General features: G+C 43.7%; 1 non-coding gene across 1 annotated transcript; it reads left to right on the forward strand.

The window, feature by feature from the left end:
- Positions 1-33,757: 33,757 nt before the first annotated feature.
- On the forward strand, positions 33,758-33,833 carry Trnap-cgg (transfer RNA proline (anticodon CGG)). Its single transcript has one exon. It is a non-coding gene; the product is annotated as a tRNA-Pro (tRNA).
- The last annotated feature ends 38,256 nt before the right edge of the window (positions 33,834-72,089 follow it).

A 72,089-nucleotide genomic window follows, 5' to 3' on the forward strand; every position in this document is an offset into this window, starting at 1 on the left:
AAAAATTCAGTTACATGGAAGTAATCATGGTAATTAAGAAAAAGTTGATGAGTTGAAGGAAGGCTGAAATATCTCACGGACAGCTGCTGCTTGAATCAAGAACTAAATTTAAGATGTTTCAAGAACATAAGACGCAAGGTGTCAAATTAGGTGTCAATAAAATCATGCTTACTTAATAAAAAAAAGTGAAAGAAGTTGGTGAAATCTTTTGTGAAAAGATTTCTCTAAAAGTAAGAAATCATATATACTGGAGAAACGTTTGGCATGCCTTTAGAATGATTTTATTTCTTATTCTTAGACAAATCATTTCAAAAAACATTTGACTTTTTATTTTAAAAAAATTTTGCTTTAACTGTGCAGACTATTTAGGTCAACTGAAACACTTGACATTAAAATGATCAGTGATGAATTATGTTTTCAACAATCAAATATTATAAAATAGCTTGGCTGTTCATTATGTTTTATCACGAATGTAATTTGTGTGAAATATATTGGGGTAGATGTGTATTACCTTTAAAGATGAAGCACGTTGGCAAGACTTTAAAAATACTTGGAGATGAATTGTAAAGAATACAGGGTGTATCGTAATTAATGGTGTAAACACATATAGTTGAAAGTACACGATACTGGAAACAAAAAAGTCTCAGTAAACATAGGGTCATAAATGCATACCTTAAGAGCTACAGGCAATTTTTCATCTTCGATACTGTGAAACAAATCTCTTCTACTGCAAGTTCTTTGTTTTCCATGTTTTGGGAAGTGGTAGTATGAACCAAAATAAGAAGAAAATGTCCAGCAAACATGTCCTCTAAAATGCATTCCTTAAGAGCTATGAGCACTTGTTCATCTTTGCTACTTTGAAACAACTTTTCTAATGATCAAGTGTTCGTAACTTTTAAGGTATGGGTTTTAGAGCACATGTTTGTATGGAAAACAAATAACTTGCAGTAGAAGATATTTGTTTCACAGTACTGAAGATGAAAAATGGCCCGTAGCTCTTTAACTGTGCGTTTTCGACCCTATTTTTACTGAGACATTTTTTCTTCTAGTATCGTGTACTTTCAACTGTATGCGTTTACACCATTACTTCTGATACACCCAGTATATACAAAACATCATATACACAACAGGTGATAGAACTTTGGTTGAGACAGTTAAAATGTAGTACATAGCCAGGTCCGAACCCGAGGTCCACGGCAAAGCAGGGTTTTAATCAAGGTTGCTATTACAAAAACAAAGACACCCCATTGCTGTAGTGGCTCTTCTTTCATACTTGCAGTGGTAGGTCATTCTTCTGTACTTAAAGGTGCTAAAACTACGTGGGGTCACACAAAGAACACGCGTCTAATTCATTGATGAGTTGGTCTAACCTATCTGTGCTCATCCTCGTGCATTCTAATTTGCCTCCTGATCTTCTTAGATGATGATTTAAATGAAATTCTTTAGCAAGATTCCTCCCTTTGCAATTTTCATGCACAGTGCTCATTTATCACCTAATTTTGCTAAGTGGAGCCAGTTATATTGCCTTCCTTTGGAGCGACAACATTCGACGATTTCTGGGCCCTGTCTTATAGAAACAGCTGGTCGGCTCTTGTAGCCATCTTGTAGCGGGAATATGTCCCTCGCACGCACGACACCAGGGCATATCGCTCGACGCCGCTGCTTGTAGTCGGGATGTCGTGCATCCAGAAGTCGTGTGCTCTTGGTCACTTCTGTCGCTCACAAGAGACGTGGTCATAGCACTCAACAAACAAGTGAAATATGCAGGAACAATACTCTGCTGGGCACTAAAATTGCAAAATCAGCAAGGATAAAAGGTAATGAAATTTTATTTATTGCAGATAACCATATTAGTCAATTTATAGATTACATGGGGATACATCGGGTGTGAAATTTAGTGTTTAGAACTGAAACGTCCGGCAGCAATAGTGGATCTAACGCAGCCGGCTACCGAGCTGAACTCATCTTGGGTAACGAGTATGGTTACGTCGTTCCATGCTGCTTCGCTCCTGTGTCAAAGCTCATAAATCACAATGGCTGGGAAGTGGTGGTTTCGGGAACCCATGGGAAGATGTTTTCAGCGGGTGAGAGGACTGATGGACGTATAGGTCGGGGCAACAGTCCTCTGACTTGGGTAGGTTAGAACATCACGGGCTACATGGGGTCTAGCGTTATCTTGTTGAAAGATAACGTCACTGAGAACTCGTAGAAAGCGCGCTGTCAGCGGTCATAAGTCAGAAACGTAATTAATACTATCAGAATTACTGGATATGATCTTTCATTGTACCCTGTGGCACTCCATACTATCACCCCAAGTCTGAGGCCACATAAAGAAAACGAATGCCGTCTAGCAACCTTCGTTTACTTCTGAGCCTCCGCAGACGAATACGTACATCGTGATGATGTACACCGAATTGGGATTCGTTAATAAATAAATAATATCACTTTAACATACAGTGCAGTAGTTGGACCGCTCCACTGTCGCTGCACCCTGCACTGCTGCCACCTCAAGCGACAATGGTATCCGAGCTGACACTGCGTGCTGCTCGAGAGGTCGTCAACGTGGGCATTTGTGTTATTACAAAGAAGCTCATTTGCTAACTCAACCCACGTGACGTGGGTGTACAATCCTGCACGGTCGAATCTGGTGGTTGTTACGTGAGATCTACTTTGGCGACTGTAGAATCGTTCTGTAATCAGTTGCAAATTCCGGTTATCTAAATTTTCTCGATAGAGTCACCTTCCCTTCAGGGATTCCCATTTCTGTTCCCGAAGTATCTCAGTGGTACTCGCGTGTTGATCGATCCTACCAATATCAACAATACCAGCCCGCCTCTGCTTCGACGTATTCTTTTAATCCGACGTGGTAGCTATCCCAAACACTCGAGTAGTACTCAAGAACAGGTCGCAGTAGTGTCGTATATGCGGTTTCCTTTAGAGATGAATCACAAATTCATGGAATTCTTCCAATAAACCGAAGTTGACCATTTGCCTTTTCTATCACAATCCTCACATGCTCGTTCCATTTCATATCGCTCTGCAACGTCAAGCACAGATATTTAATCGACGTGACTGTGGTTCAAATGGTTCAAATGGCTCTGAGCACTATGGGACTTAACTTCTGAGGTCATCAGTCCCCTAGAACTTAGAACTACTTAAACCTAACTAACCTAAGGACACTACACACATCTATGCCCGAGGCAGGATTCGAACCTGCGACCGTAGTGGTCACGCGGTTCCAGACTGCAGCGCCCAGAACCGCTCGGCCACCCTGGATGGCGTGTAACTAGTCAGTAGTAGAGTGAGCACAATGCTCGTGTATGGTCATTTTGTAGTGAAAATCGAACGCTGGCAAAATTAGCTTCGGATGACTTCAGAACTAAGTTAATAATTGGCTCCTTTTACCGACCCCCAGACTCCGATGATACAGTTGCTGAACAGTTCAGAGAAAATTTGAGTCTCGTAACAAATAAATACCCCACTCATATGGTTATAGTTGGTGGGGACTTCAACCTTCCCTCGATATGGTGGCAAAAAATACTTGTTCAAAACCGGTGGTAGGCAGAAAACATCTTTCGAGATTGTCCTAAATGCTTTCTCCGAAAATTATTTCGAGCAGTTGGTCCACGAACCCATGCGAATTGTAAATGGTTGCGAAAGCACACTTGATCTCTTAGCCACAAACAATCGGGAGCTAATAGAGACAATCATGAATGATACAGGGATTGGTGATCACAAGGTCGTTGTAGCTAGGCTCAATACCGTTTCTTACTAATCCACCAGAAACAAACGCAAAATAATTTTATTTAAAAAAGCGGATAAAGTGTCACTAGAAGCCTTCCCAAGAGACAATATCCATTCCTTCCGAACTAACTATGCAAATGTGGACGAGATGTGGCTCAAATTCAAAGATATAGTAGCAACAGCAATTGAGAGATTCATACCTCATAAATTGGTAAGAGATGGAACTGCTCCCGCATGGTACACAAAACAGGACCGAACGCTGTTGCAGAGGCAACGGGAAAAGCATGCTAAGTTCAGAAGAACGCGAAATCCCGAAGATTGGCTAAAATTTACAGACGTACGAAATTTGGTACGGACTTCATGCGAGATGCCTTTAATAGGTTCCACAACGAAACATTGTCTCGAAATTTGGTAGAAAATCCGACGAAATTCTGGTCGTGTGTAAAGTACACAAGCGGCAAGACGCAGTCAATACCTTCGCTGCGCAGTGCCGATGGTACTGTTACCGACGACTGTGCCGCTAAAGCGGAGTTATTGAACGCAGTTTTCCGAAATTCCTTCACCAGGGAAGACGAATGGAATATTCCAGAATTTGAAACAAGAACAGCTGCTAGCATGAGTTTCTTAGGAGATACCTTAGGGGTTGCGAAACAACTCAAATCGCTTGATGCGGGCAAGTCTTCAGGTCCAGGTTGTATACCGATTAGGCTCCTTTCAGATTACGCTGATACAATAGCTCCCTATACAACCGCTCGCTCACCGATAGATCTGTACCTACAGATTGGAAAATTGCGCAGGTTGCACCAGTGTTTAAGAAAGGCAGTAGGAGTAATCCATCGAACTACAGACCTATCTCATTGACGTCGGTTTGCAGTAGGGTTTTGGAGCAGATACTGTATTCAAACATTATGAATTACCTCAAAGGGAACGATCTATTGATACGTAATCATCATGGTTGCAGAAAACATCGTCCTTGTGCAACGCAGCTAGCTGTTTATTCGCATGAATTAATGGCCGCTATCGACAGGGGATCTCAAGTTGATTCCGTATTTCTAGATTTCCGGAAAGCTTTTGACACCGTTCCTCACAAGCGACTTCTAATCAAGTTGCGGAGCTATGGGGTATCGTCTCAGTTGTGCGACTGGATTCGTGATTTGCTGTCAGGAAGGTCGCAGTTCGTAGTAATAGACGGCAAATCATCGAGTAAAACTGAAGTGATATCAGGTGTTCCCCAGGGAAGCGTCCTGGAACCTCTGCTGTTCCTGATCTATATAAATGACCTGGGTGACAATCTGAGCAGTTCTCTTAGGTTGTTAGCAGATGATACTGTAATTTACCGTCTAGTAAGGTCATCCGAAGACCAGTATCAGTTGAAGAGCGATTTAGAAAAGATTGCTGTATGGTGTGGCAGGTGGCAGTTGACGCTAAATAACGAAAAGTGTGAGATGATCCACATGAGTTCCGAAAGAAATCCGTTGGAATTCGATTACTCGATAAATAGTACAATTCTCAAGGCTGCCAATTCAACTAAGTACCTGGGTGTTAAAATTACGAACAACTTCAGTTGGAAGGACCACATAGATAATATTGTCGGGAAGGCGAGTCAAAGGTTGCGTTTCATTGGCAGGACACTTAGAAGATGCAACAAGTCCACTAAAGAGACAGCTTACACTACACTCGTTCGTCCTCTGTTAGAATATTTCTGCGCGGTGTGGGATCCTTACCAGGTGGGATTGACGGAGGACACCGAAAGGGTGCTAAAAAGGGCAGCTCGTTTTGAATTATCACGTAATAGGGGAGAGAGTGTGGCAGATATGATACGCGAGTTGGGATGGAAGTCATTAAAGCAAAGACGTTTTTCGTCGCGGCGAGATCCATTTACGAAATTTCAGTCACCAACTTTCTCTTCCGAATGCGAAAATATTTTGTCGAGCCCAGCCTACATAGCTAGGAATGATCATCAAAATAAAATAACGGAAATCAGAACTCGAACAGAAAGGTTTAGGTGTTCGTTTTTCCCGCGCGCTGTTCGGGAGTGCAGTGGTAGAGAGGTAGTATGATTGTGGTTCGATGAACCCTCTGCTAAACACTTAAATGTGAATTACAGAGTAGTCATGCAGATGTAGACTTGTAGATGTAGAATGGTGTTACTATTTTATAAATGGAAATGAACGCATGGCATCGTTGGCCGGGAGGCTCCATCGGGGGAAGTTCGGCCGCCAAGTGCAAGCCTTATTTCAGTCGACGCCACATTGGGCGATTTGCGCCCCGGTGATGAGGATGAGATGCTGATGAGAACACCAAAACACGCTTTCACGAGGGGAGAAAATCTCCAACCCGTCTGGGAATCGAAATCGGGCCCGCTTGCGTGGGAGGTTAGCACGTTACCTCCCAGCTAAGCAGACGGACTATTTTATAAGAAGTGCAGCTCTTCCGGAAGAAGAGGTTTGCTCTGACTTATTGTGCAGTAAAAAAACAGTTGTATTGTGGATCATGGGTCTTTGCAAGCTGCGAAAGACATATCGCAGGCTGTATGTACAACTGAAGATCCTGCAGCATTCAGAGCCACAAACAGTAAGCTGCCCCTTCCCATTTCAGTAGCATTTGTTAAAGAGGATTGGACGTGGCTCGTCATCAAGTGAAATGCAATAGTTTTTTTTGGTCTGTGCCACTACTTGTAACAGTCTTATTTTGTTTCTGCTACAACGTGAAGTGGACTGCGAGTAGGGAAACCATATTAGCAAAACGTGTAAAAATCATTACATAATTGGAACTGCAAGTTGAGTGACAATACACTGGTTATCTTTAAAACAAACGTGTACCTCTTTTGTTTGTTTATGTATTTAAAATTAGACATCCTTATAGCTTCAGTGTTTTGAATCAAAGATTTTTATATGTGGTTGGTGGTGGTGGTTAGTGTTTAATGTTCCGTTGACAACGAGGTCATTAGAGACGGAGCGCAAGCTCGGGTTAGGGAAGGATTGGGAAGGTAATCGGCATTGCCCTTTCAAAGGAACCATCCCGGCATTTGCCTGAAACGATTTAGGGAAATCACGGAAAACCTAAATCAGGATGGCTGGAGACGGGAATGAACCGTCGTCCTCCCGAATGCGAGTCCAGTGTGCTAACCACTGCGCCACCTCGCTCGGTCAAAGATTTTTATAGTTTTAAAAGCTGGTACTTATTTTAATAGAAAATCTTTCGCCGATTTACACTCAGATTTCACATGTAAACCAGCAAAATTTCGTAATAGTTGCTGCGTGTCGCTGTTACCGCCGAGAAGACAATACCAAAAGGTAAAGTGAATCTTCTACTTCTTTTCCTCAGAAAAGTGTGGAGCCTTTTGTACTTTGCAAATCGAAACCAGTGGCATGTGACGAAATCTGAGCTGATATTTAAAGTCACGTACAGGTAGTAATTGAAACCCATTACTTAATTTCTGATTACACTTTGTTAAGTGACTTAAACCTTTTCGCACCTTGTCTCAAATATTTCTACTGTATGATATTAACCTTAAATATTTTACCAGCACCGTAGTATTTTAAATGCTTACAATGTTATTTATTCAAAGTTTATTATGTTGATGTCGATGAAAAGTCTGTGCTATTTAAACTAATTACATATGTGTGAATATAGGCACATCAATATTACACTTTCCAGTGAATTTAAGTGCTCTATGTTGAACTAACATCCTGTACGAGCGTCACTTCAAAGGCAGTTAAAGTAAAATTACTGTTTCCTTTACGACCATTTGCGTGTAACATCTGTTTACCATCAATTGAACTAATTTGTGTGGTAGACTGCGAACTCTCACAGACAAAAGAGAGTCATTAGCCTTCACATAGCTGAGCATGTACTGCACGCAACTGTCTCGCTTCATTTACGAATTCGATTGTCACACGCGGTTAATAAAGCAATTATTACATCCTAATTAGGATAAAATAAACTGAACAGAACGGGGAAATAACATGACCATTCATCACAGCAACTAGATATTCTAAGTCATCTTGTATCTTCCAACTGTCACTGAACGATGATACCTTTCCGTAAACCAGAGCGTCATCAGCAAGCAACTGCAGATTGCGGCTCCCCCTCTTCGTCATATAAATTACGTGTATTGAGAATAACAGCGGTCCTTTCACACTAGTCTGGAGCATAACTGAAAATACTCTTCTCTCTTATGCATAGTCGCCATCGAGGAAACCGTAAAGGGTTCCGTTAGTTAAGGACTCTTCGACCAGCTCACATATCTGGGAACATATCCCGTATATTCGTGCCTTCGGCAACAGTCGGCAGTCGTGCACCGTATCAGACATTATTCGGAAATATAGGAGTATGGATTCTTCCTGTTGCCCTTCATCCATGTTTCGCAGTATGTCATTCGAGAAGACGGCAAGCAGAGTTTCAGACGAGCGATGCTTTCTAAATACTCCCGTCACGTTGTAGTAGACTTCTTCCTTCTTTCACGAACATTCAAATGCGATTTATGAATGAGAATCCTGCCGTAAAATATTTCCACACTTATGAACAGAGATTGCATATCTCCTGCCTAGCTTTTATTTGTTGCTCTGAAATGCTGATCATTTGCATATCTGAGCATGCTAGTGCGATGATTGTTCAATGTCGCAATCTTAGTGTTATGATTTCAATAGCAAAAATGTACGGTATATATAAGTTTTTATAGCTGATACATTTTTAGTAGAAATGATGCACAGGATGTGCCATAAATAATGCACAATTCTAAGCCCTGAGGTTTACTTGCTCTCTGTAATAAATATTTTATTCAGCAAGCAACAAGTACTGGTAATGGAAAGAGATAGTTAGTAGAAATATCAGTAGTTTAAGAACTATGTAATACTGAAATTTTCACGACTTTAATAGTACAGCGTTATCAGTATGATAATTAGAAAGTTTTTCGTGATTCTTATGTGTTGATTTGTTTGCCCATCTATAGCTGAGTTTGAGAATGATACATTAGCTAAGCTTGTAACTGGGAGGGAGCAAAAAACTATGCCTTATGAATGATCTCTCTATTTACCTCTTAAAATATGTTACGGAAATAGCAGATAGCTAATTCAAACTCGTGGCGCTAGAAGTTGAACGTGATTCATTTCAGAGAAAGTGCTCAATGACTGGTTGCAGGAGATGGAGATGCAGGATGCGCCTCAGGAACCCTGATGATACACCGATGGCTTTGCAGCATCCTTGTTGACGGCCACAGACGCCTAGATCAGCATGAACTGCATCCATTGCTTCCTATCTCTAAACCCTATCTCTACCCCACACCGCAACTACTGCCCACTTGTAATACCGAGGACAGCCCCCGTGACTTGATGGTACAGGTGTACCACCTCGTCACAGTCAATGTCAACAGCGTTACTTCTGCTCTCAAAACCCTTATGTTGCAAGATACTTTACGAGCTGCGGGCCTGGATGTCGTTTTCCATCAAGAAGCCCGATCAGGGCTCTGTATCGGTATCTACGTATATGATGCCTACTCTACACCTTCAGATGTGGGTGTGTAACCTCCCCCTCACTTATCGACCTTAATGACAGTGAAAAATTAAACCGCGTCTACCGAATGGAAATTTGGGAAACGCAATCTTCACCGAAGTTGATCTGTCGGTAAAGAGGGAGGAAAGCGTTACATCTAAATGAAAGGAAAAATGCAAATGAAACTGGTGGAAATTAATTTTGAAAAGGGGCAAAGTTAATAAAGAAAGTAAATGTGCGGCCGTTACGTTAACAATTAACTAGCGGTAATTAGATATTTGAGATTTGGGGGAAATTACGGTCGCCAGTCCTGTGGACAACTACTATAATAACTGAAAATGAAAAATTAATGTACATATAATTAGCGCTAAAAGCGTGGCAACTGAGGGTTGACACGTGATATGTGAAAACTGAATGTTTGTCAGAAGTAATAAATTTCGCTACACTCTGACTTAATTTAGCAAAAGAATTAATAAAACTGGAAAACTGAAAGTTAATTTAGTGACTGAAATTAATAGTGAACTTTGTTTCTGAAGCACATCGAAATTCAGTCAAATACGGTGAGTCTTGGGCTACCTCAAAAATCATTTCAAAAGCTTCCTGAATCTACGCAATTTAGAAATGAGAGATTTAACTTTGAACTTTTATTAAATGATTCTGACCAATTGACAATAGTAAAATTTAGTACGTACCAAGCTGAGCTGCAGTCACAGGTGAGCTAAAATATGGTAACAAAACTCGCACTCTTAATTTGTGCTTGCATAATCGAAATATTGCAGCCAGCTATGAATACTTTAACTGAACTATGAAATTAAAGCAGTGAAAACGAATAATATTACTTTGAGGCTGGCGTTTGAATTTCGACGACACTCGGGTTCATTCCGGAAAAGGAAGGGACCCTGCTTGGTAATGCAATTGGTACAATGAGCAACATATGTTCATGCTAAGTTGCTGTAATTATAGTTACGAAAATGAAACAGTTTGAAAAGCTGAGATCTGCCATACAGTTCTAAAACTTTACGTGCTTCCAGTCTTCCTTGTTGGTTGATGGAAGGTTTGAAGCCGTCGATCGAGGAGGTGGCGACAGTCACTCATTGTCGGCCGTCGCTGTTGCAGAAACTGGATGTTGGCGCGCCTTCTTCTCGACACGGTCACCAGGCGTAACGGGCTCTTGATGTGCGCCAGCTAATGCTTCCCGTCCGCGACACCGTGTCAGAAACTATCATAGCAAGTCGAGCGCAATTACATGCTGCCAAACCCCGAAAGCGCGGCAACTCACGGGAGCGTCACACAACACACCTGCTCCACTGCCCTCCTCCAGCCAGACTCTGCTCGCCCCTGCCCGCGCTCCACGCGGCAGAGTTCACTACCAAAGATCCTAAACACTTTGGTTCTCCACACGACCTATCGATGTATTCGTTCGATAGCATAGTTTTCCCTAGGTCAGACCCAGCGTAAAAATACAAATAGTATTTACAAAAGAAACCAGAAACAATTACAATATATAAAGACACAGAAATGTGATATCTTCAGGTAACAAAATAAGGAAAAAAGTTTATAGTACAACAGATGGAAATAGGTGGATATGCAATTCCGGCGTTACAGGTGGAGGAGGTACAGCTACTCTGCTGAGGTCAGGGATTATGGCCACTCATGTATCCTATTTATCGGCCGGCTGGAGAGTCGCACTCATGGTTGGTACAGTTCATCTGGTGAAGCGGTAAGCTCCTTCAGGCACTGACAGGAGGACATAACGGCACACCTTTTTTGCCAAAGACAAAGCATTGCTGTAACAGGGCAATGCTGAGCACTTTGTAGTAGGTGGAGATTTCAGTTGTGTGCTCAAACTATCTGATCTGTCCAGCACTTCAGGCCTTTGCAAAATACTTGGCTTTGTTGGACACTTAGGTCATACAACATGGCGACCGAAAGGTATACACCTACTTAACTAGTCACTCACCGAGCCGTTTGGACCTTCCTATGTTACACGTGGCCTGCGATTGGCAGTTCTCGATACTAGGATGTGGCCGGCAGCATTCACGGATGTGTGTGTGTGTGTGTGTGTGTGTGTGTGTGTGTGTGTTTGTGCCCGACGAAGTAGGGGTCCATGGCTCCTCATCGTGGCCCTTCTCGACTAGGTAAATTGGAGACACGAAGTTGAGTCCACATGGAGCAGATGCCACCAGTGATTACTCGCTTACGGTTCCGTACTTCAGTGGTCGCTTACGGTTCCGTACTTCAGTGGTGGTTACGGTGCCTCAAACCCGCCTTGTGCCGCACATTAGCCAACTATGGACAAGATATAGCGTGCTGGTATGCCACGACTACTGATTTCTGCAACACAGCGCTCTGCGAACTGGCTGTGCAACCACCGTCTCTGTAACGACAGTCGGCAGAACATCACTTCAAGGCACAGTTGCTCTATCACCGCCGTACGTCTCATGGGTGTACGAGTGCAGGTGGGGACAACTGATAATGTTAGTGGAGAACGACCTTCCCTCCATCATATGAATCAAGAGAGGAGAAGACGCAAGAGGCAGCTCATTATGGAGGTCGAGGCGGAGGATGGACGACGAGCTGAAACACAAATGGACATCGTTCAAAGGTTCACACAGTCATGTAGACTTCTCTACGAGCGAGAATACAACATGGGTGTTGGAGTCAGGGAAGTCCTATCTGACCTACCCATCTTTTGGAAGCCTCAGGATGATGCTATGCTGTTGTCAGAGGTGACTTTGGAAGAACTACGAGAGCGTATGTTGTGCGGTGCTCCCAACAAAGCGCCAGGCCCTAACGGACTACCTCTTGAAATTTACAAAAGGTTTTTTGATATTATGGGCCCATTGTGGGTCAGGATGCACAGAGAACTGAAACCCGATTTTCAAGTAACATCTGAATTCACTGAGGCTCTCTTGATTCTGGTGCCCAGACCTGGAGAAGGCTGTCACCCGCTTTATTTTGGACCATTGGCAATGTTAAACACCGACTACAAACTATTAACACGCTTCCTCCATTGGAGGCTCCAATTTAAGATAATTTCGGCCACTCACAGTGATTAAACCTGTCTTGGAGGCAACATTAATGTGCTTACGACTTTGAGCACCTGTAGAGACGTTGTGGCGCTCATGCAAACATGCCGCCTCCACGCCGCTCTTGTTGCGTTAGATTTTGACCACGCTTTCGGTCGCGTAGAACATAGTTTCCTGCGTGCATTATGAAACACATCGGTACCCCGCGCAAGACGACATCTGTTGCACTTCGTTTGATCCGTGCGGTGTTCGTGAGGATTAGGGTAAACAGCTATCGATCTGCCCCTGTCCGTGTCAACAGGTCTGCCAGGAAGGGTTGTCCTCTTTCTGCCATTCGCCATTCCTCTTGAACCAGCTCTTCATTGACTACAGAGACGCTTGAAAGGTCTTAGCCTCTGCTCTGTGACCTTACGATGTGCTGCATACGCGGATGATGTGGAGTCCTTAGCACGGACTGATGACGAAATACGAACGTCGCTTTCCAGGCTCCAACAGTATGGGGTGGAGGCTGGCAGTTTGATCAACCTCCAGAAATCACTTTACATGGAGGTGAGACGAGGTACGCCTGCAAAACTGGATGTACCCCTCACAAAGGTCCCAATGCTCAAATGTTTAGGGATATCACTCCATCGACAAATACAGTGTACGACGACTCTGCCTAGAGGCTCGCCTCAACAAATTTAGAACATGGGACATTTTGGAACGCGCTCAGTACATCGTGTATATTTCTCAACTTAACCATTACGCCCACGTATTACCGGTGACAGACATGGTGGCTTCCAGGATACAGGCAGTGTTTGGATACGTGGTAAATGCTGGTGCAGTTTTTAAGATCCGTTTTGTTAGTCTTACTTAACTCTTCAACAGAGGAGGTGCTGGACTCACTCACGTCAAGCACAGAGCGTTGGGGCTGTACTTTCACTCAGTGTGGCCACTGGCTTTCACCAACAGACAGTCTTCTTGGCATCCTGACAGCAGAGGTGGCCCCCACGCTCGCTGTCCCCACCAGTACCTGTTCGACTTTATCGCCCTAACTATCACATATTAGGACGTTTTTCGTGGAACACAACTACATGTTTGGAGCTATACCGGAGTCACGGAATCCGACAGCAAAGATGTACTCGTATTGTACGCTGGACTCCAGCTAAAGACATTGTACGAATCCACGCCAAGGTCGACTGGACGAGGGTTTAGCGAGCTATCTACGCGACCTTCCTGTCAAATTTAGTGCAGTCGACGAGGTATGTTGTCACTAACAAGAAATTTCTGACCGGACGAAGGCTACATGCGATTCACCTAATTGACGACCATATGCTCCCCCTGTTGCGCGGTGAAAGACACGGACGATCTCAGACTGAACTACAACCCCGCAAGCGAGTGCTGGTAACTGATCCGCCAGATACTGGCTTTCCTCCTTCGCCGTCCCTATGTTTCCACTGTGCCTCTGGACCTCATTCATCCCGATGTTGTCTATTGCCCGATGACCCAGATGAATGCATCAATTGGGTACATGAAATAGCTATGAATAGTAGATGTACTGTGACAGCGAAAAGCAAGTCCTCCTTTTTTGGCAATACGTGATCGACGAGTTTCTCATCTTAACGAACAGAACGCAATGTGAAGCCTTTCTGCCAACTAGTTGGGATCGTCATTCATGCACGTCGCCACCCAGCTGGGATGTGCCGGGTGTGAGAAGAAATTGACTTGCAGACGTGATTCCCCTATGGTAACAGAAACAGTCTCTGACTGTATGCTGTGGCCCAGGACGCTCCGACAGTTGATGAGTGGTGATGTTCGTTGCAATGATGACTGGCTCTTACTGGCCACCCGCATCGATAACGCGATCCCAGGGGGCAAGATGGCCCTCTTTAATTCATATTATCGGCATAATTTTTGGCTTATGGCCCCCTTGTTTTTGTTGCTTATTATAAAAAAATAAAACAAAAAAGTGGTGGTGCACGTCGGTGGTAGGAGGACAGAGACACAGTGGTCAGGCCTCGAAATCTGACGCCTACCTACCTTACCTCCTCCAGCCTGCCGCTGACTGTGCTTCTGTGCAGTAACAAAAAAATTAAAAAGCAAAAAATAAAAATGGTAAAGCGACTTAAAGAAAAGTTGGTGGACCGCTTCCCGCAAAGGCAAAGGTCCCGACCTCGAGGCCAGTTCCGGTAAAATGTAAAAAGAAAAGAAGATGGTAGAGTACTTGGCCGTGAAAGGCAAAGGTCCCGAGTTTGAATCTAGGCCCGACACACAGTTTTAATCTTCCAGGAAGTTTCATATCAGCGCACTCTCCACTGCAGAGTGTTAATTTCATTCTCGTTATGGCCAGTTTGAATAAATTTTAGTTTTAAAAATGACCAGATATGTATTGAGGGATTACGCAGAATAACAGTATTTATTTTTTTAAAAAAGTTGGCAGAGCTGTCACCCGCAAAAGGCAAAGGTCCCGAGTTCGAGTCTCTGTCCGGCACACAGTTTTAATCTGCCAAAAACCTTCTAATCAGCGCACACTCCACTGCAGAGTGAAAATCTCATTCTGGAAACATCCCCCAGACTGTGGCTAAGCCATGTCTCAGCAGTATCATTTCTTCCAGGAGTGCTAGTTCTGCAAGGTCTACGGCAAAGCTTCTGTAAAGTCTGGAATGTAGGAGACGAGGTACTGGCGGAATTGAAGCTGTGAGGACGGGTCGTGAGTCGTTCTTGGATAGCTTAGTTTGTAGAGTTCTTGCCCGCGAATAGCAGAGGTCCCGAGTTCGAGTCTCGGTCCGACACACAGTTTCAGTCTTCCAGGAAGTATCATATCAGCACTCACTCCGTTGCAGAGTAGAAATTTCATTCTGGATCATTACCATACTTCTGGAAAAACACACCATACTCAGCGAACAGAGCTGAGATGTCAACAGGTGCTGACAATTCGATTAGGCTGTTTTCAGCTACCTGTTGGGGTAATGTGCGAGACCTTTTTGCATCTTTAAATAGAGAAGAGTGAATATTAAGTGGAACTGAGTAAAGAAGAGTAGCCGTAGTTAGGTTGTAATTTGCTGGGCAGAATTAGACTTTAAATTTCCATAATTGTTGAGCATTTTGTCTACGCTACCCAACATCACGATATAGTCTTTCTATCCCTAGACAGCTGACAACTGTGCACGTTCATGTGGGAATGTGCGTGGAATGTGAGAAAACTACTCGCTAGTGAACACTATATAGATTTGCTTGTAAATGAAGTACCTCCAGTAAAATGGTAACATTGATACACAGCGCAATAATACGAAATTTTACTGTCATTAATTATGATAGTGAAGGACACTACAAATAGATTATATCGCGGAAAGTTTGCATATAAAATGACAATAATGGAAAGAATAACAAACATATAGGGTGGTGCAAATAAAAGTGGCCCGACAAGGGAATACGATTCGACGCGAATATATGCTTATAAATTTCCCCCCTTTACGTACACGCCATGTGTACGCCAGCCATATATTCTGCACCAGTTCAGAGCGTGGTGCGAGCTGTGTCGTTCTGAGTGGAGCAGTGAAAAGGTGTCGATGTACTCACAGTGGAGCAGCGGGTGTTCGTTGTGGAAAGCCACGTGACAAAAAAAGTCGTGGAAACAGTGTGGTCAGTTGTTTGCTGAGAAGTTTAATGATGTCGAAGTGCCAGCAAAGAGTGCCATGCAGCGCTTAGCCCGAAAACGGCGTCAGACAGAATATCTACATCTACATCCATACTCCGCAAGCCACCTGACGGTGCGTGGCGGAGGGTACCCTGAGTACCTCTATCGGTTCTCCCTTCTATTCCAGTCTGGTATTGTTCGTGGAAAGAAGGATTGTCGGTATGCTTCTGTGTGGGCTCTAATCTCTCTGATTTTATCCTCATGGTCTCTTCGCGAGATATACGTAGGAGGGAGCAATATACTGCTTGACTCCTCGGTGAAGGTATGTTCTCGAAACTTTAACAAAAGCCCGTAACTAGCTACTGAGCGTCTCTCCTGCAGAGTCTTCCACTGGAGTTTATCTGTCATCTCCGTAACGCTTTCGCGATTGCTAAATGATCCTGTAACGAAGCGCGCTGCTCTCCGTTGGATCTTCTCTATATCTTCTACCAACCCTAGCTGGTACGGATCCCACACTGCTGAGCAGTATTCAAGCAGGGGGCGAACAAGCGTACTGTAACCTACTTCCTTTGTTTTCGGATTGCATTTCTTTAGGATTCTTCCAATGAATCTCAGTCTGGTATCTGCTTTACCGACGATCAACTTTATATGATCATTCCATTTTAAATCACTCCTAATGCGTCCTCCCAGATAATTTATGGAATTAACTGCCTCCAGTTGATGAGCTGCTATATTGTTGCTAAATGATAAGGGATCTATCTTTCTATGTATTCGCAGCACATTACACTTGCCTACATTGAGATTCAATTGCCATTCCCTGCACCATGCGTCAATTCGCTGCAGATCCTCCTGCATTTCAGTAAAATTTTCCATTGTTACAACCTCTCGATACACAACAGCATCATCTGCAAAAAGCCTCAGTGAACTTCCGATGTCATGTTTTGAACAAGTCATTACACATTCCCAAACGTGCTCACACACCAGAAAATGTGGTTGCAGTTCGCCATAAAATGCTTCAGCGTCCTACCAATCCTACTCGATGCCTGTCACAAGGGATTTGCATATCACGTCGATCATGCAGACGAACACTCCACCTGGACCTACATATTCGCCCCTGCCGATTGTCTGCTATTCGTGCATTAAAACCAGCAGATGACCCTTAGCGGCTCCAAGTTTGTGAGTGGCTGTTCACTGAGATAATAATAAATGGCTTAGACACGGATCTGTTCTTTATTTCTGATGAAGCGTGGTTTCAGCTGTGTGGTTATGTCAACCCACTGAATCACAGATTCTGAGCAGCGGAGAATCCCCATAACCTCCACGAAAAACCGTTGTATGATCAAAAGATTGCGGTTTGGTGGGTGGTGTCTGCACCCCGCATCATTGGCCTCATCTTTTTTCATCAGACGCTGACTTCGGTGCGTTACATTGCCAACATTTTCTAACCATTTGCGGCAGCAACGGGGGAGAAAAAGACCTACAGTTACTTCCAACCGATGGAGAAATTGCCGATACGGTCGACCGAAGCTTGGAGCACATTTACACAATCTTCATGCCTGACAGAGTTGCTAGCAGAGGTCAGTCTTGTTGCGGCCCTACCTGGCTGCCTAGGTCACCTTGGTTTGTCAGTGTGAGATTACTTCGTGAGGGGAGCCCTCAAGTGTAAGGTGTATTGCAACAACCCTTGTAGTCTTTAAGAACCACAGAACCACAGCAGAACATTTCGGATGAGGCTGCAGCAATCCCAGTAGTCCAGCTTTGATATGCCTTCGCCAACTTGCTGACCAGAATCCAAAAGTGCAAAGAGATGAGTGGTTGACACTTTCAACAGCTGCTATAGTCAGAACTATTTTCCGTTTCCTCTGCTGTTTTCCTTTGTATTCTGGAACTCTGATTATGGGGGCACTTCTATTTGCACCATCCTGTACTAAATAACGAAAAATAATATACAGGGTGAGCACGAAGTCTTGCCCTGACTATATCAATTTATTACCTAAATGAGATTCTGGAAACATCCCCCAGGCTGTGGCTAAGCCATGTCTCTGCAATATCCTTTCTTTCAGGGGTGTTAGTTCTGCAAGGTTCGCAGAAGAGCTTCTGTAAAGTTTGGAAGGTAGGAGACGGATACTGGCAGAAGTAAAGGTGAGTACCGAGCGGGAGTCGTGCTTCGGTAGCTCAGATGGTAGAGCACTTGCCCGCGAAAGGCAAAGGTCCCGAGTTCGAGTCTCGGTCGGGCACACAGTTTTAATCTGCCAGGAAGTTTCAATTTATTACCTAATAACCGTTTGACATAATAAGTTACATTTGATGCCGTTTTATAAGTTGTTACTAGCTTTTTTTAAGACGACTCACGTTAGTTAACCTCAATGTGTGCTTCCTTGGTAGCTAGGAGAACGTCGAGGCGGTGTTCCAGTTCCCGCCAGGTGTTTCGTAACATACGTTCTGTCACAGTACCCACAACAGCTTGTATCCTAGCCTTCAGTTCGTCGACATCAGCAACTGGTGTGACGAAGACTCTGTCTTTGATATAGCCCCAGAGAAAAAGTCAAGGGGCGTTATGTCTGTAGAGCGGATCGGTGAACTGGAAGGAATGGTCCAACACGCTGGCCGTATCTGTAGGACGCTAGACGACTGAGAAACCGTGGCCAGGTCAAATGTGTCCCTCTTTAGTTGGTACGAGCTTATCCTAGGGTTCTAGTCAGGCCTAGACCCCACGAAATCATGGGGCCAAGTTATCAACAAGGCACTGTGCAAGCTGGTGGTGGCTCCATAATGATGTGGGCCGTGTTTACAGGAAACGGACTGTGTCCTCTGGTCAAACTGAACCGATCACTGACTATTTGGCGCCATTCATAGAGCCATGTTCCGAAACAACGATGGAATTTTTTTGGACGACGATTCACCGTGTCCCTGGGCCACTGTTATTCCTGATTGATCTGAAGAACCTACTGGACAAATCGAGCGAAAGATGTGGCCAGCCAGATCGCCTGACATGAATCGAATCGAACATTTCTGGGGTTTAATCGAGAGGCCAAGTCGTGCACGAAATACTGCGCTGGCAACACTTTCGCAATTGTGGAAGGCTATAGAGGGAGCATGGCTCAGTATTTCTGCAGGGGACTTCCTACGAGTTTTTGAGTCCATGCCACGTTAGTTGCTCCTCTACGCCGGGCCAAAGGAGGTCCTCCACGATATTAGGAGGTATCCCACGTCTTTTGTCAACTCAGTGCACTATATGAAAAAAACGGATACAGAATGGAAAATGTTAACTTTTCTAGCAGTGCCTTAAGGATCATAGGAACAGAAGGGAAAGTATTCGTCAGTGAAACGAAATATTCATTACAGATGTCAATTGCGTTAGTATTGTCGAGTATTTACCACAGATTAATAATACAGTCCCCTCCGTAGCCGAGTGGTGAACGTAGATGGTTGCAATGCAGGGCACCCGGTTCGATTTTTGGTACTGCGAAGGACATTTTCTTGGTGGAAGGAGTGGTACGAGGTGAACAGAGTCTCGTGATGGCAGATGAGGAGCTAGCTGCTTGACCGAGTAAAAGTGGCTCCACCGTCGGGGTAGTCTGCAAAACGCCGGAAGAGCGGTGCGCTGACCACATCCGCATGACGCTACAACACTGAGGATGACACGGCGGCCGGTCGTCATTTCTTGTGCTTTCGCGGCCTGGACGAGGAGCCCGTTTTTATTAAGAGCGCACTTGGTCATAAAAATATAATAAGAATGTGTTATACGAAGCTATCCTCATTGCAGTTGCCCATGAAGATAAATGGCGCTGTAAGGTAACCCGTTTTAGAAATTAAGCTGCAGATGTCCTTTGTCTATACTACAATCTACGAAAAACGTGGAAGATGGCCAAATATGGTACCTCAAATCAGGCAGCAACAGCAATTAGTCGCTCACCTTTGCCACGTATGCTCGAAAAAATTTATGTGTGTATTTCATTCACGATTTGTTTTCCGCATTGTAAACAAATGCTAAAGTCGTTGCGGCACCGCGGTATTAACCGTACGACTGTTCACGCGTAGCGCGGAAGCGGATTTACATTTTCCGTTACATGTTTTTATATTTGTCAGCCCACACTGACGCTGTCTTTTTATTTTTGTCCATTTGTTAAAAACAGGGCAGCGTTGAATTTACTCTTTTGTTATAAAAATTATTACCGTAACAACATTCTACAGACAGCAGATTCTCTGTGAATCCACATATTTTAATTTTGATGTAACATGTGTGCCACCAGAGAGTTCAAAGTGTTAACATAAAAAGTGAAATGAGATTTTAATGAGTTTCCCAACCGTATGAACAATCTCATTGGAGTTACTGTGTGCTTTGATGTCCTGTTTTGCATTGCGTTGTGACATTTTTTCTGGATTTCCTTGTTCAGAAAATTACGCAGTGCTGCATCACGTACTCAACATTAATGTAACGTTCTTCATAGAACCTTGGAACAACAGCAGAAAACTCGAGGAGAATTTCTCAAAAAAATATCTCTGTACGGATAATGATGCGCAAGACTGTATGAGGGAAAACTTACAGGGTCCCTTTGATGCTTGTTGGTAGTTTAATGAGTGTAGGAAAGATACAAATAACGGAAGTAAGAAAAACGTAATTGGTCTGAAAAGTTTTTAATTCAAGGAGAAATCGTTTGGTTTTAAATGTCCCTCAGAAATTATTTTAAGGAACGCAAACTGTCTGGAAGGTATAACTGCAGATTTTATAATACATTTCCAAAATTACTTCTTAGCACTGTTTATGGTAGCATCTTCCCATAAAATTCACACTGCGCGAAAGTACTATTGAATAAACATCTTACAAAACTTAGTTTTATCTTAAACATTATTTAGACGTATTTCATCTTATAGTTCAAGTCATCGTCCATATTACAAATTTGAAGAGATACGAAAGTTATCCAACTTCCAATCTTACGACGTATGTAGGTGGCAAATAGCAAGAATATTACCCCCATTGGAGCAATAATAAGACATGCGAGAGGATTTTTTGGTCAGTCGACTATTATTTCCAAAATATTCTAACTGCGATCACTTGATTTCATAAAGCAGCTATTTCAGTTCATGCATGGAAAATCTACTCCATTTTTCAAGAAAGACCCCATATGATCTGTAAAATAGAGATGAATCACAGAACAACGGAGTGACTTCCTATATAAATAGATCGCATTCTGTTTACGCCGTTGTGTTCTAGTATTATGCACCTTGCGTGAATTCTACAAAACCACAGAGAAGTATGAAATTACACTAGTCTTCTATAATCCGACTATACTAACAGCTTCCAAATGAGAGACTCTGTTGAAAATCATTGCGAAGAAGTACAGGTGGTGTTTGATGTACGAAGTAAAATAAAATTAAGCGTTATATACACTGACGAAAATACCCTATGTGATCAAAAGTACCCGCACACCTGGCTGAAAATGACGTACAAGTTCGTGGCGCCCTCCATCGGCAATGCTGGAATTCAATATGGTGTTGGTCCACCCTTAGCCTTGATGACAGCTTCCACTCTCGCAGCCATACGTTCAGTCAGGTGCTGGAAGGTTTCTTGGGGAAAGGCAGACTATTCTTCAGGGAGTGCTTCATTGAGGAGAGGTATCGATGTCGGTTGGTGAAGCTTGGGACGAAGTCGGCGTTTCAAAACATCCCAAAGGTGTTCTATAGGATTCAGGTCAGGACTCAGTGCAGGCCAGTCCGTTACAGGGATGTTATTGTCGTGTAACCATTCTGTCACAGGCAGTGCATTATGAAAAGGTGATCGATCGTGTTGAAAGATGCAATCGTCATCCCCGAATTGCTCTTCAACAGTGGGAAGCAAGGAGGTGCTTAAAACATCAATGTAGGCCTGTGCTGTGATAGCCATGCAAAACTACAAGTGGTGTAATCCCCCTCCATGAAAAACACAACCACACCATAACACCACCTCCTCCGTATGTTACTGTTGGCGCTACACACGCTAGCATATGGCGTTCACCGGCAGATGGCGTTCACCTTGCCATCGTATTGCCACATGGTGTACCGTGATTCGTCACTCCACACAACGTTTTCCCACTGCTCAATTGTCCAATGTTTACGCTCCTTACACCAAGTCAGGCGTCGTTGGGCATTTACCAGCGTGATGTGTGGCTTATGAGCAGACGCTCGACCATGAAATCCAAGTTTTGTCACATCGCGCCTAACTGTCATAATGCCTGCAGTGCATCCTAGTGCAGTTTAGAATTCCTGTCTATTACACATTACGACCCTCTTCAACGTCGGCGGTCTCTGTCAGTCAACAGACGAGGTCGGCTTGTACGTTTTCGTGCTGTACGTGTCCCTTCACGTTTCCATTTCACCATCATATCTTAAGCATTGGTCGTAGGTATGTTTACAGACAAATGACAGAAGTGACCACGTTCGAAGTCCGTGAGTTCCGCGGAGCGCCAGATACTGCTCTCTCACTATGTTTAATAACTACTTAGGTCGCTGATATGGAGTACCTAGCAAGAGGAGGCAGCACAATGCACTTAATATGAAAAACGTATGTTTTTGGGGGTGTCCAGATACTTTTTATCACATAGTATACTTAGGGAACCCTGATTTTGGGTATCTGCCGTACTCTATTGAGCAATAATTGAAGACTGAGTATGTCATCAAGTTATACCATTATCTCTCACAAATTGAATACACAAAATAACATCACTACATCCTCGATTGTGTACATAAAAATAAGTGAAATATCCGACAGGCGTCGAAAACAAAGTAGAGACTGTCATTTAGCTGTCATCCTCGCTGATTTTTATTGGACTTTGAGACCTGCAGTGAATTGCATGTCCTCTGAGAACGTGTATCACTGACTGACACCTACGTGGCCTGCTCCTTATAACATTACGGAGGTTACCCTGTGGTATCCGTTCCCATTCTTCAACGAGAGCCCATGAGAGTTCTAGGAGAGTCTAAGGTGGAACAGGACGACTATAAACACGTCTGCCAAGCAGGTCCCATACACGCACGATGGGGTTTAGCAGGTCGGTACTCACCGCCGACCATTCCGTTACTTCGATATCCAGACTTGGCAAGACTACTCTGCGAAACCCCGCCACACTGGCCGTGGCACTAGAAGGAATTCAGGACCACCTTCATAAGCAGCAGCCGCTACATGATCCAACACGGTCTTTTCAATGTGCTGTTTGGCGATAAGGCGACCATGGACAACGACAAGGTCCTATAGCTGTGAGCACTGAACCGTGGACATATGTCGATTTCCCGAAACCTTACGACAGGTACCGCTCGCCACGGGTCTCCGCACACGAACACAGCCATCAGCTTGAGTCACAGGATATCTAGACTTGCCTGTCAATAACATTGAGCCGAGCGTGGCTCGCACTCATGCAGTCTCTTATTTTACATTTTTTTTTTTCGCGCTGCCACCTCGTTATGTTAGCTTCAGTTTCTGCCGTCACTGAGTTGCTGCTTTGTGTGCCGGGGACAGCAGCAGCAGTGCCTATTGATATAGTGCTCACGTGTTATCTTTGCTGCACTGCTATTACTTACCGGTTGTCGCCTGTCATTGGAACGTGCCAGAGGGGCAGTTCGGACCTGGAGTTGGAACGTGGCACTAGTTGAGTCGGGTTGGAGCAGCAGTGAGGCCTGGATGTCGAAGGCTCGCCCGACCGCTGCCGCCACGCGTCACTTGAGCGGAGGACGGTCTTAGTGGATCGTCGTCCTACTGAACGACGTGAATTGGTTCGCCGATCGTTTATGGGTTGGCTGTGTATGTGTATCGACTCCTGATTCGTCTTATTGGTTGCACAGCCACTGCTGAGTGTCGTTCAGGTCTTCGTGCAAGTGTTTGCCAAACCGTGTGTGCAGTTGGTGTCATTTCAAAAATGGTTCAAATGGCTCTGAGCACTATGGGACTTAACATCTACGGTTATCAGTCCCGTAGAACCTAGAACTACTTAAATCTAACTAACCTAAGGACATCACACAACACTCAGTGATCACGAGGCAGAGAAAATCCCTGACCCCGCAGGGAATCGAACACGGGAACCCGGGCGGGTGTCATTTACACTGACAACTTGTTTTAAACGTTATCGGCGTACTGGCAGTGAGTCGGTCGATTGGAGTGCGTCAACAGGCCAGTTTCCGCGCGAGCGCCAATACTGCCAGCTAAATAAAAGATTCTAACTACTGAAGGCACTAACTACTGATATGCATAGTTAGCAAATGAAAGATGATGGAGATCGTCCGCTCTCAAATCTCTCCCATTATTCCAACAATGCCAACCAGCCACAGATTGCACACAGCACAGACAGTGATTTTGATACAGAGCGCTACGTGGCATTAGCAACATAAAAACCTAAACAGCCTACTTAAAGTGTGGCACACTGACTTATTTCATACGCTATTTTCCAAAGTTCTGTCAACGTTTTATTATTTTAAAACGAGCTGAGAAATGTAAACCTGAATTTCTATTTTGTATAAAGGCGATGTGTAAAGACCCTCAGGAACGGAAACTACTGCATGTTGCATCCCCGCAAACTCCTTACCTTACGATGCGTGGCATCTTGTATAGATACCAACGCATGGGCCTCTAAGTTGACAACAGAATTGCACCTTTCCGTCAGACGCCGATAGCGGCCACATGGGGCCTGGCGGTGCACTGGCGCGTGCCTGCCAGGCCACACCTCCAGTGGCTCTGTACTACGAGTGTCCTCTGCCGAAGCAATGCAGGATGGACAGAGGCAGCCGGATGGCCGACTCGCCTCTTTGCCACGCAGGCACCGCCCAGCCACAGCTCCGACACCATCATTCGTGCCTTAATTCTGAGAGCCTCATGCTTGTTGACATTGGGAGCTGGATTCTGTTTCTTGCCTCATTATTTGTAATGATTCTTCGTACACTTTGAGAAATACAAGTTAAGTACATCTTCTGTTCACTGTGTTAACTCGTTCGCTGATCATTTCTGCCCCTGTACAGCTTTCCTATGACACCAGTTGCCGCATCACTGTGTAGCCCACCTTTCCTTACCATTATGTACGAAGTCGTACAGAACAAGACATCTGTTTAGTATGCACGAATGAAAGGTGCTTTGAAACTGAATTTGGAGGACGAAAACCAAGTGAGATAGACCTGACCGCATCAGTAGTATTGCTGTACTTACTAAAAAGTGCATTGGATGTCGTATAAACAGATTCTGGAACGTGCTATTTGCGTCCAGTAACACAACAGGAAACAGCAGGGCCATAATTACCAAACATACACAGCTTGTGTTAAACAATATTTATTACCTTGCACCATTTAAACACAATAAAACAGGTAAGTTGAACAACCTCAGAGGGGCACAATTTTTTTTCTTGAACCTCTGTTAAAATGTGCACAACAAATGTATAAAAATTAACAATTTCTGTTAATCCATTAAATTTCGGACACGCAGCCGCGCAAATAAAATTTCTTCTACTGATATTTCGGCTGCGTATCGTCCGGCCATCTTCAGACCGAGTGTTGTGACATCTAAAGATGGCGGGACGATACGCGGCCGAAATATCAGTAGAAGAAATTTTATTTGCGAGGCTGCATGCCCGAAATTTAATGGTTACTCATTACGCCGCGAGAAGTTGAAAATGCACAAAATTTCTGTTGGTGTAAATATTTAATAAAATCAAAATTTGCCAAACTCTGAATCCACAAGACCATCCCGTACAATGATTATCTTTTGCAATATAAATTCATACCAAGGTTAATATTAAGGCATAACATAAGGCACACAAGTAATAATAAAAGCAATTCTAAAACTTCAACGCCCGGCAACGAAGATACCGGGCACACTAACTTCTGACTAAGGAATAATTCAGCTGATGCCCGTTCAGGGAGGCACTCATCAAATAAAAAGCAATTAATAAAAAACAGCGCCCCAGTATCTAAACATTCCCTGAGAACATACGCACATGAAACTCTCTTTTATAAAAATTAAACTTCACAACCAACACACAAGGTAGCAACATAATAAACAAATGGCTAATAAGGGAATACGGAATGAATGAGGCGGAGCCTCCAGCAATCTGATCGGTTACTAATTACAGAGTAAAACCGTTTTTACTGTTTAAATTCATATTTCGAGCGAAAGGTGCATTCGCCAAAGCGGAGGAGGAACGAGCCACAAAGGTTAACGACCTGAGGGAGCCAGGAACCAAGAGAAGAATTCAGAATTTTAGAATTTATTGACACATACATAACCCACTTTCTAACACTTTTGAGTTGGCGTATTAACACTAAACTTTGCTATTAGTTTTACAAACGTGGTTTATTAATCAAAATAAACGAAATAATAGTATGTATCAATGAACGGCCTCTTAGCCTCTCTGGAATCCTCCCAGAGAGTTGCCCGTCCCTAGCCACGGGGAGGCGGGCCGCTACTACCAGAAAAACCACTCCATTTACACCATTCTTGTATTCCCTCCACCACCATATGAAAGTAACTACAACTACAACCTACTACAAGTCAGAGACTTAAACAAACAATATATTTACAAATTTAGATTTACGCAGTAGATCTTAGAGAGCACGCACACGCCATTTAACCTCAACCAAGGTAGGCTCACTGAGCCTCCTTTGTGATTTTGTTTATCAATTTTGCGAAATTGTCGAACAGTTCGCCAATCCTCAATATTTCCTCAACATTCGTTGTTTGTAGAAGCTGCCTCCCAACTGAGACAACCTGTTCGTATATTGGACACTGAAACACTGTATGTTCAGGTGATCCCTCCCAGGCACCACAGTCACACTCTGGTGTTGGCCTTTTCCCTATTCGATGTAGGTACATGGGATAGGGACCACGACCTGTAAGGAAATGAACTAAGCCGTGTGAGGGCTTCACTACCTTGTTCTTTAGTCTTTCCCTTACTGTAGGTAGAAACCTATGGACTCTACGGCCCGTATTAGACCTATCCCATTCTCCCTGCCAAATGTCGAGCATTCTTTCTTTAATAGCTTTAACACTTATCAGAGGAGTGCCCATAATAATTTGCACTTTGTCAATGTTTTGCTTATGCAGCCAGTAGAAGGCTGCGTGCTCCCTTATTACACTCCTGGAAATGGAAAAAAGAACACATTGACACCGGTGTGTCAGACCCACCATATTTGCTCCGGACACTGCGAGAGGGCTGTACAAGCAATGATCACACGCACGGCACAGCGGACACACCTGGAACCGCGGTGTTGGCCGTCGAATGGCGCTAGCTGCGCAGCATTTGTGCACCGCCGCCGTCAGTGTCAGCCAGTTTGCCGTGGCATACGGAGCTCCATCGCAGTCTATAACACTGATAGCATGCCGCGACAGCGTGGACGTGAACCGTATGTGCAGTTGACGGACTTTGAGCGAGGGCGTATAGTGGGCATGCGGGAGGCCGGGTGGACGTACCGCCGAATTGCTCAACACGTGGGGCGTGAGGTCTCCACAGTACATCGATGTTGTCGCCAATGGTCGCGGAAGGTGCACGTGCCAGTCGACCTGGGACCGGACCGCAGCGACGCACGGATGCACGCCAAGACCGTAGGATCCTACGCAGTGCCGTAGGGGACCGCACCGCCACTTCCCAGAAAATTAGGGACACTGTTGCTCCTGGGGTATCGGCGAGGACCATTCGCAACCGTCTCCATGAAGCTGGGCTACGGTCCCGCACACCGTTAGGCCGTCTTCCGCTCACGCCCCAACATCGTGCAGCCCGCCTCCAGTGGTGTCGCGACAGGCGTGAATGGAGGGACGAATGGAGACGTGTCGTCTTCAGCGATGAGAGTCGCTTCTGCCTGGGTGCCAATGATGGTCGTATGCGTGTTTGGCGCCGTGCAGGTGAACGCCACAATCAGGACTGCATACGACCGAGGCACACAGGGCCAACACCCGGCATCATGGTGTGGGGAGCGATCTCCTACACTGGCCGTACACCTCTGGTGATCGTCGAGGGGACACTGAATAGAGCACGGTACATCCAAACCGTCGTCGAACCCATCGTTCTACCATTCCTAGGCCGGCAAGGGAACTTGCTGTTCCAACAGGAGAATGCACGTCCGCATGTATCCCGTGCCACCTAACGTGCTCTAGAAGGTGTAAGTCAACTACCCTGGCCAGCAAGATCTCCGGATCTGTTCCCCATTGAGCATGTTTGGGACTGGATGAAGCGTCGTCTCACGCGGTCTGCACGTCCAGCACGAACGCCGATCCAACTGAGGCGCCAGGTGGAAATGGCATGGCAAGCCGTTCCACAGGACTACATCCAGCATCTCTACGATCGTCTCCATGGGAGAATAGCAGCCTGCATTGCTGCGAAAGGTGGATATACACTGTACTAGTGCCGACATTGTGCATGCTCTGTTGCCTGTGTCTATGTGCCTGTGGTTCTGTCATTGTGATCATGTGATGTATCTGACCCCAGGTATGTGTCAATAAAGTTTCCCCTTCCTGGGACAATGAATTCACGGTGTTCTTATTTCAATTTCCAGGAGCGGTCTAGTCTAGTGGGCATAGACTCATGATAACCAGTAGTGCATCTGTGGGACTGCTGTTGAATGCCCCAATACATCTCATCAAAACATTCCTCTGTATTCACCTGCCAGCAGCGGCAGGCCTCGCCAGAGCTAAACTGTGTGTCCACACACTGGATGCGTGCCCTACTATTGGAGCCACTATACCGTTATGATAAATATTAATTTGTTGAACAAAGCTAAGGACTTAGATGCCATTTGCTCGATATGCGGAAAGTAACTCCATATCTCATCTAGGTATTCCCTCAAGTAGCGGGCAGATCTCTGACGCGATACTGTCTACCCATTAATTCTGACCATTGTGTCCCTGTTTAACTTTCCTTGCAGAAGCATATATAGTGATTTCTGTGGCGCAATAGACATTTTAGTCTTCTGACACCAACCTGTTAACAGAGCAATAGCCAGCCGAGAGCGTTCCTCAGTAACAAGTGAAGAGCAATACTCAAGGATTAGATCGAGACAGAAGGCCAGCAACGTGGAGCGCGGTCTAACGGATGACAGTTCTACTGGCGACGGCCAACTCGTCAACCCCTGGTGCCAGGCCCCACCGCACCGAACAAAATACACTGCGCTCTGCACAACTGAAACATAAATCAGTTTCAACAGCTCGCTTGCAATTGCACATTCATATTAATAAAAGCATAAAATATAACATTAAAACAAGAATTTTTTTAAATTCCTGGCTTAAGAATTCATTTAAACACTACCATACAGCCGTAGATATGATTGTTCCTTGAAACGTGATAGTAACAGCTGAGTATTACTCTAAACGGACATGAGACCACTACAACTCATTCTGATGTAGTTTTACTTGACAGCATAGTATTTCATTACACGTAAACTAAGTTGCAAATTTTGGTACTTAATCACCAAGTGTACAGCAACTTTAGATATACAATCACTTAATAATGAACAACTCACCGGGCTTCCTTACGTATAGCTGCAGGTCCTCCATCAAGTGGTAGGAAGCTAAGATGGCTCCAATAGCTCTGAGCACTATGAGATTTAACACCTGATGTCATCAGTCCCCTGGAACTTAGAACTATTTAAACCTAACTAACCTAAGGACATCACACACATCCATGCCCGAGGCAGGATTCGAACCTGCGACCGTAGTGGTCACGCAGTTCTAGGCTGAAGCGCCTAGAACCGCTCGCCCACCCCGGCCAGCAATGAACCGTTTTCTTCGAGGCAACCCACAACGTTCGAAAGCAGTATATGTTGCAAAATCCTACTGCAGATCGACGGTAGTGATAGGCGTCTACAGTTTAGCGGATTACTCCCGATTCCTTTCAATCGTCTTCCAGTCTTTAGGTGCCGACTTTCCGACGAGCGAGCGGTTGTGTATAGCTGCTAAGTATATAACTATTGTACCAGAACACTCTGTAAGGAACCTGACTGGTATGTAGTCTTACAGGGGGTCTCGCCTTTGTTATTTAAGCTGCTTCGCTAAAAGGATCCCTGCTTCTAAGTTACTCATGTTGGCAGTAGTTCTTTAACGAAGGTGTTTAAATTACATGCTTCTTAGATGATGTCTAGATGTGTGTGAAATCTTATGGGACTTCACTGCTAAGGTCTTCAGTCCCTAAGCTTACACACTACTTAACCTAAATTACCCTAAGGACAAATACACACACCCATGCCTGAGGGAGGACTCGAACCTCCGCTGGGACCAGCCGTTACGTGCTTCTATAAAGCGTACGAGCTACCAGAACAATACCAACTGGAAAAGAGATGTGAGGAAGTCACTAACTTTGGAATCGGCCTTCTTGCTGTCTCTGCCAGTCAGCGCGCTCCCTGAAACTTTTTCTTGTTTGGTCGTCTTACACACGACGCAGCAGCTCTTGGTTTGTGTGTCACAAAACTGCGCCACACTTCGACATCACAGAGCGAGGCGGCGTAGTGGTCACACACTAGACCCGCATTTGGGAGGACCACGATCCAGATCTAGATTTTCTGTTATTTACCTAAGCCGCTTCAGGCAAATGTCTGGATGGTTTCTTTGAAGGAGCACGGCCGATTTCCTTCTCCAACCTTGAATAATCCGAGGTTGTGCTCGATCTCTAATGACCTCGACCTCAACGACGCATTATAACCTTCCTTCCTTTCTCTTTCAATTCACCATTGTAAAAATACATAATTTTCGTGGTCCCACTCACATGTTGTTCAGTGTATTTGGACTAAGCTGCAGATGTGTCGTTGGGAAGCCCTTACACACCCTCCATTAAGTCCCGATCTTTCCCCATGTGATTTCTGTGATTTTGGAGCCCTGAAGAAAGATATTCGTGGCCGTCATTTGTTTTAGATGAAGAGGTGAAAGCTTGTGTACAGTCATGGATCAGCAGGCAACCGCTAACATTTCTCGATGAAGGCATTGACCGTCTGTCTCACAGTTATGATGATCACTTCTGAAATCATCAACAGTTTAATTACTTTTTTCCATCTGTGTCGCATTCCTTTCGTTTCCCTTGTACAAGAAAAGTATATTCACATTCCTCTTGAAGGAGATGAAGAAATCAGTGCTCAACAGAGCATATGTGGATTTCGTAGTCAATACTTACAAACTGTGCCGTTACAGTCCACAGTTTTAATTTCGTATGGAAGACAGCCGCTGTAAACAAAGAGGTTGCCACCTTATAGGTAATTTAGTAACAATTAGTTTTCTATGTTCATCTAAATCACTTCAAAAGAAATCTGCGAAACCTTAATTACTTTGGAAAAAAAGTACAATTTTGCCATCATTGTTCTGACGTGTGATTTCAATACAACGGCGTGTAACATTCACACGCAGGCAGATATTCGATTCCTCTGACAAGATGCCACATTCCCACTTCTTTATACAGTGTGTCCCACACAAAACTGGTACGCCTAACATACCGGTTAACCATCACTAATCGAATTGCTTCTGAAGTGGTAACACTGTCTAGAAAGTTGGCCACACTGCATTTTATCGGAAATTTGAGTGCGGTTGCGAGTTCGTGCTTCAGTTGTTGTGGGAAGCTCGCATTGTTGAGTTGTTACAGAGATGGGGCAGTTTGCGTTAGAACAGCTGACTGATATTCTGGAGTATTAAATAAAGACGGGCTCCATTAAGGAACGTAAAGAAATGTTTCAAGCGAAGTATCCTGTTAGGAATCTTATACTGCGCCACCCTCCAGATACCACTAACTCGTAGGGGATATACTGCACGAACAGGCTCTAACATACTGCAATACGTGGGTGAAAAGCAACGTCGGACAATGTAGTTCATTCTCGTAATACTACAACAGGTTGTACTGCCAAGACCTTGCCTACACTCAACGACGTAATCTGTGTGACTACAAATAATCGTCTATGCCAATACAACGACCAATACAAGATTTTATATTTAGCTTCTCACGCTATAAACCACACTACAGCTCGCTACGACATCCCTATGAACAAAAGGTTGGACACAGTAACACTTTTCGTGGAGTAATGGGGTTAGTGGTAGCTATCTGCATATTAATCACAACAACGGATCTATCAGGGTTCACTAGGTTCGAAAGACAAACTGCCACCGTAACCAGTATCAATCACCAGAAAAATACTAAATGTCAGAGTCTACGGGGAGTAAGAATGATACATTTACATTGTCAGCAACAGTAACTTATAGCGAAATTTACTCTGTGTACTCCGACAAATCAACTAAACACTTTCTCAATAACGTAGGTAACAGAAATTACAGCTTTCATTTATAACTCATGAATTCGTCATACAGATCTCTTGTAGTTGCTCCTCTTTTAAAGCTTTAACGAGTATCGTATATACAAGCAATCGATATGAACGTTATAAATTTTTGCGTAAATTGGAGAATATGTTCACAAGGGAAAGATACAAATATGATATTGCTTATCTTTCGCTGTCAGTCAACGATAATCTCTATAAATAACGCCTTGCTACAACAACATCCTTGACTCTATTAAAAATTTTGTCGTAATGAACTATTTTGTCAATCTCAACCTTTCAGAATTAAATGGAATAACTTTTCATTTATAGTTAATCACTTTTCAATAAAATGAAAATTTGCTTTCCCTATCTAAATAAAGATTAATTAACTTTCTTTTCATTGCAAGTTATTAACTGAAAAATTCTATACCTTCTCTTTATGGTTTTAATTTCTTTGACCTTTGCTTTTATCAATATGCTAGTCTTTCATGTTATTGGCCTTTGGACTTACTTTGATACGAAAAGATATATTCGAGCTATTATCTGCTTTGAAATAAGCTTTTGAATATTTTTCTTGTAATGGTTTAGGGATAATTGACAAGTCGGCTATTGACTTCTTCAACTTACAAGAGTTAATTTTTTATTTCTTTTCTTTAATTCGTTTACAGGTACAAGTCAGCGTTTTACTTTACGAGTGCTGGTACTCTATTCAACCCCACTAAGAGAAAATGCAATAAAAAAAGAAAACAAAAAACCTGAGTGTCACCGCTACTTTTCAACTGTATCAACTTAAGTAATCAAACAAAGCTCAACCACTTCAGGCATTGACTTTTACGATCCACTAATACTGAAAACTCAGAACACAGCACTCGATTATCTCTTTTAGAGGGAATTAACGTGTTATCTGATAAATGGTTTATTGACAAGGGAAGAAGCGATCACATTGTCAGTAAACTTCCTATTGTTTCTCAATAAATAACTATTGTGTAGGACGGCCGTTCTCTTTAATATAGACCGCACATTCAGTGAATCCAACGAGATTTTTCGGAATCTACTATATTACAACGCTCGCACCGAAGTCACGCAATAAATCCTATCCAAATATCGCTACACCATTATTCCTCAGTGCTTGCGTACACCTATACAACCACAACAATGCTATGTAACGCTACTATCCCTTAGTGCGTGCTTTAATCCTCAACCAAAAAATAACAAAACGATTTCGTGCGAACACCTCTCCATCCAATGGAAAATCTTCCAAAAGTATTGAAACACGTTTCGCCTACTGTTAAACATCGCAACGCACCATTAATCGCAAACAGGAGGAACTAATCTCACACTTTAATAAATCGGAACGTTTCCTACGCCTGCCGACTGTACACACTACCGAAATCGACGAAATAATCATTTTCTACACAAGCCGATAACATTCTCGAAATATCTTTCTAAACAACTTAGAACTAGAATGAGATTTTCACTGTGCAACGGAGTGTGCGCTGATATGAAACTTCCTGGCAGATTAAAACTGTGTGCCGGGTCGAGAGTGCTAGTTCTGCAAGGTTCGCAAGAGAGCTTCTGTAAAGTTTGGAAGGTAGGAGACGAGGTACTGGCAGAAGTAAAGCTGTGAGGACGGGGCGTGAGTCGTGGTCGGGTAGCTCAGTTGGTAGAGCACTTGCCCGCGGAAGGCAAAGGTCCCGAGTTCGAGTCTCGGTCCGGCACCTAGTTTTAATCTGAATGGAAGTTTCACAACTTAGAACTACTTTGAACACACTAGTGTTCCATCCCCGTTGCAGAGTTATTCACGTACCAGGATGTCAAATTAAGCACCTTTCAGCCGTCTAGTTTTCAACCTTATTTTATTTGGGCAACCAGTTTCAACGTTTTACTACGCCATCTTCAGACCCCTGACTGACATGTGGGGAAATTCTATTTCGGTTGTGATCACAACAGGGGCCAGCAATACTGATAGTAGCAAAAATCTACTAATACCAGTAATGCTGACCCATGCTGTGATCACAACCGAGGCAGGATCTTCCTGCATGTCGGTTAGGGGTCTGAAGATGGCGTAGTAAAACGCTAAACTGGTTGCCAAATAAAATAAGGTTGGAAACTAGACGGCTGAAAGGCGCTTAATTTGAAATCCTATATCGAACAGCCGAGTCCCTGGACCATCTCTAAAAAGATGGACATACAGAGACGTGTGAGAAATCTCTCTCGAGGACCACTACTCGAACAGTACTGAGATACTAAACAGAAGCCGGGCGCGGTGGTCTAGCGGTTCTAGGCGCGCAGTCCGGAACCGCGCGACTGCTACGGTCGCAGGTTCGAATCCTGCCTCGGGCATGGATGTGTGTGATGTCCTTAGGTTAGTTAGGTTTAAGTAGTTCTACGTTCTAGGGGACTGATGACCACAGTAGTTAAGTCCCATAGTGCTCAGAGCCATTTGAACCATTTGAACTAAACAGAAATTCTTAGTGGACAAGCCGGAAACTACTCTCTGCGAGCAAACATATCACGCTAATTCTCTCTTTAACAACGTCGCCGGCAAAGGTTTCTAGTGGCCAGCTGCTCCGCATCTGTCATCTTTGCTGCAATCGGCTGGGCGTTGTAAACCCGCTGACTTGATGGGACATAGCTTTTCTCGAACATTAGGTGTCACGTGTCTACAACATTTTAACACCAAAAATATAATAAAACTCTACAAACCTCTTAACAAACTCGTTATTCACTCAAAACATTAATTCGATAATAAGTTGAGGCGACAGTAAGAACTGATGTGCATTTTCGAGATGTAGGCGTTTGGCGCATTTCAAATTTCCCACCACTGCTTGCAAAAGCAGGAGAGGTAGATCAACATATTACTGACTTGCTAAGTTTGTGGAGCTCTTTCGCTCGAATAAATCATCCAGTTTTTCTGAAACTGAAATTACTTGTCTGTGCAGGTCTATGACATCTACCGATTTCCGTCACCTTTGGATGATTCCTTTATAGTACGTGATTTTTTGTTTCCTTTTCTTCCTTTAGTGTGTACTTCATGGACCTTAAAGTAGGCAACCCGACTTACATCATGTTCCTGCTACATAGATGATGTAAGTTTGGTTTCCTAGCAAAAAACGCATGAAGTGCTTGTAACACCTAAGCTCCAAAGCTCTACTGACATAAATTTTTCTTTCTTGTCTGTTCTATCTTCTGTCATTAATATATTGTAAATATTGTTTGATTGTATTGATAGCACAAGTGTGTTCGCTTTTCCCTTTGTAAAAACTTTGATGTTATGGTTTGATTCTATGCAATGTAGTGTATCTATCATTTAAATTCTTTGTCTCATTTGGAGGGAACAAAACTTAATATATATAATTGCAATTCTGTTTAAATAATTTTTATAGAAATGCCAATATGCGCAAACGATATGTTTTGTTTAAAGTAGCTATTTGCTGTTATGTAAAGACTGATCCTCACTAAGGGCTTTTAGTTATTTTGTATGTAAAAGGCGGTGTGGTTCCCCTCTGGAACGGAACTTTATAGCGCGCGCAAAATGTGGTTGGCATGAATAGAAAGGTGGAAGGGAAAGGCAGTTGGGGACGAGCTACCAAACTGCCAACTGCTCATGTATAAGTTGTGTATTGTGCTGGTGCCGAGAGAGGCTTTTCGTGTCGTTTTCCAACGTGCCAAAGCCTCGGATGGATGGATGGATAAAGAGCTGGAACTATTCTGGAATTGGTATCTATCATCGCCAGCAAGAAATGACACAGTCCAACATTCCCGCATGCAAATCCACCCACCAACATGCACTCGCCACCACGTCGCGCAATCACTGTAATGGAACCAAGGAACTGTAGAAGGGTACAGTGAAGGATCAGCTCATGTGGATGATTTATTTGTTTAAAAAATGGTTCAAATGGCTCTGATGACTATGGGACTTAACATCTGAGGTCATCAGTCCGCTATGACTTAGGACTACTTAAACCTAACTAACCTAAGGACATCACACACATCCATGCCCCAGACAGGACTCGAACCTGCGACCGTAGCAGTCACGCGGTTCCGGACTGAAGTGCCTAGAACCGCACGGCCACCGCGGCCGGTTATTTGTTTTCAATAATAAGGTAAACAAAAAGATTATCTATGAAAACTTATTTGATTTATCCTCAGTCACATATCCACTTAGGGTCTTTCCCATGCTAAAAGGCTTACCGAGTGTCCTTATTGAAAGAATAATTTACTAACTAATGCCTCTTGAACATAGTAAAAAGAACGTTAAAGGTAATGTGGCAAAACAGTGTGCTAAAGTAAATAATGTTTGCTGAAAGTAATGTTGCAATTAAAACTGCTTGTTAAAAGTTTGTGGGCTTGCTACAAAACTAAAGTGAAAAATAGAATTTAAAGTAATACAAACAGGTATTAAAACAGTTGATGTCAACTTCAAAATTAAAAGTTTCTATAACTCAGGCTTATAAAATTTTGCTTAGTAAATGTTCATAGTGCTGTCTGTTGCAAACTTCAAAAGGTGAGTCAGTATCTTATAAACATGTCAGCTTTGTGTCTCACTGCAGTAAAGGTTGAAAAGTGCAACTGTGGGCAGTTATATGCTCAAGATTGCAAAGTGATTGTTCTTCTTGAATTACTCACCCCACATCTGAGTGTGGCTCACCTCCGTGTCTCGTAAACTAACGTGCCGCACGTGAAGCTGTACTGACCAGCCAGAACATTATGACCACCGACCCACTATCGATATGAACCCGTCCAGGCGACAGCAGCGTCACCTGGCAAGGAATGACTGCTGGTCAGGCACACGCACGGTACATGTAGTGTCTGTGTGTAGAATGGGGAGTCTATCTGAGTTTGACCGAGGGCAGATTGTTATGGCCAGGAGGGTAGACACTAGCCTTTCGGAAACTGCTCTAGTTGTCGGGCGTTCGAAGAATGCTGGGGTGTGTGTCTTCAACATGTGGCGAAACCATGTTCAGACGTCGTAGGATTGGGCTACCATCCTCATTACAGAAGTACCATGTCGTAGGCTGGGCAGACTGGTAACAGAGGACACGCGGCGAACTGTGGCGGAACCATCAGACTTTAATGCTGTGAAGAGTACAAGTGCGCCTGAACGCACAGTGCACCAGACACTCCTAACGATGGGCCTCCGTGGCCGACGACCCATGCATGTGCCAAAGTTAATAGCACGACATCGGCAACTACGACACGTGACTATCAGCATTGGGCGTTGGCTCAGTGGCAGAGCGTTGCATGGACTGATGAATCCTGATACCCTCTTCATCATGCCGATGGGAGGGCGAGAATCAGTCGTCTTCCAGGGGAACAGCTCCTCGACACTTTTGTATCCCGCCTGGAAGGCCTGCGCGTGGGTAGAAGCAGGAAAAGGTAGTACACGTCGGTACTGCAAATGCAGTTAACGCACCTTTACTAGTGTACAAGCATACGCAAACATATCACATAACTTTAGGTGGTGACACGTAGGTGCGACGTTGTGGGCCCATCGTAACTGGTGCAAAGTCTCAATAGCAAATTAAACTGAAGAGATGTTTCCTGGCTGTCGGCACCTCATGAAATGGGGAGAATCTGTAGCGGAGCTCGTAGAGCTCCACAGCACTAGCTAGAGGGCGCTGTCGTCGGCGTCTCGTGATAGTGCCAACCTTTGAAACTATGCTGTGACATCGTTGCTATCGATACCACAGACACCTGTACTGCACGACGGAGAAAAGCTGCCGACGGCTCATTATGCTCTAGGGAATATTCACGTGAACAACTATGGGTCCATTTCAGCTTGTGCAGTATCTTACATTGTTTGCAGACTACGTACACCCCTTCATGATGATCATTTATCCCGACGGCAGTGGTATTTTCCATCAAAATAACTCGCCAACTCACAAGGCTTGGAGTGTGATAGATTGGTTCCAGGAATAAACTGGTCAGTACCATTAGATGTTTTGGCTAACTAACTCGCCAGATATGGACCTGAGCGAACACATCTGGGACGTGATTGAACGTAGCGTAAGAACTCATTGCCCCGCTCCCCGGAAATTAAGGGAATTAGGTGACTTGTGTGTGCAGATGTGGTGCTAACTCCCTCCAGCGACCACATTGCTTCCATGCCACGACGCGTCGCCGCTGTTTTCCGTGCCCAAGATGGACATACCAGCTATTAAATATGTGGTCGTAATGTTGTGGCAGATCAGTGTGTATTGTAGAATTCAAATGGCTCCAAACACTATGGGACTTAACGTCTGAGGTCATCAGTCCCCTGGACTGGGAACTATTTAAACCTAACTAACCTAAGGACATCACACACATCCATGTCCGAGGAAGGATTCGAACCTGCGATCGTAGCGGCAGCGCGGTTCCAGACTGAAGCGCCTAGAACAGTTCGGTCACAGCGGCCGGCTGTATTGTAGAAAGTTATACTTGACGGGATGGTGGAAAAACAGGAATATGAACCAAACCGTTGATGAAGTCGAACGGAGTTGTTACGCTGAAATTAGGGTGATACGTGGGAAGTGGAAGGAGTAAAATGTTCTTCAGGACAATTTTGGAGTCAACAGCCGAGGAAACAGTAGAGATCATATTAATTTTCATTTCATACTGATCTGTTTTGTCCAGTTACGTCAGAAGTGGTGCTTTCCCTTCAGTTTAACAAAAAAAAAAAAAAAAGGTTCAAATGGCTCTGAGCACTATGGGACTTAACATCTGAGGTCATCAGTCCCCTAGAACTTAGAACCACTTCAACCTAACAAATCTAAGGACATCACACACATCCATGCCCGAGGCACGATTCAAACCTGTGACCGTAGCAGTCGCACGGTTCCGGACTGCGAGCCTAGAACCGCGAGACCACCAGTTTAACAAAACGATATTTATTACTTATTTACCATCGAACACTTTGCACAAGAAAAAAGTTCCTGTTTGTAGATAACACTACAAGTTTATTGAAGAGGACAAAATGAAACCTTATCCTTAACTTACTCTATACACAATCGATTTCTCTCCGCTCGGTGCTATAAATTGAATTAGTTATGACGGTAATTGCAGAAGCAAGGCCTCCATGTACTGAGGGACTAAAAAAAAGTGAATGAAGTCTTCAACGAATGTGCATTAAATATGCTCCCAGACACCACCAGAAAGCCAAGTTCCCTTGGAGTTGTTAAAAAAAAAGCTGAAATGGGAAAAGCTCGGTACCAGGCAGAATTTTAATTTTTCTCGTTAATTATGCCGTGCAAGAGCTCTCGGTCTCTTTTCCTACTGCGAATACAGCGCTCCAAGTTGGCTGGCCATTAGCACCGACTGTGCAGGCTAATTCACTGAGACCGTGGAATAGAATGGATCCCCACTGGTAAACCTATTCAGCCGAGAGCAGTAGACTATTAGCGCGCACAGTGTTCGCCCATCAGGGCGACTGACGCGCTCGCTCACTGGCGCCGCTCGGTACGCGGACTTCTCACAGACCAGCGCCAGTGGCGCCGCTAAGCGGATTGGCCCCGCCAGAGATCCCCCCCCCCCTCTCACCCCCCCTCCCCACCGTCGCCCTCTGGCCACCCACCCGCCTGCGCCACGACCGCTCGTGTGATTGAGTTCAAATAAAGTGCACGGCTTAAACACCCGACAGTCTGAAAAGCTCGCCCACACAGTCTGTTTGCCTTCCTGCTTGAGTTCCCGACGGCTTCTGCTGATGAAACTTCCGCCGTTTCTTCCTGTTTTCTTTCAGATTTTCTCGGAAAATAAGAGCTGCAGAAACTGAACTCTCCCATGGCTTCCTTCAACGCCACCTGAATCTCCTGGTCGAATGCTGTTACACATGTAAAGTTCAAGCAAATTCACAGAAAAGCCAACTCACCTTCTTTGGAGGCACCACTCGATGTGCCCGGCGCCCATGTTTTCATTTCTCCACATACAACCAACTCATCCTTCTGATATACAAATCAAAGTATTTAGGATTTACCCTCGACGGAAAGCTAACACGAAATATACGTCTCCTTACCCTCCAACACAAAGCCTGAAATCGAATAAAGCTACTAACCTACTAACAAAAAGGCCTCACCTGAGATCTTCATCCTTCTATCACTATCCTCACCTATAAATCTGTCATCATCGCCATCCTTACGTTGATTTCTGCCTACCTTAAATTCTACAAGTCTCTTGAAGTATTGGAAAGACATGCACTCTGCCTCATCAACCGCGTCCGCCTACCCTCCCCAAATGATATCCTGTAACAACGCATCTCCTACAGAAGCACCTTCAGATCCAATACATTAATCGCAGAACCCAATATCTGCACCCAATACCCCACCCATTATTCCCGAACCTAGATACCCTACTGTGCCTCTGTACCCAATTTGCACTTTCCATGCACCTCCAAGATTTATCTATCCAGAAATTCAACGAAACCCCACTCTCAAGCGACGAAATCTGTCCTGACGTATACCCCTCTTTTCTACCCTAGTCACAACGATCCACTTAACACCATGCCACAACATTCCTCCCTCCACCTTCTCCAACTCACCGACTACTTGCGGTTCCGCTGGACACCATATTCAATAGCTATCGTTCCATCTCCACAATGACCATGATCATTTTGAGACACTACCATAACACTATAGCAGCATTCATATGTCATCAGTAACTGTACACACATCAAAAAAAAGTTTTGCATCGCCGATGTTTCCAGAGCTTCTTAAGACAGAAGTTGAGTGTGGGTATTGTGTCATAGACACAGTACCTTTGACTGTTCACAGATGTCATTAAAACTAACCAAAGATGTAAACAACCGTGCATGAACAGCGCCTATTAGACGGAAGGGGTGTGACAGCCGAACATTTCCAATCATTTCACCAGGAAGGAGGTACACAGCTCGTGTTATCTGTTGTTCAACCAAGCCTAGACGGTCAATATCGCGGTTAGAGAGCGTCCTCATTGTTACTTTTTGCCAGGAAGGGCTCTCAACAAAGGAAGTGTACAGGCGTCTCGGAATGAACCAAAGCTATGTGGAGGAGATACAGAGAGACTGCAACTGTCGATGACGTGCCTCGATCAGGGCGCCCAAGGGCTACTACTGCAGTGGATGACCGCTACCTACGGAATATGACTCGGAGGAACCCTTACAGCAACGCCAACATGTTGAATAATGCTTTTCGTACAGCCACAGGGCGTCGTGTTACGACACAAACTGTGCGCAATAGGCTGCATGATGTGCAACTTCACTCCCGGCGTCCATGGCGAGGTCCATATTTGCAACCACGACACCATGCAACGCGGTACAGATGGGCCAAAAAACGTGCCGATTCAACCGCTCAAGATTGTCGTCACGTCCTCTTCACAGGTAAGTGTCGCATACGCCTTCAACCAGACAATCGTCCAAGACGTGTTTAGAGGCAACACGATCAGGCTGAACGCTTTAGACACACTGTCCAGCGAGTGCAGGGAGGTGGAGGTTCCCTGCGGTTTTGGGGTGGCATTGTTTGAGGCCGACGTACGCCGCTGGTGGTCATGGAAGGTGCCGTAACGGCTGTACGATACGTGAATGCCATCCTCCGACAGATAGTGCAACCATATCGGCAAAATATTGACGAGGCATTCGCCTTCATGGACGAGATTTCGCACCCCTATTTTGCACATCTTGTGAATGACTTTCTTCAGGATATCGTCATCGCTCGACTACAGTTGCCAGCATGTTCTCCAGACATGATTCCTATCGGAAATGCCTGGGACGGACTAAAAATGACTGTTTGTGGACGACGTGGCTCACCAACCACTTCGAAGGATCTACGCCGAATCGCCGTTGAGGAATGGGACAATCTGGACCAATAGTGCCTTGATGAACTTGTGGATGGTATGCCATGACGAATACAGGCAGGCATCAATGCAAGAGGTCGTGCTACTGGGTATTAGAGGTACCGGTGTGTACAGCAGTCTGGACCACCACCTCAGAAGGTCTCGCTGTATGGTGGTAGAACACGCAATGTGTGGTTTTCATGAGCAATAAAAAGGGGGGAAATGATGTTTCTGTTGATCTCTATTCCAGTTTTCTACACTGGTTCCGGAACACTCGCGTCCGAGGTGATGCAAAACTTTTTTGATGTTTGTATTTAATTTCATAATGAATCATTTAAGAATGTTTAAAAATCATCTGTATTCCCCACCAGTGGATGTTTATTTTATAAAAGCCATACATATTGTCAGCTATTGTGTATTTCTGAAACGATCTTTACAGTCATCGTTCTTATCTATTTCCGAAGGTGTTTTCTGCTTACATAACCTTTGGCTGAATAGTGGCTTTGTCCACCGCCAACCCATTACCTCATCGTTTTGTAGGGAATTTGGCATTAGGGGATGCAACTTCCAAACATTTCAGTTCTCGTCCGCTTGCTACCACTGGTCGTTTCTCCCAAGCATGCTCTGTATCATCGTCGTTATCACTCATTTGGTAATCACTGCTGAACTTAAAACTCTTCCAGCTGCATGAGAAACCCTTCCAGACTATTCCATATATTACGATAATCAGCTTTTCTCATCCAAGTTTGGCCTGCTTGTTTCCTTATGTCACGCATACATCTTCCATTACTTAGTTCTCTTGCTCTTTCCTTGTCACAACTAGTCCAACTCGGAATCTCTTCAATCCATTCCCATCATTTCGTCATGATATATACTCCAGCCCCTAGCAACTTCAATTTCTGAACAGCCGCTAAGATGTCTTCAGCTCCTGTCTTTTCTATAACCTGCTTCCTTGTACAGGGTGATTCAGAAAAATGGCGTTTTAACCACGGGCGATTGTTAACGCCGCATAATTGCAACCAACTCACGCCATCTCGCCACTCAGTTAATATGGATACTTGCACTGATGCGCAATGTGCATTTCCCATCAAATCTTTTTACAAAAGCAGAGTCTGTGTGAAAGCTGCACGTATAGAATTTCACCATTACTTCAGCTCAAGCGCCACGATCACTGTCTATCAGCACATGCAATGAACAAGTGGACTCATAATTTTGAGAAAACGGGTTCAGCAGTGAAGAAAAATCTTCTTGGCCGTGTGCAAATCATTCGTACACCATACGATATATCGATGCCGTTCGTAGTGCCCTCGTAAGAAACCCTCATCGTTCAATCTGTCCTCGTACGTCGTCTTTAAAGCTGCATAGTTCAAGTGTTCGAAGAATACTGGTACAGGGCTTGCGCTACCAACCACACGAGTTGCACATCGTCCAGGAAATGAAAGTCAGCTATCACGTAACGCGACGACAATTCTGTGAACGAATGCTTCAAAAGGTAAACGAGGGTAATGCGGTTTATAACAACCTTTGAGTATCGTTGAAGGCTATATCCATCTTAATGGATTTTCTAATAAAAAAATACTTTATTGACTACAAGATTGTTGAGTCAAAGATTATTGAGCACAAGAAAATCCCACTCAGATACAGCAACATCCAATGCTTTGCAACAAAATTAAGGTCTGTTGTACTGTGCCATCGTGTGAAATAAGAGGCCCTTATTAACTTCGGGAATGACGATGTCCTTGCGACTACAGTCACATCCGATCGGTACATCACCACGCTCGAAGCCTTTGTTGCGCAGAAACTAAGACATTTTCACAAAATTACTGAGAAAGGCTGGTTTCACCATCAACGACCACCGTCACACGCAGCACGAATATCTGTGGCTCGTGTGGGCCAGTTCTTTGGCTACGGTATAGTTTCGAGAAACGCTGGCATTCCGCGTCCTCCGGGGTCCTTCCATCTGCTTTTTGGGACCATTTCAAAAGCAAAGTGTATCGTAATCGACCTGTTAAAGCAGAAGAATTAAAAGCTGAGATTCGTGAACCATTTCCCAAAATTGCTGCTGAAATATTACTTCGAGCCATGAGAAATTATTTATCAAGGAGACTGCAGGAACGACTGCGCAAAAGTAGAGCTCGCTCGGATGACGTCATCTGCAAGAAACAAATTTACTTCAGGTATTTTTAAACAGCTATATTTAAGTCTTGTGTTGTTATGCTCAACACGCATCTTTCCGTTGCTCGTTGGTTTTAAACTGCTTGCGCATTTAATATTCATGTGCCACTTCTATAAGTTAATAGTGAATCTGTACTCTTGTTACAGAGCTTGTTTTTGTGGCACTTTAAGAATTTACTTCTGAATATAGCATTCTTCTGCTAACGGGGCTCCAGGCCATTTTTATCATATTGTTGTTTTCAATTGTTTTAAGTAAAAAAAATTATCATCTGGATCTCCGACCTCATCATTTTCCTATCGGCATTATGTTGGTCTTGTGTGATTAATCTGAACATCTACCGTCAGACTTGCTCTGTTGAATTACATTGCCCTTTACTGAAGTTATTGTGGAGCAGAAAGAAAGAAAAAAAAGGGCCATCTGCAAATCGATGGCGTTACTGGTGTGGTATCGATAGCTACGATGCCACGGTGTAGGTGCAAGTTCGTAGGCTGGCACTAAACCGACACGTACGATAGCGCCCCCTAGCCGGCACTGTGCAGCTCTACGAGCGCCGCTGAAGATTCAGCCCATTTGATTCCGAGGAGACGACGTAGCAACATTGTTTCTACTTCATAGGGGGCCATTACAGACTTTGTTACTTCAGTTACATCAATGATAGTTTGTCCAACTACTAGCAGCAGTTAGCGTTGATACCTGTTCTGCTTCACACCTACATGCTCATCTCAGCCACAGTTAACTAAAACCACTCTTAATTGCAGTACCATGTGTTCTACCTCATCTGCCCCTCCTAGCATCCTACATTCGGCCTACCCTTCAGTTTTCAGGAGCAGACCTACGCGCCGCCTTCCAGGTGGGATACAAAACCTGGGAAGACCTGTTTGTTGTTGTTGTTGTGGTCTTCAGTCCTGAGACTGGTTTGATGCAGCTATCCATGCTACTCTATCCTGTGCAAGCTTCTTCATCTCCCAGTACATACTGCAACCTACATCCTTCTGATTCTGCTTGGTGTATTCATCTCTTGATCTCCCTCTACGATTTTTACCCTCCATGCTGCCCCTCCAATACTAAATTGGTGATCCCTTGATGCCTCAGAACATGTCCTACAAATTGATCCCTTCTTCTAGTCAAGTTGTGCCACAAACTTCTCTTCTCCACAATCCTATTCAACACCTCCTCTTTAGTTATGTGATCTATCCATCTAATCTTCAGCATCCTTCTGTAGCACCACATTTCGAAAGCTTCTATTCTCTTCTTGTCTAAACTATTTATCGTCCATGTTTCACTTCCATACATGGCTACACTCGATACAAATACTTTCAGAAACGACTTCCTGACACTTAAATCTATATTCTACATTAACAAATTTCTCTTCTTCAGAAACTCTTTCCTTGCCATTGCCAGTCTACATTTTATATTCTCTCTACTTCGACCATCATCAGTTATTTTGCTCCCCAAATAGCAAAACTCATTTACTACTTTAAGTGTCTCATTTCCTAATCTAATACTCTCAGTATCACCTGACTTAATTCGACTACATTCCATTATCCTCGTTTTGCTTTTGTTGATGTTCATCTTATACCCTCCTTTCAAGACACTGTCCATTCCGTTCAACTGCTCTTCCAAGTCCTTTGCTGTCTCTGACAGAATTACAATGTGATCAGCGAACCTCAAAGTTTTTATTTCTTCTCCATAGATTTTAATACCAACCCCGAAATTTTCATTTGTTTCCTTCACTGCTTGCTCAATATACAGATTGAATAACATCGGGGAGAGGCTACAACCCTGTCTCACTCCCTTCCCAACCACTCCTTCCCTTTCATGCCCCTCAACTCTTATATCTGTTGTTTTCTATACAAATTGTAAATAGCCTTTCGCTCCCTATATTTTACCCCTGCCACCTTCAGAATTTGAAAGAGGGTATTCCAGACAACACTGTCAAAAGCTTTTTCTAAGTCTACAAATGCTAGAAACGTAGGTTTGCCTTTCCTTAATCTAGCTTCTAAGATAAGTCCTATTTATGAGTATTTATTCTTGACTCGTAATAGTGGCTAATAATGAAACACGAAACTACAACAGGCTACCACATTACAATAAATGATCGTAATGGAATGCCTGTAGAAAAAATCGTGTGCCAGTGTCTAAAGTGCATGACAGCAATATACACACCTGGAAATGGAAAAACGAACACATTAACACCAGTGTGTCAGACCCACCATACTTGCTCCGGACACTGCGAGATGGCTGTGCAAGCAATGATCACACGCACAGCACAGCGGACACACCAGGAACCGCGGTGTTGGCCGTCGAATGGCGCTAGCTGCGCAGCATTTGTGCACCGCCGCCGTCAGTGTCAGCCAGTTTGCCGTGGCATACGGAGCTCCATCGCAGTCTTTAACACTGGTAGCATGCCGCGACAGCGTGGACGTGAACCGTATGTGCAGTTGACGGACTTTGAGCGAGGGCGTATAGTGGGCATGCGGGAGGCTGGGTGGACGTACCGCCGAATTGCTCAGCACATGGGGCGTGAGGTCTTCACAGTACATCGATGTTGTCGCCAGTGGTCGGCGGAAGGTGCACGTGCCCGTCGACCTGGGACCGGACCGCAGCGACGCACGGATGCATGCCAAGACCGTAGGATCCTACGCAGTGCCGTAAGGGACCGCACCGCCACTTCCCAGCAAATTAGGGACACTGTTGCTCCTGGGGTATCGGCGAGGACCATTCGCAACCGTCTCCATGAAGCTGGGCTACGGTCCCGCACACCGTTAGGCCGTCTTCCGCTCACGCCCCAACATCGTGCAGCCCGCCTCCAGTGGTGTCGCGACAGGCGTGAATGGAGGGACGAATAGAGACGTGTCGTCTTCAGCGATGAGAGTCGCTTCTGCCTTGGTGCCAATGATGGTCGTATGCGTGTTTGGCGCCGTGCAGGTGAGCGCCACAATCAGGACTGCATACGACCGAAGCACACAGGGCCTACACCCGGCATCGTGGTGTGGGGAGCGATCTCCTACACTGGCCGTACACCTCTGGTGATCGTCGAGGGGACACTGAATAGTGCGCGGTACATCCAAACCGTCATCGAACCCATCGTTCTACCATTCCTAGACCGGCAAGGGAACTTGCTGTTCCAACAGGACAATGCACGTCCGCATGTATCCTGTGCCACCCAACGTGCTCTAGAAGGTGTAAGTCAACTACCCTGGCCAGCAAGATCTCCGGATATGTCCCCCATTGAGCATGTTTGGGACTGGATGAAGCGTCGTTTCACGCGGTCTGCACGTCCAGCACGAACGCTGGTCCAACTGAGGCACCAGGTGGAAATGGCATGGCAAGCCGTTCCACAGGACTACATCCAGCATCTCTTCGATCGTCTCCATGGGAGAATAGCAGCCTGCATTGCTGCGAAAGGTGGATATACACTGTACTAGTGCCGACATTGTGCATGCTCTGTTGCCTGTGTCTATGTGCCTGTGGTTCTGTCAGTGTGATCATGTGATGTATCTGACCCCAGAAATGTGTCAATAAAGTTTCCTCTTCCTGGGACAATGAATTCATGGTGTTCTTATTTCAATTTCCAGGAGTGTATTATCATTCTCCTGAGGATAATATCTGACTAATAATGGGAGTATGTTGACTCAGCTTTCCAGGAGAACTGAGAGGAAGATATGCATAGGGGGTACACTGAGGTGACAAAAGACGAGGGATAGCGACATGGGCCGGCCGATGTGGCCGAGTGGTTCTAGGCGCTTCAGTCTGAAACCGCGCGACTGCTACGGTCGCAGGTTCGATTCCTGCCTGGGGCATGGATGTGTGTGATGTCCTTAGGTTCGACTCTAGACGATTGGTGAACAATGACCTCTTCAGATGAGTCCCGATTTCAGTTGGTAAGAGCTGATGGTCGAGTGTGGTGCAGACCCCACGAATCCATGGGTCCAATATATCAACAAGGCACTGGGCAAGCTTGTGGTTGCTCCATAATGGCGTGGGCCGTATTTACATGGAATGGGCTGGACCTTCTGGTCCAAACGAACGGATCGTTGGCTGGAAATGGTTATGTTCGGCTACTTGGAGACCAGCTGCAGCCATTTATGGACTACATGTTCCCATGCGTCCATGGCACGTCGATCTGGTGCACAACTCCCGGCAAAAGTAGGTCCGGCACGATATTAGGAAGTGTCCCAGGACTTCTGTCACCTCAGTTTACCTGCTAGCAGTTTTTCAATCCAATCGCGTTTGTCTGACACTCCGTGCGGTCACACGTTGTCTTTTAGGTGGTGCGGCACCGCATTGAAGACATTCCGAACGCCTTGCACGACGCCAGCGACCGGGTCGCCGGGAGCTGCCGGCGCTCCGTGCTGTCCCCTCCACGGCGGCCGCAGAACGCGCCTGGCAGCGGTCGGATCTTATCTGCGAGCCAGTCCCGCCGGCAGCGCGGCGAGCTTCTCCTCCGCCCGCCGGCCAGGCTGTCCGTAAAGAAGTTTCCAGCTCGCAGTCCCGGCGCGCAGTGCCCAGCCGGCTGGAGAAACCTGCCACGTCTACCACCCGCTTCTCCGCTCCTCCAGAGGAGCTGTGCGCACAAACGAAATCCAGTGGGCAGACCTCTCGTGTGTAGGCTGCGTGCAAAGAGACTTGCAACTGAGCAGACACCTCCCGTTCACCGTGCTTGTCCCTCCACCTGTTAGCTATTACCGAGGACACAGACTTCGAATTATTTGGTCACAAATCGTCTCTCCTCCGAAAGGCATTTCTACCAGGTACTTCGCTAAAGAACATTAGAGCACTGTTTCGTAACATTTAGCTTCCGCGTATTGTAGCGTAACACGCTTAACAGTGTACATTACTATTAACTGCGACACGTATGCGATATAGCAGCAAAACCATTACAATAAGCACGGATCTGCGAATGAGCTGTTTCTACTGCGAATGTATGGTTACGAGCTACCACTTAATTCAGTGTGGAACACACTCTTCAAAAAAAGTTTTGCATCACCCCAGTTCCCAGAACTCCTGAAGACAGAAGTTGCCTGTGGATGGGAGAATCACAGACACAGTCCCTTTGATTGTTCAGAGATGTCACTAAACCCGCACAACCATGCTTGAGCAACGCCTATTAGAGACGGAGCGGGCCCGACAGCCGATCAGTTCCAGTCATTCCACCAGGAAGGAGGTACACAGCTCATGTTGTCTTTAGCTCAACAATGCCTAGACGCTCAATACCGCGGTTCGATAGCGTCCACGTTGTTACGTTGTGCCAGGAAGGGCTCTCAAAAATGGAAGTCTCCAGTCATCTCGGAGTGAACCAAAGTGATGTTGTTGGGACATGGAGGAGGTACAGAGAGACAGAACTGTCGATGACATGCCTCGGCCAGGCCACCCAAGGACTACTACTGCCATGGATGACCGCTACCTACGGATTATGGCTCGGAGGAACCCTCATAAAAACGCCACCATGTCGAATAATGCTTTTCGTGTAACCACAAGACGTCTTGTTACGACTCAAACTGTCCACAATAGGCTGCATCATGCTCAACTTCACTCCCGACGTCCATGGCGAGGTCCATCTGTGCATCCTCGGCACCACGCAGCACGGTACAGATGGACCCAGCAACATGCAGGCTTTACCGCTCAGGATCGGCATCACGTTCTCTTCACCGATGAGTGCCGCATATGCCTTGTACCAGACAATCGTCGGAGACGTGTTTGGAGGCAACCCGGTTAGGCTGAACGACTTAGGCACACTGTCCAGCGAGTGCAGCGAGGTGGATGTTCCCTGCTGTTTTGTTGAGGAATTGTGTGAGGCCGACGTATGCTGCTGGTGGTCATAGAAGGCGCCGTAAGGGCTGTATGATACGTGAATACCATCCTCCGACTGGTAGTGCAACCATATCGGCAGCATATTTGCGAGATATTCGTCTTCATGGACGACAATTTGCCCCCTCCCCCGTCAACGTCCACATGTTGTGAATGACTTCATTCAGAATAACGACATAGCTAGACTAGAGTGGCCAGCATGTTCTCCAGACATGAACCCTATCGAACATGCCTGGGATAGATTGAAAAGGGCTGTTTATGGACGATGTGACTCACCAACTACACAGAGGTATCCACGCCGAATAGCCATTGAGGATTGGGACAATCTGGACCAACAGTGGCTTGATGAATAGTATGCCACGACAAATACAGGCATGCATCGATGCAAGAGGACGTTCTACTGGGTACTAGACGTACCGGTGTGTACAGCAATGTGGACCACCACCTCTGAAGGTCTCGCTGTATGGTGGTACAAAATGCAATGTGTGGTTTTCATGAGCAATAAAAAAGGCGGAAATGATGTTTATGTTGATCTCTATTTCAATTTTCTGTACGGGTTCCGGAACTCTCGGAACCTAGCTGATGTAAAACTTTTTTTTATGTGTGTATGTTCCTCGTTAGTATAAAAGTATCTAAAATGTAAAGATTTGGATAAGTCACCATCTAAGTTGCCGGAAAAAAATTACTACCCCTTTTAGAGCTATCCAGTTCACCCAGTATTTATCGTTGTGGCAATGTATGCGAAGTACATGAACTGATTATACTTACAGATCGGTAGCACAAATATTCTCAGATACCAGGTATCGACCCATGCTGAAACAACCACATCAGTACTTGGTGTACCCTCCTCAGGCGACAATGAAGGAGCTTTCTCTGGCTTTAAGTTGATCGTACAGATGGCAGGTATGTCCTTGGGTATGTTATGCTCGACCTGTTCACGTAGTTTTGTAAGAGTTGTTGGTTGACGAACCTCACGAGTCACTTCTGGTCCCATCCTGTCCAATACTAGCCAGGAAAGTTGCTGCCTGTCTTGCAGAGCACGTTGAGGTTGACGAGCAGTTTGTGGGGAAGTATTATTTCTGTTGGCATAACACATCACGTTCCTATTGCAGAAGGATGGGTCTGAAAACACTCTGCACGTACCGAGCGTCCCCCCCAGAAACACCAAAGGTGAGCGACGGCTGATGCTTACCGTAACCCAGACCATAAGGACTAAGGTGGGGCCAGTGTGTCCAGGACGATTGTTCTCTAAGAGACAGCGCTCACCAGGTCTGCATCGTCTGCGCAAACGACCGTCACTTGCGTGCAGGCAGGAATCTGCTTTCATCGCTGAAGACCACAGCGCCCCCCATTCCACCTTCCAAGTGATCGTCTGACGGCACGAATCGAGCCGTGCAATTAGATGCTGCGGTGAGAGTAGAAGATGGGCTGGAAGTGTTCGTGCCCGCAGTCTCACAGCTAATCACAGGTTCTCAACAGTCCGTGTTGAATGTCTGGGCTCACAAGCCCTTTTATCTGTCTGTAGCCGTACGACTTGCCACTGCTGCCCTTACAATTCGACAATCCTAGCCGCGTCTGTGCTGTGTGGACGTCCATAACCTCGTCTAAGGGTGTGAGGACGTTCGCATGACACTAACACCAGCGCCGTTGCACAACTGACGCAGCACGTCCAGCTCGAGTGACGTTTCCCTGAACGGATCGCCCGCCAGTCGGAGGGCATAGTTTTACCCCTTTCGAACTGGCTAAGTTGAATGTAGGAATCATGAGTGCGTCTCTGTTACTTGGTTGCCTGCGCCCTTTACGCGTTTGCACTATACTGAGCCGTCTGACTGTGGCCATTCCCTATGGTGGCGCTCTGCTAGCTATGCAACTAAGACATCTGTTGGCGGACAACATTGTAACCAATCTACTGAACCCCAGGTGACATATGCCGTTATCGTACCAAAATCGAATCGTCTTTCCAGGTATACTAATTTACTTTTATTCCAATGATCGGTGCAAACAGAGCTTATTATTATTATTATTATTATTATTAGTCGTAAAGCTCCCACGTGGAAGACGCTAAGTAAAGCTGGTTCACTTTCCGTTCTTCTTGGTCTTCTGGTTCTTTTTATTTGCCCACCAGTTTTTCATTGTTTGCGAAAATTTATTTCTTCTTTCTTCGCTCCATTTTGTTCCGGTTCTCGGTGCTTTTGTCTCTGGTTTAACCTCCCACTTTTCAACTTTTATTCTAAAATTGTTCCTTGCAACTATTTCTTCTTTAGTAATTTTTGCTAATTCCAAATCTTTTTTAACTTTTTGGATCCATTCTCCTCCATTAACAAGAGAATCTACGTATTTTACAATTCTTTTTGTTAATCTGTGTTCAGGAAGTCTCATTATGTGGCCATAGGATTTAAGGCGTCTTTTCCTCATGTCTATCTCTATGTTAGAATATTCTTCAATTTTTGATGTTTTCTGTAATCTATATCCATTCTCGGTCCATCTTGGTCCCAAAATTTTTCTAATTATTTTTCTTTCTTCTTTCTTTAGATTTTCTAGATCAGTTTTCCTGTTTAGTGCCAAGGTTTCGCTGGCATATAACATTGATGGTTTAATGACTGTATTGTAATGCCTAATTTTTGCATTTAAAGATAAACATTTTTTATTATAGAGGTTTTGCACTAATCCTAAACCTTTACGAGCTTTTTGTATTCTTTCTTGTTGTGCAAATTTTTCCAAGATAATTTCTCCAAGATATTTGAAGTATGGTACTCTGTTGATTTCTCCGTATTTTGTTTGTAATTTGGAAATTTCTAAATTTGTTGTTGTAAACACTGTCTTTTCAAATGATATCTGTAGGCCGACTTTTTCTGCACATTCTTTTAGAATTTCTACCTGTTTTATAGCCATCTCACTAGAATCTGCCATTATTGTGAGATCGTCTGCAAAGGCTAAGTTGGGGATTCTTAGGTTATGTTTCTTGGTTCCTAATGAAATTGGTTTCCAGCACTTTTCTTCTTCACGTTTCTTCTCCCATTCTTCCATGACTCTATCCAGAACTACATTGAACAACAAAGGCGACAACCCATCACCCTGTCTAACCCCAGTTTTATTACTTTATACATAATATAAATAATTGTATGTCACCATGATTATTGAATATGTGCGACCTGTTGAAAGTTTCCACATAATAGGTCTAAAATTCGTGGTTTGCGAGTCAATGGCTACTGTCATCATACATAAAATTGCGTTGGGCGTTACCAGATACGTATGATACCAGTTGTTACTGTTGTTACGTGACCGTTTATCCGGTAGCAGTCACGTAAAGTATGGAAATCCGTAATGAAAGACCCATTTCATCGGACTATTTAATCCGTTGCTAGACAACACTGGAACTATTACAAGTACATCTACTATTACTCAGGTGGTATATGCCGTCACCGGATTAAAAGTAAACGTCGTCTTTCCAAGGGTACTATTTTTTTCCGGCAGTGTAACTAGGAATAAATTTCATCCATGCTGCAATCACTGTACAGTCCTACCAATTCAAGGAGGTGCTCCACGTATCGTTCTCGCATTTTGATGCAATACTGCACTACTTTCTGCGTTAGTTACGAATTCTTTCAAACACCCCATTTCGTAAATCTTTATAAATCAGTTAACGCATTAAAGTCATCTGTCCACGCACTTTGTGACGATAATGACAGCGGAAGAGAGAATGACACAGAAAAGGCCAAACTGTTAAATGTTATTTTCCAAAACTGTTTCACAGATGAAGGCTGCATTGTACAGCGTCCGCCAGAAAAATGTACACACACTTTAAGGAACGAAAAGTATAACTTATGTGTTTATTTTACATTTAATAATTGATCACACATGTTGTGCCACCTTCAGTTTATCATATGGTTACTTTAAATGCTCAAAATGTTCACCGTTGGCGGCTATACATCCAACAGAACGACGAGCGGTAGCCGCAACTACGTCAGTTAACGTTACAATGGAGATCGCTGCACGTGTCGCTGTAATCTCCTGGCGAAGTTTCTCCAGCGTGTGTGGGAACCGCTGGCCCTAGCAGTCTGGTCCCTTCAAACCCACAGCCCAACCAACCAGCGTGCGTGGCTTATGTCGATAGACGTTATGTTTCACAGTCCTTCACAAGTAAAAGTCCACAGGTGTTAGACCAAGTAAAAGTCCATAGGTGTTAGACCTAGCCACCGTGGTGGGAACTCAATGGGCATTCTTCGTCCAATCCAATGCCCCGGAAAATTGTTATCTAGGAAAGGTAGTACGGCTAGGTGGTAGTGCGGTTGCGCCATGTTCTGTTGGTAGAAGTCCTCTTCATCAGCTCCATAAAGCACACGTATTCCTGGCAAAATTGATGTGCGTAACATTTCCTTGTACACTTCTCCAGTGGCAATAGCATCATAGAAAAAGGGCCCTACTAAGCCCCCAGGTGATAGTCCACACCACACATGAACCGCTGGTAGATTTACCGCTTTATCCACACAAAAATGCGGATATTCCAGCGCCCAGTACACACGGTTATGACCATTCACGATTCCATTAAGTTTGAGTTGTGCCTCGTCACTCCAAACTACCTTTATCACAAATTGTTCGTCGTCAGTTGCCATTTGCTGATACCATTAGCAAAATTTCATTGAGCGATCAGGATCGTCGTCATTAATCGGGTGCAGTAATCACGAAATGTAAAATTTCCACTTTGCAGCTCTCAGAATTCTTCGTGCACTTGTACTGCTAACCCCGATTTCACGTTCACAGTGCTTAGCAGACTTCTGTGGAGAATTAACAAACTTTTCAACACGAGAGCCGACGAAGCAGGACTTGTAGCTGTGCGCTGTCTGCCTGATCTCCATTTGTGGATATTACAAATCTTTTCATGCAATTCGAACTTGTGAATGATGTGTTTAATTCTTAGGCGGGTAGACGGTTATTTTTCATACTCCCACCTCCACTGACGTTGCACTTCAATGGCACTATGAAACTCTAAAAACCACTTCACAATACATTTTCGTTGCTCGACCGTCAAGAGTGATCCACCTATCATTTTTTCTCAATAATTAGATGAAAGTGTTAATATCTGTTGAGCCAAAGACCACACTATAACACACTCGTAACTCAAATCGAACGACAATATCGGTGTCTCCATAGAGCCTGAGCGAGTGTATAAATTTTTCTGGCGGACTCTGTAGTTTCTCCTGTAAATCGTTTCAGGAACGACAAAACGAGAAATATAGAAATAAGTGGCCATGGGATAGGAAAGCAACTGAAATCGCTTAACAGAGGTAAAGCCACTGGACCAGACAAAGTATGCGAAAGAACTTGATCATATTTTAGCCGGAGTGTTCCGTAGGTCCTCAGAGGGTCAAAGCCTTCCCGACGATTGGAAAAAATCACAGGTCATTCCAGTGTTGAAGGACCGTCGTCGAACAGACGCACATAACTATAGGTAGACCCACACATATGTTGTCGATCTGTTAGCACGTTTTTGGAGACCCAAACTCTCGTATGCAGGAATCAAAAACGATCGTATGAAACGTAGTTCGCTCTGCTCGTTCACGAGACCCAGAAAGTATCAGATACAGGCGCACAGGTAGGTGCCGAGTTGCCTGACAGCCATTTCATACAGTTCCACATCGCCGCCTAGTGAACGAAAGACGAGAGTTCAAATGGTTCAAATGGCTCTGAGCACCATGGGACTTAGTTTCTGAGGTCATCAGTCCCCTAGAACTTAGAACTACTTAAAACTAACTAACATAAGGACATCACACACATCCATGCCCGCGACAGGATGCGAACCTGAGACCGTAGCAGCCTCGCGGTTCCGGACTGTAGCGCCAAGAACCGCTCGGCCACTCTGGCCGGCGAAAGACGACCGTACGGAATATGAGACGAACTGTGTGACTGGACTGGATACTTTCCAGCAGACAGAACACAGCATTTAATTCTGAACGGAGAGAAGCCTCCAGACATAAAAATAACTTCTAGTGTTCCCCAGGGAAGTGTTACAGTGCCATTACTTTTCACAATATGTATAAGTGACCTAGTAGATAGCGACGGAAATTTTACAATGCTTGATGTTGTATACAAAGATGTCATGATGCTAGGAAACTGTAGCGAAATGTAGGAAGACATGCAGAGGATTGGCGCTTGGTGCAGTTGACCTTCAACTTAAACAAGTGTAACGTATTGTGAATACATAGAAAGACCCTTTGCTGTATGATTACACGATCGCGGAACAATCACTGGAAGGGGTTACTTTCACAAAATATCTAGGAATATGCGTACGGAGCGACCTGAAATGGAAAGACCATACTAAATTAACCGCGTATAAGGCAGATACCAGAATGATATTATTAGAAGAAGTCTCAAGAAATATAGCTCATTAATAAAAGAAGTAGCCTACAAAACACTCGTTCGACTAATATTGGAGCACCGCTCGTCAGTATGCGGTCCGTACCAGATAGGACTGATAAATAAAATAGAGAAGACGCAAAGAGAAGCTGGTCGTTTCGTTACAGGTACAGGTTCATTTAGTAAGTGCGAAAGCGCCACGGAGATGCTCTGCCAAATCTAGTAGCAGACGCTGTAAGAGACGTTTTCTGCATTATGGTGTGGTCTACTGTTGAAGTTAAGAGAGGGCTCATTCGCTGAAGAGTCAACCCATATGTTACTTCCTCCTACGTACATCTCGCGAAAAGACCCTGTATGTAACAGAAAAGGGATTCGAGCGCACACGGAGGTTTGCTAGCAGTCGTTCTTCCCGCGACTATACGCCACCACAATAGGAAAATGTGGAAGTGACACAAAATACTTTCCGCCACACGCCGTAAGGTTCCTTCGGAGTATAGAAGTAGTTGTAAATGCAGGTAAGACTGTAGGATTAGCCGCTTCAGCGTTTTAGTTTATACAGGAGTGCTGTACACTTCACATCTGAGACGATCGCACACAGAAAAATCCACAGGATTGTGTAGGTATTCTTGGAAACCAAGCTGCAGTCCTTGCACGATCTATCTATCTTGTAGGCTGTAACGGCTTTGGTGCCGTCTTGCGTCAGCAGAAAAATGTGCAGGTATCCCAGCATGCAACTACGCCACTTCCCAACCACAGGTCGTGAAGACTTAATAGGAAAATTCTCGCCTCAGAAACATTTGTACTAACAAGGGATGCACTTCATGCTGAAATCGATCATGATAACAGTTCCATGCGGCTCAACGGCCTGGTGGAACACTTTCTATTGGAGGCCACTTTGGTGACTTGCGTGTTCTTCACCTCTCCCAGTTATACAACCAGGGAAAGGGGACCTACAGTTTAACGTGCAATCATAACCACGTGTCGTTCTTGGCGAGCCACCGGATAATTGAGAGGCGAAGGTAGCTTAAAGGCAAAATGAATAAAATTCATGGTGCGACCTGGATTTCGTCCTGCCATCATTCGGTTTCCACGTGCCCGTATTACCAGTTTTCTACTGTTTCCCATCAATTTGTTCATTAATATGATACTCGGGAGCTTCCAGCCCCGTCAAGTGGTTTAGAATCCACGAGCTTCCGGCCTAGTACACCTCGTCCATTATCAAGCGGTGACTGTCTTTTGACTCTTGCTACCGTCCATATATAGCGGCGCGCCTGTATGAGAACGGTAGCAGCTAGTATATAAGAAGAGTAAAAGAACGGACCCGCAAAATTACTAACTAGTATCCGTAACTTGGGTTTGCTGCAGAATCCTTCAACATATTCTCAGTAGGAAGATAATAAACAATCTTGAGACTGAGAAGCTTATGACCACGAATCAGCGTGGTTTTGGGAAGCATCGCTAGTTCGAAACTCAGCTTGCCCTTTTCTCATATGACGCACTGCGGAGTACGGATGGAGGGCGACAGGCAGACTCCGTATTTCTAGATTTCCGAAATGCATTTGACACATTGCCTCATTGCAGGCTGTCAAAGAAGGTACGAGGATATGGAATAATTTCACAGATATGTGAGTGGCTTGAAGACTTCTTAAGTAATAGAACCCAGTACGTTGTCCTCGACAGCGAATGTTCGTCACAGAGACGGGTATTGTCAGGAGTGCCCAGGGAAGTGTGATAGGACCGCTGTTGTTCTCCGTATACATAAATGATTTGGTGGACTGGGTGGGCAGCAATCTGCGGTTGTTTGCTGATGATGTTGTGGTGTACGGTATGGTGTCGAAGTTGAGTGACTAGGAGGATACGACTTAGACAAAATTTCTAGTTGGTGCAATGGATGGCATCTAGCTCTAGACGTGGAAAAATGCAAGTTAATGCGAATGAGAAGGAAGAACAGATCTGTTTCATCGTGGAAGATCGCAGCACTGTCCCTCCTTGCAATCGTCGTACGAACATTTAAATGGCAGATACTGAGAAAACCGATAGCGGAATTGGAAAGCAGCTACAATTGCTTAATACAGGAAAGGCTTCAGGACTAGATGATATATCTGCAAGATTCTATAAGGATTATGCGAAAGAACTTGATCCCCTCCTAGCAGTAATTTATCGTAGATCGCTTGAACAATGAAAGGTACCTAATGACTGGAAAAAGAAAGGCCGTAAGACAGATCCATACAATTATAGACTTATATCGTTGACGTCTGTTGTAGAATTATAGAACACGTTCTACACACAATAATTATGACTTTTTGGAAAATGAACGTCTCCTCTATAAAAATCAACAAACTCGGCTTGGTCTGTTCCTCCATGAGATCCACAGCGCAGTGGACAACGGCGCTCGGGCTGATGCCGTGTTCCTTGATTACAGAAAGGCATTTGACACCGCCCCACATTGCCGTTTAATGAAGTAAAAGGCATATTAGTATATACAAAACTAGGTCTACTTTGAGTCTTCGGGCCGATTCCACAGTGCCATGTCTTGTACGCGATGACATCTCGGTCGGCAAAGGATTCTAGTCCAGGTAGCGATGCGTTCTCAAAGCGGACAATTGCGAGTGTAAACCACCAACTGGCAGCTGCTCCAGCCGCAACATCGAGTGAAAAATTAACGCGACATCCACGAAAACAAAATAGGTCCATTAAGAATAATAGATTGTGCAGTGCCATTTACTCCAAGTTTATTTTCCAAGCTAATTATGCGTTTGTGAACTGGTATGCGGGGGCGGAGATGGTGATAGAGGCATCGACGAGGTATAGTGCTTCAATGCTGTTGTAGATACAGGTCACAGCGGAATGACTGCGCCGCCGTGCACTGCCCGCTTATATAGAGAACGCGTGACCTTCGTTACGTAACGCGGTGATAAAGTAGACCTAGTTTTGTATATACTAATAAGCCTTTTACTCTGTATACTCGTTCTTGTAGGAAAGTTTCTAATGATGAGAAAATACATGTATGGATTAAAGGACTTGGTGTACTTGCTGAAAATGTAACTCTAACTGGTGATATTACTTTGTATTACAATTATTAATAAAGTATTATCCTTGACTCCTGTAAGCGGGGGCGTCAGCAGAGAATCGCTATATGTACATCTGGTAATCGTGGGCTAAAGGATGGAACAATTTTAAAAAATTAACAAAGCTTAGTGCCGGACTGCCCGCTGGGCGCCTAGCCTGCTGGTTACGGAGCAGACATTATTGGATTCGAGACTTTCCTGCAGATAGAACTCAACATGTCGCTCTTAATGGAACTAAATCGACAGATGTACAGGTAATATCCGGAGTACCACAGGGAAGTGTGACAGGACCGTTGCTGTTTACAATACATGTAAGTGGTCTAGTAGAAAGCGTCGGATGCTCTTTAAGGCTATTCGCAGGTATTGCAGTTCTGTATACCAAAGTAGCAACGCCAGAAGATAGTAAGAATTTGCAGAACGACCTGCAGAGAATTGATGAACTGTACAGACTGGTAGTTGACCCAGAACGTCAATAAATGTAACACATTGAGTATACATAGGGAAAGAAATGCACTATTGATGACAATCAGCTGGAAACAGCGTCTGCCGTAAAATATCTAGGCGTAATTATCCAGAGCGACCTTAAGTAGAATGAACATATAAAAACAGATAGTGGGAAATGCAGACACCAGACACAGATTCATCATAAGAATCTTAAGGAAATGTAATTCATCCACGAAAGAAGTGGTTTATAAGGGGCGTGTTCGCGCGATTCTTGAATATTGTGCATCTATTTGGGATCCCTATCAGGTAGGACTGGTAGACGAGATGGAGTAGATCCAACGAAGAGCGGCGCGTTTCGTCACGGAATCGTTTAGGTGGCGAATGGGAGTTACGGAGATGCTAAACAAACACCACTGACAAACGTTACACGAGAGGCGTTGTGCATTACGGAGAGATCTACTATTGAAATTTCGGGACAGCACTTTTCAAGAGGAGTCAGATAACATATTATTTCTCCGCACATACATCTCGCGTGTTGACCACGAGGAGAAAATTCGAGAAATTAAAGCCAATACCGAGGCTTACCGACAATCATTCTTCCCACACATTTTACGCGAATGGAAAAGGGTTGGGGGCGATCAGATAGTGGAACCGGAAGCACCCTCCGCCACACAGTTAGGTGGCTTGCGGAGTATGATGTAGATGTAGATCTAATGTCCGGTTACAGTATAACTAGTGCCCTGCTTGACACAGCCAAGTTGTTTAAATATCTGGGCGTAACGTTGGAAAGCGATATGAAATGCAATGGGCATGTGAGAACTGTGCCAGGGAAGGTGAATGGTCGACTTCGGTTTATTGCGAGAATTACAGGAAAATCGTGATTCACATGTAAAGCAGACTGCATATAGGACGGTGGTGCGACCGGTTCTAGAGTACTGTTCAAGCATCCGAGATCCGTACCAGATCGAACTGAAGGAAGACATCGAAGCAACTCATAGGCAGGCTGCTAGATTTGTTACTTCGGAAACTCAAATGGGAATCTCTGGAGGGAAGGCGACATTCTTTTCGAAGAACACTATTGATAAAATATAGAAAACCTGAGTTTGAAGCTAAATGGCGAACGATTCTGCTGCTGCCACCATACACTGCGCGACAAGACCACGAAGATAAAATACGAGAAATTAGGGCTCATCTGGAGTCATATAGACGGCCATTTTTCCCTCGCTCTATTTGCAAGTGGAACAGGAAAGGAAATTATTGTACGGAGGCTTTCGGATGTAGCTGTACTTAAGTAGTTTCGAAAAATTTACCCTTTAATTGTGTTGCGCAGCTTACATTTATCCACCCATTATTACCATATTTGATTGTTACAATAAATGACACTGGTCGGAAAACAATACAGAAAAAAGATGCAAAGAGGCCCCTTTCGATACTGCAATCAGCTCTTGTTGTTTCGTGACAAACTCAAGCATAGAACATTTTTGTTTTTACGTAAACTGTCTTCCTTGACTTGTTAGGCAGACACATAAATCGACACTGTGCGTAGACAATACATTGGATGCTGTGCATAGTATGGTTTAGCGGTTTTTCCTGGAGTTCTATGGGTCGACAGTGAAAATTAGACCACGCGTAATTATTTATTATCTAACACTTATCCTGTCTGAAAGGTCCTTCAGACATCTTATATAATAGAAGTAGATACCATCGGTGTAGCAAAGCAGCTTAAATCATTTCATAAAGGCAAGGCCTCCAGTTCAGATTGTTTACCGGCCAGGTTCCTTTCAGAGAATGCTGATACAATAGCTCCATATTTAGCAATTATATACAACAGCTATCTCACAGAAAGATCCGTACCTAAAGACTGGAAAACGGCTCAAGTGACACCAATACCCAAAAGGGTAATAGGAGTAATCCGCTGAATTACAGGCCCACAACACTAACGTCGATTTGCAGTAGGGTTTTGGAACATATACTGTGTTCGAACAATTTTATTTACCTCGAAGAAAACAATTTATTGACACATAGTCTGCACGGATTCAGAAAATGAGTGCTATTGACAGGTGATGTCTAATTGACTCCATGTTTTTAAATTTCCAGAAGGCTTTCAACACAGTCCCTCACAAGCGTCTTCTAACCAAACTGCGTGCCTATGGAATATCGACTGGAATCGCGATTTCCTGTCAGAAAGGTCTTCGTTCGTAGTAATAGACGGAAAGTCATCGAGTAAAACAGAAGTAATATCCGGCGTTCACCAGAGAAGTGGTATAGGCCCTCTATTGTTCCTGATCAATATTAACGACATTGGGGACAATATGAGTAGCACTCTTAGGTTGTTTGCAGATGATGCTGCCATTAACTGTTTTGTAAAGTCATCAGATGACCAAAACGAATTGCAAAGTGATGTAGATAAGATATCTGTATGATGCGAAAAGTGGCAATTGATTCTGAATAAAGAAAAGTGTAAAGTTATTCACATGAGTACTAAAAGAAATCCCCTAAATTTCGATAACGCAATAAGTAACTCAAATATGAAGGCCTTAAATTCTACTAAATACTTAGGGATTACAATTACAAATAACCTAAATTGGAACGATCACATAGATAATGTTATGGGTAGAGCAAATCAAAAATTGCGATTTATAGGCAGAACACTTTGAGGTGCAACAGGTTTACTAAGACTGCTTACACTACGCTCGTCTGTCCAATTCTGGAGTAATCCTGTGCGGTGTGGAATCCGCAGCAGATGGGACTCGCGGATAACATCGACAAAATTCAAAGAAGGGCAGCTCGTTTTGTATTATCGTGAAATAGGGGATATGATACATGAATCGGAGTTGCAATCATTGAAACAAGGGCGTTTCTCGTTGCGACGGCATCTTCTTATGAAATTCCAATCACCAGTTTTCTCCACCGACTGCGGAAATATTCTGTTGACAACTACCTACGCAGGGATTTCACAATAAAATAAGAGAAATCAGGGCTCGCACAGGAAAATTTAACTGCTCGTTTACCCCGCGGGCCGTTCGAGAGTAGAACGGTAGAGAGACAGCTTGAAGACGGTCATTGAACGGTTTTCCAGGCACTTTATTGTGAGTAGCAAGTACGGAGACGTAGATGTATTGCTGGTATATTTGGTATATTCTGGAATATTGTATGTGTGTGTAAACAACAGCAATAAAAGTATTCAGTGTTTGTATAAACTGCAGCACTCTTTGTCCGGGAATTCTGTTCTGGCTGTACGGTTGGTATTCGTAATAAATGTAATTTCATTTCTAATTATTGTGCTTACGGTTACGGCGTGAAAGTGTTAGTGACGCTCTTCACTTGTGCCATGTACTCTGATTCTCACTTGCAATAAGCAAGGATCGGTAGCACGAACGTACTTTAGGGAAGCATGCAAAGACGTTTGTCGATTAGAACACGGTGGACGGTAACACTTCTGTGAACGCTGGTATCCTTTAAACCTGCTGCGAGCCCTGCTTGTACCCAGCAGGCGTCGCTCTGGACTGGCCTTCCACTGCGCTTGCAGAGCCACCTGTCGACCCAGATTGTCCCGGCAGGTCGCATTAACGGCCGGGCAGCGGAAGGAAGGCCCCCCCTCGTGCGGTTCCGTTTTGCATTAGGCGCCTGCAGCCTGCAGCCCGCACCACCCCTCTGAGGGCGCGCCTGCGGCTGGTCTCGGTTATGTAGTCCCGCCAAACAGATAACGCAGGAAGGTCACCTGCACTCAGGCGCTAAATCTTTCTAGACGATCTCCAAACAGAAACGTACAAATTAATTGCTTACCACGCGGTTGTCGGGATTTTCTAATTTAGTAGTACCGATATGTGTGAAAATGTAACCATAGATAAGACCACCTAAAGCTGTGTAACTAAATTTTAGGTAGACGGAAAAATAATGCTTCTTGTGCATGAACTTACAGTTTTAAAATTAGTGATAAATAAAACTTCTGGACTGTTGGCGAAAGCACCAAACGATATTGCTTCTAATAAAAGTTTCTCGGGCTTCCAGCCGCGTCAAGTGGTTTAAAATCCACGAGCTTTCGGCCGAGTACTCCTCGGCCATTGACAAGTGATGACTGTCTTCTGGTTGCTGCTGCCATTCTTATATAGCCGCGCTGCCTTCGTGACGTCATTGGTACCCGCTCCGGCACCATATGTCGTAATGTTTGCGTTATGATACCACCACGCCCGCTTCAACCTCTGATGGCCGGTTCCCATGCTGCAGGCCGCCGTCTTTATTGAGCGTGTTGTCACAAATTTATTTCGATCGCTTCTTTTATTGCGCTACCTCAATAACTGTTAGTCCGTGTAGTAATAGATGTCTCCTCGAATGCAATACGATGACTGTTTTCTAATGCTTGCTCTGCTGCCGCTGATTTCTCTGGGTACCGTAGGCTAAAACATCTCTCGTGTTCTACATAGCACTGTTCAATGGTAGGCACAGTTTGTCCAATATAGAACTGTCCACACCCACGTGGTATTTTATATACTCCTGGCGTTCTGAGGCCCACGTCGTCTTTCAGGGGCCTCAAGAGCTGTCGAATTTTTGCTGCAGCCTTGAAGACCGAATCGATTTTATGCCTATTTAGGAGCCGGCTTATCTTTAATGTTATTGAGCCACAGAACGGCGACAACAAAAACTTCTTTGGGTCTTCGTAGTAATCTTTCTGCTTACGTATTTTCGGAAAGATAGCTTGCGAAATCTGGCGGTTGATGTAGTCGTTTTGCTTTCCGTAAGTATCTCATTTCCTTCGGCAAGTTTTCAGAATCTGAGACGGTTACGGCTCGATGTAATAAGGTCCTCAGAATATAACGTTTCTGCGACGGATGGTGATAGCTGTTAGCGTGCAGATATCGGCCTGTGTGGGTGGATTTCCGGTAAACGCTGTGGCTGAGACACCAATTTGCTTTACGGCGGACGAGAACATCAAGGAACGGCAAGGCACCATCTTTCTCTATCTCCATCGTGAACTTGTTGTAGTCACGGGTGTTGTTGATGTGGTCCAAGAATTCTCCGAGCTTTTCACGTCCATGAGACCAGACAACGAACGTGTCGTCGACGTAACGATAAAAGCAGCTAGGCTTTCCAAGAGCTGTGCCCTGGGCAATGTTTTCAAAGTACTCCATGAACACATTGGCTACAACTGGAGCTATTGTGCGTACCATTGAACAGCGCTGTTGTAACCTCACAAAATATTTATTTAATAACCTCCCAACAGTAAAAAATATAATTCTATAATTCACATTCAGTGTAACTGCCCAACAGATAAATTCCCTAACTTACCAATAATACAATGTGACAAACCTATCAATAAAATATTGTCGCTCACTTATAACCTTTCAATAATGACTGTGAATTTAAACTGGTAAATTTAGGACGTCAGCAGTTCTGCGTCATGGCCCTGAAAATTCATACTGAATAAATTGAAAAATCTTACTTCAATTTGGTCGCCGGATAACGCGTATGTATCGGCTCCTATAAGAAATTTCTCTGGCACAGCTCAGTGCAATGCTGGCCGATAGATTTGCCATGTATAAAAGAAACAACTGATTTTTCTTTTCAATAATCGGGATGACCAAGGATTGTAGAAATTAGTAAATTCTTTAAATTGAAATGAATGATTGTCAAAAGTTACTTTTTATGAGAAAGATTATTATTAAGGGACTGTTTTAAAACATTTACATGGGACTTGATATAACAATACTACATATGCGCGAGGCTGCTTTTACCTTATACTACAACGCTCAGGCTCCGCCATCGCTGCACACGACCGGCCCATCCAACACGATACACCAGACTGCTAGCTAGCAACTAATTACTCCTACTAATACACAGTTCCTACTGCAGTCAACCCTGCTCTTTGGTCTCAAAATCTCTTATAGCTTACATATCGCAGGCAGCGTGTGAGCAGTCCATCGAAATTACATCTGCTCAAGTGCGCTAACAACAAATTCCTTAATCATGGACCTCTTACATAACCCTCCATTGGGGGGGGGGGGGGGGGGCAAAATTTTCCAGTGATGGTGAGTCAATTGGACTTGCCATGAGCAACAAATTTTTCTATAATCTATTTAGTTTACTAAGACTACAGTCACACAGTATATACATAATTGATAAGTGCAGAACGTATTAAGAAATGAAATAGGGTGCACAGGCACTGAGTTCTGAACATACTAAGAAATGACACAATGTATACGCAATGAGTACAAAATATATTAACAAATAACAAAGTGCACACGCATTGTTAAGTCGTTAGCATTTTTTAAAAGAACTAATGAAACTAATGAAACTAATGAAACTAATGAAATAAAGTGCACATGCACTGTAAAAGTCTTCAGCATTTTACAAGAATTTAAACGCACTGTATACGTCTTTACCAGTTTACAAGAACTAGGAAAGGAATGGGAAGGATTGCATCATGGTTGTAGCACAGTATGTTGCACGTAGCTGCATTGAAAGTCCATATCTTTCTACAGAAGCACAACACCAAGTGAGACAATCTGAAGTTCTCTCCCCTGAAGTATTTATCAGCGTAGCCAAGACACTGAAATGTTGTATTAATATTCAATGTTATCATTTTGGTAGTACATTAGGTACACCAAACAGTAGGACCATAACAACACCACCATCGTTCAAGGTGGAGGACAACTTGAAATGTTAACACCACATTCTTGTAGAATCCATACTCTCACATCAACAGAGAATTAGTGCAAAAAACAAATATTGTGCTCCCTGATCATGACGATGGACAGGACATACGGATATTGCAGTAATTGGTGGTAATTAGGTCAGAAGGTGAAGGACATTAAGTCTTATGCTGGTCATCATACAGAATTAGATTAGTGTATCAACCGATCTGAATAATTATTGGCACTCATTGGCCATTTACTAAATATTTATGTGCTATGTATGGAGTATTACAGAAAATTAATCATAAGTCATCTAATTACAGTAATTATTGGCATCGCATTTATGCATGTCATTTTATAACAGTAATCATTGGCATCATAAGACATCTCCTTACTGTAATTATTACAGAACATTATCCATAAGTCATCCAATTACAGTAATTAATAGTTTAGCATATTCATGATTCATCTCATTACAGTAATTATTGGCATCATGTCATCTCATTACAGTTTGTAGTAATCATTGGCATCATAAGACATCTCATTACAGTAATCAGTAGCATTCATTGGCCAGTTACTAAACATGTAGAAAGTATTGAGTATTACAAAACACTATTAATAACTCATCTGAGTGCAGTAATTATTGGCACTCATTGGCCACTTACAAAGCATTTTTTATGCATTATTCAGAAGTCATCGTTCAAAACAAGAGTTAATTATTTGCATAGCATTTATGCATAAGTCATCATATTACAGTAATCATTGGTATAGTATTATGCATTATTACAAAACATCATTCAATACTACTCAGAAGTCATCATTCAAGTGACATAGATCATATTTAAAATGAAACACACTGTAACTATTACTCAAGGTCTGTAGTCCAATAATACATACATATAATGGATTCAATGTTGTTGTTGTTGTTGTTGTGGTCTTCAGTCCTGAGACTGGTTTGATGCAGCTATCCATGCTACTCTATCCTGTGCAAGTTGCTTCATCTCCCAGTACTTACTGCAACCTACATCCTTCTGAATCTGCTTACTGTATTCATCTCTTGGTCTCCCTCTACGATTTTTACCCTCCACGCTGCCCTCCAATATTAAATTGGTGATCCCTTGATGCCTCATAACATGTTCTACCAACCGATCCCTTCTTCTGGTCAAGTTGTGCCACAAACTTCTCTTCTCCCCAATCCTATTCAATACTTCCTCATTAGTTATGTGACCTACCCATCTTATCTTCAGCATTCTTCTGTAGCACCACATTTCGAAAGCTTCTATTCTCTTCTTGTCCAAACTATTTATCGTCTATGTTTCACTTCCATACATGGCTACACTCCATACAAATACTTTCAGAAACGACTTCCTGACACTTAAATCTATATTCGATGTTAACAAATTTCTCTTCTTCAGAAACGCTTTCCTTGCCATTGCCAGTCTACATTTTATATCCTCTCTACTTGGACCATCATCAGTTATTTTGCTCCCCAAATAGCAAAACTCCTTTACTCCTTTAAGTGTCTCATTTCCTAATCTAATTCCCTCAGCATCACCCGACTTAATTCGACTACATTCCATTATCCTCGTTTTGCTTTTGTTGATGTTCATCTTATATACTCCTCAAGATATTGTCCATTCCATTCAACTGCTCTTCCAAGTCCCTTGCTGCCTCTGACAGAATGACAATGTCATCGGCGAACCTCAAAGTTTTTATTTCTTCTCCATGGATTTTAATACCCACTCCGAAATTTTCTTTTGTTTCCCTTATTGCTTGCTCAATATACAGATTGAATAACATCGGGGAGAGGCTATAACCACTGCTTCCCTTTCATGCCCCTCGACTCTTATAACTGCCATCTGGTTTCAGTACAAATTGTAAATAGCCTTTCGCTCCCTGTATTTTACCCCTGCCACCTTTAGAATTTGAAAGAGAGTATTCCAGTCAACATTGTCAAAAGCTTTCCCTAAGTCTACAAATACTAGAAACGTAGGTTTGTCTTCCTTAATCTTTCTTCTAAGATAAGTCTTATGGTCAGTATTGCCTCACGTGTTCCAACATTTCTACGGAATCCAAACTGATCTTCCCTGAGGGCAGCTTCCACCAGTTTTTCCATTCGTCTGTAAAGAATTCACGTTAGTATTTCGCACCTGTGACTTATTAAACTGATAGTTCGGTAATTTTTACATCTGTCAACACCTGCTTTCTTTGGGATTGGAATTATTATATTCTTCTTGAAGTCTGAAGGTATTTCACCTGTTTCATACATCTTGATCACCAGATGGTAGAGTTTTGTCAGGACTAGCTCTCCCAAGGCCGTCAGTAGTTCCAATGGAATGTTGTCTACTCCGGGGGCCTTGTTTCGACTCAGGTTTTTCAGTGCTCTGTCAAACTCTTCACGCAGTATCGTATCTCCCATTTCATCTTCATCTGCATCCTCTTCCATTTCCATGATATTGTTCTGAATTGTGCTGAAGTACAGCGCCCTTGTATAGATCCTCTATATACTCCTTCCACCTTTCTGCTTTCCCTTCTTTGCTTAGAACTGGGTTTCCATCTGAGCTCTTGATGTTCATACAAGTGGTTCTCTTATCTCCAAAGGTCTCTTTAATTTTGCTGTAGGCAGTATCTATCTTTCCCCTAGTGAGATAAGCCTCTACATCATTACATTTGTCCTCTAGCCATCCCTGCTTAGCCATTTTGCACTTCCTGTTGATCTCATTTTTGAGACGTTTGTATTCCTTTTTGCTTGCTTCATTTATTGCATTTTTATATTTTCTCCTTTCATCAATTAAATTCAATGGATTCAATACATCTGAGAAATTTGCATTATATTTAGGACTAGAAATATATCTTCAACTGGTAGCATTATTTAGTTTTATACCGATAATAGTTGGGACTGGTAATAAGTTGTTTTTTTCTAGCAATGCATTGCGTTGGGATCGATAATTAATTTCTGTGGCATGAAAATATTTGCTTTTGACTTATTGCTGGAAATAAGGATTAATGACGTCATTCGTCATAAGTCAGCTGTACCAAGGTTATGAAACAAGTAGAATATATGTGAACACATGCACGAATGATACACACAAATCGGTAAAAAAATGCAATTATTAGAACAGGTTTAATAACTAAGTGTTTATAACATATTAATATCATGAAAAGCTTCTCCTGAAAAAAAAATACTAAATGGATTATTGAGCTTAAAGAAGAAATGCATATTATCATGAACTTCGAATTAACAGGTAATGAAACGTGTACTCCATATGTATGTACTATAGCTGTCTTTTCCAAAACATTCAGTCATTATACTATGCGACATAAGACATGCTGTCAAAAGGAACTGCAACAAATACTTAAATAACTACATAGCATTTATTAACTAACAGTAATTAATAAACGTCACCATTATCATCATCTGCAAAGAAAAACTTCATTATTCATATTAGCATTTTCTTCATATAACTATTCATAATCACTTATTATCATCTGCAAAAAAATAGGCTCTTCATTATTCACATTCATTACTTCATACAACTATTCATTATCATGCATTAATTCCTATAGTATAGATTTTCTAACTTCTAGCATATTTCATCACTAAAATTAACATGTGCAGCTCTGTCTGACAGCTTGCATCAATCGCCTCGTATTCTGAAAGAAAAAAATTAGTCAAGACTGCTATCATACGATGTGTGTAGTATATTCTTGTTAATGCTTGTTAATTCTGATCCATTTACTCTTCATGACAAGATATTGCATTTTGTCTCTTCCATTCCAATGGTGAAATTTCCATTTCATAGTAAACCACTGTGCTTTGTTTAATTTATTTCTTTTACACGTTATTGCTTGCTGAAAATGAAGAATAAGGATTAATATCTTGCATCTAAATCACATACCCAGTAAATAAAAACTTGTTTCTAGTGATACGACTAAGCATACAGCATAGCATGACAGAAAACGTATTAAGTCAAAAACATAGTCAGTTGCAAAGTGCAAAAATGTACACACAGTATCATAATGCAGTAGCAAAAAATGTAGAATAGTCAAGATATTGAGATATCATAAGGAAAAATGTCAAAGCCAACTAGTGTTTGTTACATCTTAAAGATTTCAAAGTACATACAGAGAAAAGTCTACACTCAATAGGAAAATAATCATACATACACAAAAAATTAAAAATGTGCACGGTCTGATGTCTAACGAAAGAAAAGCGACCTGCTAACTATACCTTGCCGGGCACTTGCCAGGAAAAAAATACGATCATCATCAGGAAGTAGTCACATAAATATAATTACGTAAGTGGTCGTATAAATGTCAGAAATGGCGGTACAGTGTGATAAATCATAAAAGTATGTTCATTCAATAAAGGGTTTAATATTGGAAGCATGGTGATTGCCTTTGCTGTTTTCTGGTTCTCAAAGTTTCGACATGTTCTACATTGTGGTGAGGAATGCTGCGAATTCTATACGGACCTGCGTATAGAAGCTCAAATTTACTGCATCTACTCTTTCCTCTGTTGGATGAATAGTGTGTGCGTACTAATATCTTCTGTCCAATGTGAAAGTCACTGCGTGTACAAACCTGTTTTTGCTGTCTTCTCCGGTGCTCTGCGGCACGTTTGATGTTGTTGAGCGCAATCTCAATTGTTTCATTGTGGCGTAGTCGACGAGATGTAGGAAAGGATACTAATTCTTTAATTTTGTTAGGTGGTTCAACATTTTTCAGTATAACAGTCGGAGATAGCATAGTAGATTCATTTGGTATGGAGTTAATTACATCCTGGAATGAGAGTATGTGTGTATCGCAATCAATATGTATTTTATTTCAGTAATATTCTACATAGTTTACCAATTTCTTTCATTAGTTGTTCAGAAGGATTCGATGAAGCGTGTTACCTGCATATATAGATCGGAGAAATGTTTCTTGCTCGTAACATATGTGTCCATATAGCAGATCGAAATTGTGGTCCATTGTCGGAAATTACTTTCAATACATGCCCTACATGAAATAAAAAATCTTTTGCAAATGCATTCGAAATAGTTTTAGCAGTAGCTTTGCGTAACGTAGTGAAGGTAACAAATTTCGAAGTGAGTTCAACAGCGACGAAGATGTAACAAAAACCTCTATTAGATCTGGGAATCGGACCAAAAATGTCTACAGCGGCCATGTGTCTCAATTTTACAGGTACAATGGGATGTAACTGAGGAATATGTGAAGTTGTGTCTGATTTAGCTTTCTGGCAAATTTTACATGACTCTAAAACTCGTCGAATACGTTTCTCCTTGTTCGCAAAATAACAGTTCTGTCTCAGTATAAAAAAAAAAAACATTTCCTGGCTCCATAATGTGCGTAACTTAAATGAGTATACCAAATTAATTTGTTCACAAGCTCGTCAGGAATACATAATAACCAGTTGTTGCTGTCAGGGTGAGAGCGGCGAAACAGAATATTATTGCGTACAGTATAATGGTTTCTAATGGTAACATTATTCTTATCTTGCCAAAGGTGTTTAATTTCTTTCCACACGTGGTCTTCGCTCTGCTCTTGTGCTATGTCTCGTAAAGATGCCGAAATAAAATTTTAGAATGCAACTTGTTGAATATACATGACGCTAGAATTTGCTTGGCAGAAGTTGGTTGCGGTGTCTTGCTGATTATTGCTGAGAGAACGGGATAGTGCGTCTGCTACAACATTTTGTGTACCGGGAAT

Source organism: Schistocerca gregaria, chromosome 4, assembly GCF_023897955.1.
Source record: "Schistocerca gregaria isolate iqSchGreg1 chromosome 4, iqSchGreg1.2, whole genome shotgun sequence".
Classification (NCBI taxonomy): domain Eukaryota; kingdom Metazoa; phylum Arthropoda; class Insecta; order Orthoptera; family Acrididae; genus Schistocerca; species Schistocerca gregaria.